The following is a 72089-nucleotide window of genomic DNA, read 5'->3' on the forward strand; positions in this document are numbered from 1 at the left end:
ACCACCATTCTAAGAGAATCCTTGTAGCATAATAGCTGATACCTCAGGTTCTAGGTAATTTAGATAAGGTTCCCATACTTTGTAGAACTGATCTGTTTTAGAATGCAATGTCAGATATTCCAGAGGCACCCATTCAAATAGTATCTTAAGCCAATCTTTGATAGACGGAACCTTATCACTAATCCACTGTAAAAGGATGTTTTTCCTCGCTGCAGAGGTAAGGATGTTGTAAAGCCTCCTCTTACCCACAGAAGTAACATGCCTACTTGGGAGACCCAACAGTAAAGAAACTGGGTCCAATTCTAGATCAACCCCTAGGATCTTTTCAATTTCTTGCAGAACACCAGACCAGTATCTTTGTATTTTGGTACATGACCATAAACAATGTGTTACGGTGCCTGTATCAGTTTTGCATTTAAGACACTGAGGAGAAGAGGAAGTGGGGCTGAAAGCATGTCTGTGATTTGGGGATATATGCAATCTGTGTATTATTCTTAATTGGATTGCTCTCGTACGGCTACATATAGATATTGTTTTTGCATATCTCCAAATGTCCTACCACATCTCTTCGTCAGTAGTAACAGACAATTCTTTCTCTCACACTTGTTTCACCCTCTGTGTGTTGACAGCAGAAAAGGACCTTACAACATCATAAAACAGACTTACAGACATTTTCCTTTGTGGTAAAAAAGCATTGTTTCAATGACAGACATATCAGGGTTACCAATTAAGGTGGTGTTCTTCAAAATACAATGTCTTACTTGTAGGAAGCGGAAATAGTCCTGCTTTGGGAGTCGATATTTCTCGACCCTCTGCTCAAATGACAATAAAATCTTATCAGCAAATAAGTCATTTTGTCTGCGTATGCCCTTATTAAGCCAAAAGTCAAAGCCAGCATCCAGCAATCCTGGACCAAAATCTGTGTTGTTAAGAATTTGGGTAAGAGCAGAGGTTAGTTTGGACATTCCCAGGAAGCGTTGAACTGACCTCCATACTTTGAGTTTGTTAAGTGTAATGGGATTATTGCAGTGATCTTCTACAGACTTGAAACTTCTGAAAAAGAAAAAGATCCTGTAGGGGTATTTTGAAAGAGAAGTCTTAATGTCTAACCAAATAGAGGAGTCGTCGTTTGTGATCCAGTCAGAAATATAACAAAGGTGGGCACACCATTGATAGAACCTGATATTGGGCAGGTCCAAGCCGCCCATAGAACTTGGCAGCTGCAATATTGCCATCTTAAGTCTTGGCTTGCGTTTACTCCATATAAAAGGAACTTAGCCATCCATTTACATCCTTTATTACCTTATTGGAGAGTAATACTGGGATCATTTGGATTGGGTAAAGTAGTCTAGGTAAAATGTTCATTTTCAAGAGGGATATTCTACCCAACCAAGAAATCGGGAGAGTTCCAGCGCTCCAGATCCTGTCTTAATGTATCAAACAAGGGAACAAATTGGCTTTGTACATTTGCTGGAATTTAGGAGTTACAAATATACCCAGATACATAAAACCTGGGGAGACCATTTAAAAGGGAAGTTCTGTTGGGTATGTTGTCGGAGATTTTTGAGAAATAGCCGTCAAGACTCATTGTAGGATAACGTATTTAGCTAATTCTACCACTTTTTCAAGCTAGGAGATTATTGTAAAAATATTAATTTACGAATGCCACGGGAGCTCGCTGATACACATTGTTCTCTCCACGCCCCCGTATCTTCAATAGGGAATGAGTTGAAAAACGACCAACCTCAGATTTCCCATTTCCTGGTTGGATTTTTTACACCATATGAGTTATGTTATACTCACAGACATCATTCAAACAGTTTTAGAAACTTGAGTGTTTTCTATCCAAATCTGCTAATAATATGCATATATTAGAAACTGGGACTGAGTAGCAGGCAGTTTACTCTGGGCATGATTTTCATCCAAATGTGAAAATGCTGCCGCCTCGCCAAAATAGGTTTTAAGTGTGCCATGAATTTTAAATAAATCTGTGTTGCCGGCAAAACACCATCACACCTCCTCTTCAATGCTTCACGGTGGGAACCACACATGCAGAGGTCATCCGTTCACCTCCTATGCATCTCAAAGACACGGCTGTTGGAATCAAACATCTAAAATTTGGACTCATCAGACCAAAGGACAGATTTCCACCGGACTAATGGCCATTGATCGTGTTTCTTGGCCCAAACAAGTCTCTTCTTCTTATTGGTGTCCTTTAGTAGGTGGTTTCTTTGCAGCATTTCAACAATGAAGAACTGATTCACGCAGTCTCCTCTGAAGAGTTGATGTTGAGAAGTGATTGTTACTTGAACTCCTTCAGCATTTAATTGGGACGCAATTTCTGAAGCTGGTAACTCTAATGAACTTATCCTCTGCAGCAGAGGTAACTCTGGGCCTTCCTTTCCTGTGGCGGTCCTCATGAGAGCCAGTTTCATCATAGCGCTTGGTGGTTTTTGTGCTTGCACTTGAAGAAACTTTGAAAGTTCTTGAAATTTTCCAGATTGACTGACCTTCATGTCTTAAAATAATTATGGACTGTAGTCCTGCTTTGCCTATTTGAGCTGTTCTTGCCATAATATGGACTTGGTCTTTTAACAAATAGGGCTATCTTCTGTATACCACCTCTACGTTGTCACAACACAACTGATTGGCTCAAACGCATTGAGGAAAGAAATTCCACAAATTCACTTTTAAACGAGGCACACATGTTAATTGAAATGCATTCCAGGTGACTACCTCATGAAGCTGGTTGAGAGAATGCCAAGTGTCTGCAAAGCTGTCATCAAGGCAAAGGGTGTCTACTTTGAAGAATCTGTTTAACACTTTTTTGGTTACTACATTATTCCATATGTGTTATTTCATAGTGTTGATGTCTCCACTATTATTTTACAATGTAGAAAATAGTAAAAATAAATAAAAACACTAGAATGAGGTGATGTGTCCAAACTTTGGACTGGTACTTTATATATTTACCCCCAAAATATGGGGTATTGGAAATTATGCAGACAATTACATTGATGGAAGCAACAATCTGCAATATTAAAGCTGATCTACCCACTAATGTTGTAGTCTCTGACTAAAGACTGACTCCCTTCACAGAAAAATGGGGTTTGGTTTGGAGTTCCATGACCTAAAGCCTAGGAGCAACACAAACAGAAGCTCCACAGGCTATAGTGAAAAGTGAAGGTCTGAATGAATTATGTGGGCTAATAAGAAACTTCTTTCCCGCTATGGTGAACCAGGAGAATCTGACCAATCAAACGAGGGGAGGAAGAGACCTGCCGCCATGGGAACCAGCAGCCAGTGACTTGTGTGCTGTCCTAAAGCATCAAGCCACTGAGCCAATAGTAGACCAGTTCACACAATTCTTCCTTTTACATTAGTTATGTTATTTATCACAGACACTTAAAAATTATGTAAAATAAATATACACATCTATATAGACATTTCATAGAATTATACTTAAATCATTAACACACTGGCTAATTTATGCAAACTGTAATCCGACTGCCTTTCAGGACCCCTGTGAAGTGAACTAATGGTTGTTTGTCTGAGCCAGTGTGGAGAGGTGTGTGGGAGTGCTGCTAGTGACCAGAAGATGGCAGGCTTAGAACACATCCACCTGTCAGTCATGAACATGTTGATATCAGTTGTAAACATGCTCCAAGTTTCTCAAATTCTTGGTGTCAAGAGAAGTGTCTACACAGACGATACAATCTAGATAAATGAGGAGAGTGACATGTTATCACAATGTACGTGTATAAACAGGGCTTAACATCATAAAATAAAAAAAGAGTATCTGATCATGTTTTACTTCTGTGGCTTGATGTTCCTTGTCTGACCTAATAGAATCAACCATTCAATACATGCTTTATAATAATTACAACTGTTTGGTTAAATTATGTAACAGTTTGTCATAAAATTAAGTATAGAGCCAACCATCAGTAATCCATTTGAAAAGCAGCTATTCGTTTTATCATTCATTTTTATTAAAAACAGTCAGTTGGTACAAGAAATTTACAGCATGAAAATATACATTTAATGTAAAAAATTGTACTGTAGAGCCATGAGTAGCATTTACACATACACCAATATGCAGACATGGTACTGTAAGGAACCAACAGGACATGTGACATTGCTTTGGTCTATTCACAGTGGCCATGTTTATTTTGAAATAGATTATATCTCTAAGAAATCTATTATATTTCACCATATACGATGTCAGTATTAAGGATATCTACAATGAAGGGTTAACAGCGATAAGGGACATTTAAGTGTCATCCTCATGTGTTTTTTTTATACAGAAGTTGATGAAAAGATCAGTCCTATCATGGTCAGTCTAATTTCACTTTTTGAAAGACGACTGGCTCTATTAAATCTGTGTCACTGAAGCGGTAGAGATTGATCTGACATATACAGTGGTTACTGTGAATGCCGTCTCTGCTAAGGCGGGAAAATTGCCTTTAAATTACTCTAACGCGGAACTTCCGCAATGTGGCTTGAATAGAGCCCGAAACGTCGCTCACTTAGTGCATGTCTTCTCTCACAGCCTGTACAAAAAGCACCTTCACAAACAGCCAGTGCAGCGTACAAATACTGACAGAGAAACAAAGATCCATAGAGATTCATCCATCCATGCTTTTGTACGTCGGTGAAGGGAGATCAAAGGTAAAGTCGATTCTCTTCACAATAATAGAAAGCATATCTGAGTGTGCTTTAGCGACTTTTACCTTGAATTTCCACGGTGTCTCGTTTTCTAGCTAGAGATACTGTATAGATACAGAAATTCAAGACCACTAAGGTCCATATTTAGATACTTAAATGTGTCACATGGAATGAGGAGGCTTTTGGTAACATTGAAGCGTTTCCCTTTTTTTGCCATTGAACCTGAAGTATCTGCATTGAACCTGTAGTATTTGAGAACATGCTGAAGAACACTAGTGTTATCAAGCTCTGCCTACCAAGAACACAAGACCACCCACAGTGAATGACGAGGAAGTACAAATTCCTAAGAAGAGCGCCGAGCCTCCCTATGTGTTTACATGATGTTCAGCGAGTAATTCTAGGAATAGCTAAAAAAAAATAAAAACTGGATGTATTCCCTCCACGCTGTACGAGACTCAGACTTCAAAATCACTCTCCCGGGTTCGTGAACTCTCATTCAACCACATCAACTCACCATGTCTTTGAGTGACAGAAGTGTGTGTGTGCTTTCGTGTATGTGTGCGTGTATCGACATTAGCCAGCGGGAGTCAACCATACTAATGAGACAGTGAGACGGCGTGGAAAAGCAGGAACATACGGAGAGTAGACCAACTATAGACAGACTACTACATACTGTAGAGACCCAGAAGGAACTATAAGGAAGTATCCTGACCTACTAAGTCATTATAGAGGCCATCTGGATTCCTATAGACGCTCCTAGGGGATCAATTGTATATGGCTGATAGGGAGACGGAGGAGACAGAGAGAAAAAGTGGTGGTGTCAGATCTCAGTAGCTGTGATCTCGTCAAAGTTGATCTCGTTGCCACTGCCTTCATCCTGCTCCTCCAGCTCGTCCCGGGTCTCCAGTTCTAGACTAAGCTTGCGCAGCATGCGCTCCAGCGCCCGGTTCCTCCTGTACATCCCCACGTAGTTCTGCTGCAGCTGCTTCTGATACTGGATCACCTTGTCCTTTTCCTCCTGCCAGACCCTGTGCTCCTCCTCAAAGCTACACGCCTGCTCCTCCCCCCGCTGGCGTTCTGTGACTAACTCCGCCCTCAGACCGTCCATCTGCAGCCGGAGGCTCTGGAGGGCCTCGCTCTCATAGGCCCTGGCCTCGTCGCTCTCATAGGTCAAGTGTGGCTCCTCCCCCTCTGGGAAGGCCTGGCACTGCCTGCCTCCACCACCATTGTGGGCGGGGCTCTGGAGGCTTGTCTGATTGGTGGCGGAAGCACGGAGGCGGGCCGTCTCTTCCTCCAGTCGGCCCACCTTCTGGCGGAGGAGCTGGGCCTCACTCTTGCGGCGCTGCAGCTCGTTCTGGCACACCTCCAGTTCCATGGTGCGCGTGTGGCCGGCAGTGTTGGCCTCTTGCAGCAGGCCCTGGCTGGTGGTGAGCTCGCCAAGGGAGTCCCGAAGCTGTCCACGCAGAGAGACGATCTCCCCCATGCGCTGAGCCAGCTCCCCCTGGACATCTTTCATCTGCTGCTTCAGCAGGGAGATCTCCCCAGACTTCTGACACACCTGGATGAAACACAACTACTGTCATATAGAGGAAACACACCACAAATATGTGGGAATATGACAAGTATTCAGACCCCTTGACTTTTTCCACATTTTGTTACTTTACAGCCTTATTCGAAAATATATTCAATAAAATAAATTCTTCATCAATATACACACAATACCCCATCATGACAAAGTGAAAACAGGTTTTTAGAATTATTGACTAAAGTATTCAGCCCCTTTGCTATGAGACTTCAAATTGAGCTCAGGAGCATCCTGTTTCCATTGATCATCCTTGATGTTTCTACAACTTGATTGGAGCCCACCTGTGGTAAATTCAATTTATTGGTTATAATTTGGAAAGGCACATACCTGTCTATATAAAGTCCCACAGTTGAAAGTGCATGTCAGAGCAAAAACCAAGCCATGAGGTCGAAGGAATTGTCCGTAGAGCGCGGGGACAGGATTGTGTCGAGGCACAGATCTGGGGAAGGGTACCAAAACATTTCTGCTAAATAGAAGGTCCCAAAAAGCAGTGGCCTCCATCATTCTTAAATTGAAGAAGTCTGGAACCGACCAAGACTCTTCCTCGAGCTGGCAAACCATCCAAACTGAGCAATCGGGGGAGAAGGACCTTAGTCAGGGAGGTGACCAAGAACCCGATGGTCACTCTGACAGAGCTGCAGAGTTCCTCTGTGGAGATGGGAGAACCTTGCAGAAGGACAGCTGTCTCTGCAGCACTCCACCAATCAGGCCTTTATCGTAGAGTGGCCAGACAGAACCACTCCTCAGTAAAAGGCACATGAAAGCCCGCTATAAATTTGCCAAAAGACACCTAAAAGACTCTCAGACCATGAGAAACAAGATAACAAGATTCTCTGGTCTGATGAAACCAAGATTACACTCTTTAGCCTGAATGCCAGGCGTCACGTCTGGTGGAAACCTGGCACCATCCCTACGGTGAAGCATGGTGGTGGCAGCATTATGTTGTGGGGATGTTTTTTTCGGCGGCAGGGACTAGGAGACTCGTCAGGATCGAGGGAAAGATGAACGGAGCAAAGTACAGAGAGATCCTTGATGAAAACCTGTTCCAGAGCGCTCAGGACCTCAGACTGGGGCGAATGTTGACCTTCCAACAGGACAACGACTTTGAGCACACAGCCAAGACCATGCAGGAGTGGCTTCGGGACAAGTCTCTGAATGTCCTTTAGTGGTCCAGCCAGAGCCCTGACTTGAATCCGATGGAACATCTCTGGAGAAACCTGAAAATAGCTGTGCAGCAACTCCCCATCCAACCAGAGAAGAATGGGAGAAACTTCCAAAATACAGATGTGCCGAGCTTATAGCGTCACACCCAAGAAGACTCGAGGCTGTAAATAGCAGCCAAAGGTGCTTCAACAAAGTACTAGGGTCTGAATAGTGAATAAGTACAGGGTCTGAACACTTATGTAAATGTCATATATATTTAAAAAAAATATATGTTTTAATACATTTGTAAAAAAAATCTAAAAACCTGTTTTTGCTTTGTCATTATGGGGTATTGTGTATTGTCTGTAGATTGATGAAGGGAAAAAAAACGATTACAAAAACATTTTAGAATAAAGCTGTAACGTAACAAAATGTGGAAAAAGTCAAGGGGTCTGAATCCTTTCCAAATGCACTGTATACTGTGTAAACATTTGAATATATTCCCTCATATTCCCCGAGTGTACAAAACATTAGTAAGTCTTTCCATGACATAGGCTGACCAGGTGAATCCAGGAGAAAGCCATGATCCCTTATTGACGGAGACAGGTTAAAAGAAGGATCTTTAAGCCTTTGGTTGTGTATGTGTGCCATGAAGAGGGTGAAGATTTAAGTGCTTTGGAACGGGGTATGGTCGGTGCCAGGCGCACCAATTTGAGTGTGTCAAGAACTGCAACGCTGCAGTGTTTTTCACACACACACACACACACACACACAACAGTTTCCCATGTGTATCAAGAATGGTTCACCACCCAAAAGACATCCAGCCAACTTGACACAACTGTAGGAAGCATTGAAGTCAACATGGGCCAGTATCCCTGTGGAACACTTGACACCTTGTAGAGTCTATGCCCCTACATATTGAGGCTGTTCTGATGGCAAAAGGGGGTACAGCTCAATAATAGGAAAGTCTTCCTAATGTTTTGTACACTCAGTGTATGAGGAAATATATTAGAGAGAGAGCAGGAGGCTTGGTGTCTTTGTTACAATGTGATTGATGACGGTGGGACACCGTGCCAGGCTCAAGCCTGCCAAACATGCCTGGGGAAGCATATTACTGAGGGTACCATTTATACTACACTATCAGTACCCCATTGTACTGAATCATTTCATTTAAATTGCCTGTCCGACTGTGACAACAATTACTCAAAAGGAGTTACAGTGGCATTCATGGATTGTGTAAAATTCACTGTGTCTTTATTGTCTATAACAGAGTACCTGAGTAGACACATACTGCTAACATTGGGGCAGACCCTGACGGTCCATCTCACCTCCCACTTGGTCTCCTCCAGCCTGGACCCTAACTGAATCTTCTCGTAGGAGGTACAGCGCTCCTCCAGCTTCTCCCTCTCCTGCAGCAGCTGCCCGAAGTCCTCCTGGAGCAACTTCTTCTCCTGTTGCAGCTGGAAGACCTGCAGCTGGAGCACCTGCTGGGCACGCTGGGCCTTCTGAGACTGGGTCTGCATCCGCGTGGCGCAGCTCTGACGCAACTCCTCCAGCTCCAGCTCACAGCGCTTCTGCTTCTCCTCATAAACCTGGGGAGAGAGGGAAGACGGGGGTTGGGTAGGTGAAGGTGGCATTGTGTGTGTGTGTGGTGATTGTAAGGGTTTTAGTGTCAATAAATCATGACATTTGTCATTGTGTGTGATGGTACATGATGTGTGAGAGAGAGAGAGAGAGAGAGAGAGAGCTTGGTGTCTTCATGCTTTTAAGAATATATGACAAGATAATGTGTCCAATGCTCTTTTGGCCATCCACCTCACCACGTACCTGGCATATAGCCACTTCATTCTCATCCAGGTTGTCTCGGAGCTGCTGCAGCTCCACATTTCTCTCCCTCAGCTTATCCTCCAGGTCCCTCACTACCCCCTCGTACCCCCCCTCCACAGGGGCTGGTGAGCGCTCGCTCGACCCGCTGTCCGACAGGGGCTGGCCATGTCCACTCACCGACCCTGTGCTCTTACTGGACGAGGAGCACCCACTGTCCGAGTTGGAGTGCCCGTGTGCGGTCTTCGTGGGCTCCAGGTGGGCACTGCCAGGCGGGTAGTCTGTGGGCGCCAGGCTGCAGGGGATGCTGCCATAGGGGGGCAGGCTCGTCAGGGAATTCCGTCCCGAGTCAGACATGGAACAGGTCTGGCTGCCCCCGCCCGTGTGGCGCCCGCCGCTGTAGGAGTTGCGATTCTCCGAGCAGGGCGGCAAGGTGTCCATCTGGCTACCAGGTGACAACAGGTTGAGGTTGTTCTGGCAGTCTGATAGACTGGCCCTGTCATGGCGAGGGGAAAGGAACTGCATGGAGTTGTGACTCTTGGGGACGACGGGTTTGAAGGCAGTGGGCCGGATCACTGTTTTCTCCATGTTCTGAGAGGTGAGAGGGAAAGACCAAATGGTTTGTTGGGTAAGAGGTTGTAACTAATGTATATTCAGTGAATGTTTCATTCATTTCTTCTAATCGTGTTATTGTGAGAGTGGATTGATCTACTTCAAAGAGACTGAATGACTGTTCCATATAGCCTGGGCCACACTCACCTTCTCCAGCTTCCCTGACACGGGGACCAGTTTGGGAGGGGGTTCTTCCACGTTCCCGTTGAGGCTCCCAAGCTGCCGATCCTTGGCCTCCCCTGTGTCAATCCCGGTCCCATGGCTACCATGAACAGTGTTGTCATTCCAGTCTCCCACATATTCCTGGTTCAGATACGAGTAATTCCCATTGGTCCCGCTGTCCTTACTGGAGCCAATCACCATCAAAGGCTTCCTGTTGCCAGACGGAGTGAGGCTACTGAGCAGCGGATCCTGAGATGTGTCAAAGGAGGCCAGGCAGGAAGTGGCGCCCAATGTGGTTCTGTGGAGCCTGGTGGCGCCCGGCTCGGGGACAACATCAACGGGCCGGTAGTGACGCACCAGGTGGGCCGGGCCGGGGCGCTGGGCGATAAGGCTGCTGACGGAGCCCATAGCCTCCTGGGAGTTGGAGGTGGAGGGGAGGTTGGGGGGTGTGTGGGGGGCAGAGGGGCGGGGGTTTCCGCTGAGTCCGGGGGTGTGGTGGCACTCAGCAGGGATGGACAGAGCCTGAACCAGGGCCATGATGGCTGCTGCTCAGTGAGACACCCACACGATCTGGGGGACAGAGGGAGAAACAGGGGTACACATTGTCAAATTAATGGGAACTTAGCAAAGCGATAACAAATCTTTACAGCAGGAATATGTATCAGAGGGAGCATGTTTGGACTATCGAACCATCCAGGGTCGTGTTAAGGAGAGCTCAGCATTCTGAACATTGTTCTATTGATATATGACTCCATGATTCCCTAAATAAAATGTTCACAGACATGCTTTGTTGTGATGTAAAATATTCAACATTACAGAAAATAATGTTTGAACTTTCTGTGACCCTGGTAAAACCATAAAAACTGCATGGATACAAAGAAAATAATGTTCTCCTCCTACAGTTAAATGAACATATGGTAGACATACAGTAGATGAAAAATAGATGGACAAACAGAGCAGCACAAACATTGGCTTCAGGCCTCACATCGGAAATGGTCTCTGACATGATGCTCATGACGGGAAGCAACATGCAAACTAGGGGGAGAGAATTAACATCGTAGGGCACTCAATTGGTAATGACATCTCTCATTAAAAAGTCAAAAGCTACTGTTCATGAACAGGTTAGTAAACAACTATTAGTGATTTGTTTATTAGGATCCCAATTAGCCTGCTCCAGTGAGGTGGCAACCGACTCCTACCAGCCAATGATCTCATCTAAATCAGATGATCTCCTCATCCAAACAGTGATATTACACAGTACACACACTGTGACATCATCAGTCCCAAGGCACAGCGTTTGCCGGGGAAAGGAAGACAATAGTAGACAGGACATAGGCGCGTGACAACGAGGTCACGCTCTGTGTTTGCTGGCACCCAGCTGCGCATGTTAAACACATCAGCACTATTGTATGAGTCATCCAGCGCGGATGTCCCAGGGACAGGTGTGTCCTGTGGGAGACAGCTGAGTGTCTGAGCTCTACGAAGTCAGGATGTAAACTCCGATACGGTGGTAGGAATCCTGGGGTGATTTTGGTGCAAATGTGTCAACATGTTTAAGGAGTTTTAGTTTAGATTCATCGGGGAGTGACATCTGTGGCACCCCTCAGCACCCCTACTTCCTGCGGCTATGTGGTTCGGTACAAATACGTGTACCATTACACCCCTAATAGACATGCATCCGCGCGCACACACGTTATGATCAGGAAAATGATTAATGGGACTGTGGCGTGTCGATCAACCAGCCAGCTCCTTATTTAAAAACAGCCAGCCACTTTGGCACCAGACGGCCACTGCTGGCTCTGCCCACACACTGTGCCACCCTGCCAAGACAAAAAAGCCAACAACTGAGGTTAACTGTGATTACTACATTCTAATTAGCACAGAGGGGAGAGGTTGTAAATGTGATCTCTACTTAATGTATTGGATCATAATGGATTGACTCAGAAGGTTGGCCCAGTTGTATGACAAACAGACATACTGTAGGCCTACATACAGAGTAAAGTACAACGCATTCTGTAGATGTATGAAAATCTGTACGTGCAGTGTCATAAAAACACACATTCACTCTCTTACAAATTTGTGCTCGCAGAAGTACACTAAACCTTGAACACACTATTTTGGGAGGATAAGCAGGTTGACTGCTTATTCCTTTTCCATGCATTCCACCCATAGTATTCTGGGGCCCAGTTGTCTTCTTCTGAAGCTGTAATCCCTGAACTAAGGGTGATACTGTCCAGACCTAGAGAGTAGTGGATTAGTGTTCATCAGCACATTCCTAGGAAACACACCAGATTGAAAGAATCAACTCGTCTCCTATACAGCTTTGATAGCCCCCAAACCGCATGTCCTGTTTTTGTTTCACACGGACTGGGCGGACTCGTATTTGGCAGGACCCTTTCCTTAAGCACCTCAAAGACTCTGAAGGAGACCAGATAGACAGATCACACAGGCCTCGTTTAACCAATGACATCAAGTCAGCGCTGCTTCGTCATGGAGGACATCGGTCCCAAAATAGAGCCATGTTTCTCATTCAACTCGGCTGACTGCAGCGTCGTAGACGTTCTCCGAGCAGATTGTTTGTGTCTGTCTGGGAAAAGCCCTGGAGGTATTTGTTCAGGCAGACAGACACTCCCTTAGCAATAGGAATCTGCAGCCACGTCAGCTATAATGACTCGTTTCTCAGTTCAATAACACTGGTAGGTGGAAGGGCTCCAGACCAGTCCACCTTGATTCAACAACCACTGCGTGTCATCGCTCACATGACACGGCTATAGGGGGCGCTCCGTAAAGGGCAATGAAGCAATGGCAGCTTACCCATTTGGTATTTTTAGACATCATTTTAACTAATCAAAATGGACATCTCTTTAGCAGATTTGGTTAAAAAAATAAAATAATTGAACACTACCTTTGTCTTCTCTAGATGCAGGGGGTTACAGACTACTGAACCGAGAGATGCAGGGGGTTACAGACTACTGGACCGAGAGATGCAGGGGGCTACAGACTACTGGACCGAGAGATGCAGGGGGTTATAGACTACTGGACCGAGAGATGCAGGGGGCTATAGACTACTGGACCGAGAGATGCAGGGGGCTATAGACTACTGGACCGAGAGATGCAGGGGGCTATAGACTACTGGACCGAGAGATGCCGGGGGCTATAGACTACTGGACAGAGATGCAGGGGGTTATAGACTACTGGACAGAGATGCAGGGGGTTATAGACTACTGGACTGGTAGATGCAGGGGGTTATAGACTACTGGACTGGTAGATGCAGGCTGCAACCCAGCAGAGCAGCACATTCATTTAGCTTATTCACTTCACGTAAATCAAGTGTTTGAATGACAAATCTGCTGTGAAATCTGCTGTATAGGCATGGTCCACACTAAGCACAGGGGCAGACCAAACATGAAAGCTTTGCATTTATGGGTGTTAGACACAGAAATACATGGACACAAATATATAGGTGCAGCAGACCCTGCTTGGCTAGTATGCAACGTCACACAAACATGCTTTGATACAAACCAAGAGGACACAGTAAATCCCTCATTGTGAGTCAGTTGGACACACACACACAGCCAGAGGGGTTTTGGTGTAAAAATAGTGCACAAGAGGGGATGTGTCAGGGGCAGTGAAAAAGTCTGCTCTGTTTTACTGGCTGGTTTGGATTCAGGCACGGAGAGCAGCGCCTCTGATTTAGAACAAGAGAGGAGAGGGAGAGAAAATGAGAGAAAGTGAGATAATGAAGAGCAAGAGCTTATGCATGAGCAGCTGGGAACAAACAGTCTGGAAATCCCCTCCTCCACTTTCCATCTCCCTCCTAATCTAATCCACTCTCCCTCGCTCTTTCCCTCTCGATTCAGTGTCCAAAATTGAAAGTAGACCACGGAGGAAAAAATGTGACATTCCTACTTTGGTCCAACAGACAACCTACCTTTCCAAGACAATTGACCCGTTTTTTTCACAGCCCCAGTCAGTGTGCTAAATCCCACATTGTGAGGTTGTCATCATGATACTGACTGTCATCATGCTTCTATGGAGAATGAGGTCTGTCCTACACTCATACTGAATGCCATTCTCTCCATTTGTGGCCTAACAAATTAAGGGAGCATGGCCAAGGATGAGACCAGTGAGGAAGAGAGGCCTCTTCCCCCATGAATGCGCACGCAACACACACACACACACACACACATTCCTGGAGAGCTTTTCTCTGCCTGTCACGGTCTTTGTTTTTGTTTTCAGTGAGCAGAGAGAGAGCGCTCTCCCACGCTATAGTCATCTATAGCACTGGTTCTCAATCCTGGTCCTTTTGCCCTAGTACTACACAGCTGATTCAAATGATCAACTCATCAAAAGGCTCTGATGATTTGAATCAGGTGTGTAGTGCTAGGGCAAAAACAGAAATGTACCCTTTTGGGTCCCCAGGACCAGGAACCACTGATCTTTAGTAGAGATAGGACATTACCTTGGCTATTATCCCATTTTAGATGACTCTGGTCATTGGATTGATCACTTCCATCCCAATATTTTTTTATAATTTAGCAGACTCGCTTATCCCAACTGACTCAAAATAAAGTGCACTAAACTAAATGTAGGTGTGATAACAGTTAACCCTCATGGCTCAACACGGTCTACAAATGTTCTACAGTTTCTGGTGGAAACCATCTCGCCTGTTTCTATTTTCCACCAAACTTCCTTTTCCCCAGTGCCCTATTTAAAGCCCCAAAAGTTCCCCAGCACAGAGTTACGAGTCACGTACCCCAAGCTGACCCCCGCATAGCTGCCTCTGCACTGGGCCTCCTCTCGTCCACTTCAAAGTCGTTCAGCTCCCAGAAGAGTTATATCCACTCAATTTGTTCCAATCCTCCCGTAGCTCTGTGTCAGTCTCTCTACTCTCTTCTCCTGAGGGAAACTTCTCTCCGAGTCCAAACGCGGCTCATTGCTCAGGCCAAATGCCACCAATGTGAATGGACTTTCCTGTCCCTCCTTCTCTACCCCTCCTTCTCCCTCTCTCTCACACAAACTCCCCCACGCCACCTCTTTTTCTCTCTCTCCCTGGCTGGTGCTCACTCTCTCTCCACTTTTCTCTCCTGTGCGGCTTTGACCAAATAGGCTCCGCACAGCATAGTGTGCCTCTCTGCCTTTGTCAGGCAGTAAAAATAGGAAAAGAGAGAGCGAGAGAGAGAGTGGCCAGTCGTATGGGAATTCTGCCATACTCCAGTCTAAAGAGGGAAAGAAAGAAACTGGGCCAGCATGCTGATATAGGTTCATTTTTATGGCTCCCTTGATGTTGCTGCAGACATACTTTCCTAATTAATCAGATTACTGGCAGTATCTGTGTGTGCCCATGCATGCATGTGTAAAAGATATATGGTCTGTTCACCTCAAAAGATACATATCTGTCTAGTGTTAAGGGGGAGGGGAACATGCCACAACCAAGCAACAGGACCCTATACAGTTCATAGCAGGGTCCCACTTCAGATCAGTCGCTGAGTGTGTTCCAGTCGCCTAATGAAACCGACAGACAGTGAAATTCTAGACTCCAAACACCCTCTGACACCCAGACAGTCCCGGTTTCCAGCTTGCTTGTTTCCAGAGGAGTTATACTATACTCCAAACAGACATGCCACCCATCCTCAGCACTGTCCTGCAAATCCTCCATCTGGCCACAACCAATGAAAAAAAAGGTGTTTCAATCAGTTTTAAGCCGTGTGACAGAGTAGACTAAAGTAGGGTAGTCACTAGAGAAGTAGGCTACAGCACACACAATTTCTAAGGGCCTACAAGTGCGGCCACACTGCCCAGTGTTCTGCTTGTGTCCTTCATACAGCAAGGGGTTGTAAAGGTAGACCTCTCCACTCACCTTGAGGGACACCAAAGTGAGGGTGACATAGGGGTGTGCAACAAAGTGACCACTGGTGTAGCCAGTGCCTTATTGCAAACAGGATGCATGTTTTGGACTATTTGTATTCTGTACAGGCTTCCTTTTTACTCTGTCATTTAGGTTAGTATTGTGGAGTAACTACAATGTTGTTGATCCAGCCTCAGTTCTCATATCACAACCATTAAACTCTGTTTGAAAGTCACCATTGGCCTCATGGTGAAATCCCTATGCGGTTTCCTTCCTCTCCAGCAACTGAGTTAGGAAGGATGCCTGTATCTTTGTAGTGACTGGTTGTATTGATACATCATCCAGCGTGTAATTAATAACTTCACCATGATCAAAGGGATATTCAAATGTCTTCTTTTAAATGTGAACTTATTTAGGCTTGCCGTAACAAAGGAGTTGAATACTTATTGACTCAAGACATTTCAGCTTTTCCTTTTGAATGAATTTGTAAAAAAATTCTAAAAAACATAATGCCACTTAGACATGGGGTAGTGTGTGCAGGCCAGTTACAAAATCTCAATTAAATATTCAGGCTGTAACACAACAAAATGTGGAAATTCAAGGGGTGTTAATACTTTCTGAAGGCCCTGTATAAATACGTCATTTATTATCTCTAGCAGGAAAAATAGCAACATTTTCTCTTAGCCTCATGGCTCCGCCACTGAACACGACCCCGGTGATTGGTCCAATCCGGTACTATAAAAGGGCTCTAATGTTGTGTGTGTGTGTGTGTGTGTGTGTGTGTGTGTGTGTGTGTGTGTGTGTGTGTGTGTGTGTGTGTGTGTGTGTGTGTGTCCCGAGTGTCCAGACTGGGTGACAATCAATCATGAGCCCAGTCGCCCACCCATCCAAGGCCACCAGCAGACAGAGAAAGTGCCTATAGCAGCAAATCATCCCAGATTCCACTGCTGCCACCGTTAACACAGCAGCCTCTTTATGGGCCAGTGGGGAGGAGGGAGTGGCAGACAACCTAACATGACTCAGCAGTGACCCTTCAAAGGGCTGATTTAGAGTTTTTATAGAGGTGAAAGAAATATGGTGGATGGCTACCAGGTAATTATTTTCACCAGTTAATTTTTTCCCCCTTTGGATGAAGGAAAGTAAATCACGGAGAGGATGCCACTTCACGCTATTGAGAAACACCCCAGGATATAGCCTAGCTAAGGAGGCATGGAGAGATCCAACCGGTTAAACAAACACTTCCAGCATGACTTCCTTCACAGTTCAAATCCCCCAGTCTGTACTTGGGACATTATGGTATTACCTATGACAAACCAAAACATTTAGTCATCCCCAAATCCCTTGCTGATCTATATTTAAAAGTTGATGCTGGTAGTGCTCATCCATCAATGAGAGACCTGCCATCTCAGTGTACCCGTCTGGCTGTTCCCCTATTATATTTTCATAAAAAGGGCTCGTGTCTGTGGAGAACAGAAAGCTAGGCCATCCATCAGTGTATGGTCTGCTTTCGCTTCACAGGGACATCACTCCCTGCGGGAGCTGGAGCTAAAACTGCTTAACAAAACCCTCTCCCAAAAATCCCTCTCTATGGCACCAATTACTTAGCTTCGAAATTAAAACTAGTGAATGTTAACGTAGCATGATTCAGTTGTGATTCCAAGGCTAGTACCATCAAAATACAATGATCCTAAATGCTTCAACAAATAAACCCACCCAGATGTTTACCGCTTGGCACTTCCATTATTTGGTTTCCACTGAAGTTGACAATAAAAAGACATTGGCATTAACTGGAGTTGCCTTAGTGGATATGAAAAAAAAAAAAATCAGTAAATCCCTATTCCTAGTAACAGCTCTAATAGTACAGGGGCCCCTCAGAGGTATGTCCTCGGGTCCTCTGCTCTACTCCCTGTTCACCCACAACTGCATGGCTTTGCACAAGACCAACTCCATCAAGTTTGCTGACGACACCACGGTTGTAGGCCTGATTAACGAACATCGACAAGTCAGCCTGTAGGGAGGAAGGAGGAATGTGAACTGGCAATGTTGTGCCAGGACAACAACCTCAGCAAAACAAAAGGAGTTGATTTTTGACTTCAGGAAGCAGATGAGGGAACAGGCCCCGATCTACATCAACGGGTCTGCAGTAGAGAGTCCGCAGTTTTAACTTCCTCTGCGTCCACATCACTGAGGACTTGTCATGGACTAACAACACCACCACCACTTTTGTCAATAGGGCACAAATGCGTCTCTACTTCCTAAGGCGGATGAAGAAATTTGGCATTCCACCCCAGGTCCTTTTTCAAATACTACCGCTGCACCACAGAGCATCCTGTCCGGTTGCATCCCAGCCTGGTATGGGAATTTCTATGTTCGGGAATTGCTACATCCGGCCCAGTACATCACTGAGGCCGTGTTCCCACTCTCCAGGACATCTACTTCAAACAGTGACTGAGGAAGTGTCGCAACATCAAGGACCCCACACAACCCAGCCACGAGCTGTTCTCTCACTTAGGTCTGATAGAAACTGTCTCGGAGCCTGTTGGTATCTACAAGCTATCAGACTGCTAAAAACTTGAACTGGACTGACCACATGCAATTACTCTCTGGACCTTAGCACACATCCACAATTGCTCCTACCAGCCTCTTATTTACTATTACTAATCATGTACAATTTAAACAATTCTTCCCTTTCTCTGATATGTGTAAATATTGTACTATAAATTGTGCTTTTCTGTATTATACTTGTGCTAAAATGTCTATTCTACTGAGCCATTTACGTTATGTTCATATTCTTATCTTGTATTATTTCTTATTGTATTATCGAGAAGGAACTTACAAGTAAGCATTTCGATAACTACTAAAATAAATTAAATATTTTATATTTCTTTCAAAAATTAAAACACCATATTAAGTAACAGAAACATTGTTTAAATGCAAAACCATATCTGAGACTTGGAGCATACAAAATCATTGTACAATTAAATCTAAATGGTTTTCAAATTTAATTTGATACATATCAGGGTTAATTCAATCTATGAACATAATATTGGGTCATTAGACCTAAATCAAATCAAATGTTGTGTCACATGTGCTGAAAAAACAGGTGTAGAACTAACCAATAATTATTTTTAAAGTAAGAAAATATTTGCAAAAAAAAAAAAAACGATAAAATTAAATACAGAAAAAAAGGAAACACAATAACAATATATACAGGTGGTACTGGTACCAAGACAATGAGCGGTGGTACATGCTCGTCGAGGTAATTGAGGCAATATGTACATGTAGGTAGGGGTAAAGTGACAATGCATAGTGTTTTATCTAAGTAACAGCAGCTTAAAAAAAAGAGGGTTTTGGACCTAGACTTAGCGCTCCGGTACCACTTGCTGTGTGGTAGCAGAGATAGCGCTCTATGACTAGGGTGGGGCCTTCCTCTGGGCTTTCCTCTGACACCGCCTGGTATAGAGGTCCTGGATAGCAGGAAGCTTGGCCCCAGTGATGTACTGTGCCTTACGCACTACCCTCTGGAAGCTCTCGAGCTGCTCCACTACAGCCCTGTCGTTGTGAATGGGGGCGTGTTCAGCCCCCCTTTCCTGTAGTCCACGATCAGCTCTTTTGTCTTGCTCAAGTTGAGGGAGAGATTTGTTGCCCTGGCACCACACTGCCAGGTCTCTGACCTCCTCTCTGTAGGCGGTCTCATCATTGTCGGTGATCAGGCCAACCACCGTTGTGTCGTCGGGCAAACTTGATGGTGTTTGAGTCGTGCGTGGCCACGCAGTTGTGGGTAAACAAGGAGTACAGGAGGGGACTGAGCATGCACCACTGAGGGGCCCCTGTGATGAGGATCAGCATGGCAGATGTGTTATTGCCTACCCTTAACCACCTGGGGGCAGCCCATCAGGAAGTCCAGGATCCAGTTGCAGAGGGAGGTGTTTAGTCCCAGTGTCCTTAGCTTAGTGATGATCTTTGAGGGCACTATGGTGTTGAAAGCTGAGCTGTAGTCAATGAACAGCATTCTCACGTAGCTGTTCCTTTTGCCCAGGTGGGAAAGGGCAGTGTGAAGTGCAATGGAGTTTGAGTCATCTGTGGATCTATTGGGCGGTATGCGAATTGTAGTGGGTCTAGGGTTTCTGGGATGATGCTGTGAGCCATGACCAGCCTTTCAAAGCACTTCATGGCTACAGACGTGAGTGCTAAGGGGTGGTAGTAATTTACGCAGGTTACCTTGGCATTCTTGGGTAATGATTCTATGATTCATTACAGCTAAATAATGTAATATATTAAATGAATCATTTAGTTCCAAAATAACAAAAAAACACTTTAAAGTTAATTTGCTAAGCTTGTATATTGCAATAGTCTACATAACATTAAAATTCATTGGATTTCTCACAGCACATTTCAACTCCCAGGGTGCAATGCTCCACCCAGGGCTGCGTTTGTCAAATTAACGTCAGCAGGTTAGGAAATTGAACATAGCAGGTTAGGAGAATTCGGTCAAGGTTAGGAATTGTAACTAAAATACAAAGAAATTCTACTTTTGACATTAATTTGACAGAAGCTGGATCCCTTCTAGCCATGACCCAGGGCTGCTGGCTGGCTAGTGGTGACTACTAGCAAACTGCTAGTGAAGTAGTTTAAATATATTGCGGTCACAGATTAATTACTTTTGGGTTGTAATCATACTATAATGCTCATGTCATTGTAACTAAAAAGGAATTTGAATTTAGTTGGTAGTAGAATAACGTTGCAATGCAAAAAGTCATGTGTAAAAAAAAAATGTTTCGCAACTAAACCTTACACTGCACTGCTACATAACACATTTAGCATAGTTGTTTTGGTAAGCAAAATATTACCATAGTTTGCTTCTGGCGGCAGTTTTGTCAACCAGCTGCGGACGTGGTATATTATGTTTTCGCTGGAAAAATGCTGTCAGTATTTTCGCTCTCTTCTCGCTTGCCAAAAATGGCTTGAGCTGTGTCAGCTGCATTCACAAGCAGCCTGGCTAGCTTACTACTGCTCCCTTAAGAAGATAAAGGCAAATTACTCGACAAGACTCGAACCTCTCAATCCACATATGACATGAGACACATTTGACAGAAGTACCGAAAGTAACAGAAATTCTAGTACCGAACAGTTTCTTGTACTAGTTTCGGTATACAGTGCAACTCTGTAGAGTATTCACTTGGAAGACACCTTACTTACTCGCACTCTGGATCATAGTATGGTGTGCCAAAGAGATTAGGGGTTACGCCTCCATTTTAAGAGGTACAGCACTTAGTGTGGTTAAGAGGGGACACCATTCAGCCTCAGCCATGACCTGCAAATCCTCCATCTGACCTCAATCAATGAAAACATTTTGTTTTAATCAGTTGTATGCTCCGACAGTGTAGACTAAGGTGGGGTAGCTAGAGAAGTAGGCTAGTGTGGTTAAGTGATTTAAATTATTACTTCGCACGCACGGCTGGAATTAGGACAACAACCACCACATGTAGAGGACAAAACTGCTTGACTACACACTGAGTTGGTAGCACTTTACTTAAAGCCCACCGGGCATAATGCATTCTACAACATATAGTATATCAACATCCTTATAATGTCTTAGTGTGGTTCACGTAGAGCCGCAATAGCCCAAGCGCTGCAGTGACTTCTAGAAGACTATCTGAGAGCACCCTTAAAACAGAGCATAAAGACAAAAGCAGCTGTGAGCTCTAAAGTAACACTCTGACAGAGAATAAATCTCGGTAGTAATTCGAGAATGTTTCCACAGAGTGTAACTTCAAGGTACAGGACTAAATAAAAAAAGGTATGTGAAAGACAGAAAGCCATCTCTTTCTCGGAGAACAAACTGAGCGAAGCACATATAAAATCAGAGGCACATTGGCTTCTCCAGCTCGCTCACCTCTCAATGGCACCCTGTATTCAGCTTCTGGAGGCCTGAGAGAAGTAGGCGGAACAGGTCGGCCGTGCATCCCATGGACTCACTGCCGCTGCTGGGGCTCTACTCCCTCTCTGCTCATGGACTACAGAAACAAACAGAAAGAAAAATGAAATGAGCAGAACTAGGGCTGTGGTAGTCATGACATTGTGTCAACCGGGGATTGTCAAGCAAGTACCTGCCGGTCTCACGGTTGACTGTTAACTAATATAAACACATTTAGCATCTCCTGGCTTCCACGCATTACCTACAAGCCACTGATGCAGACCTTTGTGAAAATCTACATTTTTAAAAAAGTCTAATAAATTCATCACAAATACATTAATGTATTTTAGACAAGTCTAAAGAAAGATAATATGAAGAAAATGTAGTATATATCAGAAGAACAGAACAGCATACTCTGAGTTGTCCTGATGTTAGGCCATGATCTGGCTATGCCATATGACTGTGGGCTACACTAGTTCATTTAGCAGAAAAGATTTGCTTAGAATTCCTTGGCATTAATTCATATTATTATATAGTATGAAGAATACAATTGAACATATCGGAATAAAATAACATGTATTTGAAGGATTTGAGGGAGTGCAGCTCTTCTGTGTTGATAGGTTAACAAAGAAACTGGTAGCCTACTCCTATATGCTTCATTTGGAGTTATTAATTTAACTTTAGTTGTGATACAAATGTTGGGCTATACGTTTTGAGTTTTAATACATTCTAAGGCTGCTTGATGAGACTATAATGAATGAAAAAAAGTTGCTTGAAAGGCATGAGCTCTGCTTAGTTTTTTTTGCGCAGGCTGTACACACTACACCAGTCACTCATTCACGATTTGACAAGCACTTGATAATGCCTTGAATTTCCTCGTGGAAAATACATCATTCACAAGTGAGAGGCTGATATTGTCGCCCATCAGACGATTCTTGATTTAATCTAGTCTTTGCATATACTAAATAATATATGTGTGACATTTGTTTTGATTTAAAAATGGCCCATTATCATGCATCTGTCTCGAAACAGGGGCAGTGGAAAGCAATACGTGTCTATGCACTTAAATAGTGAATGGAGGACGCTATTCCCGTGGTTCATTTTCATACCAACCTGTTATAAAGAGAAGCAATGTGCTTAATATTAGGAAGGTTGAGAAATAAATATAGTAGGCCTAGCCTATAGAAAGCGGAGGGGGAAAATCGTCCTATTTTTAATAGGCCATCCCTGTTTTCTCATGCAATTGCATAGCCTATAGAAATGTTCTGCAACATGAGCTCATGGGTTCTTATGAAGAGTTTGATTAGATTTTTGATAACATTTGAATTGATGTCAGAGTGATTAGAGGGACAATAGAGTGCTGAGTACCAGGCAGTTAGCAAGTTTGGTAGGATACTAATGACCTAATTACTGTGACTAAATGGCCAGGTGGAATTTGACTGCCATAATGACTCGTGACCGCCGGTGTGGCAGTAATATGGTCACAGTAGCAGTCCTAAGCACAACCCACGGACACAGGACCTTAGCTAAAACTACTACAGTACCAACACTGAGCCGGAAAACCTGAAGGGTCATGAGTGTAGTAATGAGTGTGTAGAAATACTACTCTTGTTTTGTAAGGAGGAAGTATCCTTTCCAAGGAAAATCTGAGTCATCATGTCAATGATGGTGGAACGCAGAGTGGAATTCCATGCAAACATAAGAGAACACTTAACGAACTGTGAATTTCCCTCAGTTACGACAGCGCTGAGTGAATACTTCACCTCTCCACTATGTTCATTAGTCCTCTCTAAAGCGCCTCTGTCCCCTCTTTTGTCTTCCTCTGAGAGCCAGAGTACGGGTGAAACTCAAGACTCAAGTCCGGCATACAGAGCTTCCAAAGGGAAATAAAGCCCTCTGGTAACCATGGCAGCCTGGTTGTGAAGCGGATCAGACTACCAGCAGATCACAGGAATTCATCCTAGCAGGCTATTGGACTGGGCTGCTGTTCTAGGACAAACTTGCAGTGCAAACTTACGCTGGAGAAAGCATTCATATATGAAAGTAGCCAAGGCAACCACACCACTCTGGCTGACTGTCTGTGCTAACCAGGGCTGGGCATAATGTTGAGGAATGTTCAGATCTCAAAATGCCTCTCTGGCATGTCAGCACCATTCATGGAATTTCTATCTGTGACATTCAATACCTTGCACTCTCCTCAATGTGACCCAGGCCAGGATCAATTCCCCTGAGCCCATTCTCCACACTGAGTCACTCTCTCCTTTATTTTTCAAATGTAGATATGCTAATTGAATCACACACACACTTGTAGGACTGAACCACTGTAATTCATTGCCTCCAGTGCCAGAAGTGGGTAGAAGATCTGTACTTAAGTAAAAGTACTGTTACTTAGATTGTAATTTACACAAGTAAAAATAAAATGTAGCCCTCTTAAGAAACTACTTAAGAGTAAAAAATATCCGGTCAGAAAACGACTTAAGTACTCGTTACAAATGTAGTTTAGTATAAAAAAAGAAAGTACACCTTATGGTAAATTGTGACAGCAAACAAAAAGAACAACTTAGTGCATTTAATATTTAAGCCCGTCAGCATCATCTTGCAGATGTCACCCAGGACGGGTAGGCTGCACAGTCTTATTCAAAGTTGACTTAATATCTATCAATGTGCGCACTTTCATTAAAAAAAAGGTAAACCATAGGCTTGGGCAGTATACAGGGGTATTTGGAAATAGTCACAGGATAGTTTTTCAGGACTGTCAAACTATTTCTAAACTTGAATATTTGTAGCTACTTTAATATTTTAAAAAAAAACTTTCTTTTTATCCAGTGAGTGCATACATGTTTCATACTAAATACCTGCAGTCAATATGCGTTAGGAGATAAAAGAAGATTGCGTTCTTCATTTCACCTGTCACAACTTTTCATTTTGAAGCTTACCGGTAGTCCCAGTCATGTGGTGTTTGTTTACAAGCAACCAATAAAGAGAGACCATAGCCTTGTGAGTCACTCACTGCTGTGCAGCCAGGTGATCTATTTACAGTATGGAATTCATAACTAAAATGTTATCCAGCTAGATATCCTATAACTATTAAGTTAACTGTCTAAAGTGTGTTAAATGCTCGTCACGTTCTGAACCTAGTTCCTTTATTTTGTCTTTGTGTTAGAATGGTCAGGGTGTGAGTTGGGGTGGGCAGTCTGTTTGTTTTTCTAGGTTGTGTTTATGTGTTTGGCCTGGTACGGTTCTCAATCAGAGGCAGGTGTCGTTCGTTGTCTCTGATTGAGAATCATACTTTACCACCTGTGTTTTGTGGGTGAATATTTTCCGTTTCAGTGTTTGCACCAGTCGGGACTGTTTTGGTTTTCATTTCGATTGTCTTGTTCTTTTTTTGTATTCATTCTCATTAAAAGACATTATGGATACGTATCACGCTGCGCATTGGTCCGATCTCTCCTACTCCTCCTCAGAAGAGGAAATCCATTACAGCTCTGCAGTTGTGCATTTTGTTTTCTAATTTAGTAGCTACTTATCTAAACTCAAGCTTTGTTTGGTAACAGCAGAGAATCCCCTCCTGGATCAAGAGCCTTGCTGTCTAATATTTGTTTTGTGCTTGAAGCAAAACAATGTTGGTTACTTGTTTAACTTTATGAGCTGGGATGTTTGTCCTGAAAATAGTTTAGGTCAGAGACTGTATAAAATATTCCCAATGCGCTCGTTAGCATTCTCTACGAGATTTTACATGTACTTGTTAGCATTGCTAACCTTCGGATTACAGAGGCTGTGTGGTTAGAAAATAGCGCCCCCTGGGTTCAGTGCCGGTATTACGGAATATCCCAATATGGCACAGAGTTGCTATGAAGGTATTGTATGGCATTCTGTATACCGCCCATGCCCAGTAAAACGGTCTGAGACATTGGCATCATTTCTCAATTTCAATAGCATTAATAAAAATGTATTTTACAATATAATTTCAAGTACATGTAATGGTGATTGCGTACTAGAAATATTTACACCAAGTGTGATGTCAAACAATCAATACCTAAATTTCACTATGAATCATGTTACTAGTATGCAAATCAGACAATATTTAATTCCATGCTGAAATCTAAGGTAAGAATCATGCAAGTAATAAATAAAACAGTGCAGATATCAATTGCAATAGTAAACACAATCATATTTCCCTGCCAAACTAGGATTTACCCTTCATCCTCCTTCTCTTACAATGTGAAAGTTATTTTATTTTCTTGCCTAGCCCATTCTCCTTCCCCTCAGTTGTGCTGCTAGAAGTTGTAAATAAAAAGAAAAACACACCAACAAAAAAACTATAGTAGCTATATGTTACAAAAAGCTTATTGAGATGTTTCACTGCATGGCGGATGAGCCTATAGGCCTGGTCATTAAAACATACACTAAACACAGTGACAGAACAATGAATAGGAAGAATTCTACACTGGGCTGACTGGTTGATCTAGCTAACATTAGTCAGCTAGCTACATGGTTGGCACTAGATTAGCCAGCTTATGTTATCACTAACTAGCTATTTACAGTGCAGTCGGAATGTATTCAGACCTCTGGACTTTTTGTTATGTTTTTAAAACACAATACCCCATAATGACAAAGAAAAAAAACTGAAATACTACATTTACATAAGTATTCCTACCCTTTACTCAGTACTTTGTTGAAACACCTTTGGAAACGATTACAGCCTCGATTCTTCTTTGGAATGACGCTACAAGCTTGGCACACCTGTATTTGTATTTCTCCCATTCTTCTCTGCAGATCTTCTCAAGCTCTGTCAGGTTGGATGGGGAGCGTCGCTGCACAGCTATTTTCAGGCCTCTCCAGAGATGTTCGATTGGGTTCAAGTCCGGGCTCTGGCTGGGCCACTCAAGGACATTCAGAGATTTGTCCCAAAGCCACTCCTGCGTTGTCTTTGCCCTGTTGGAAGGTGAACCTTCGCCCCAGTCTGAGGTCCTGACCGCTCTGGATCTTCATCAATGATCTCTCTGTACTTTGCTCTGTTCATCTTTCCCTCGATCCTGACTAGTCTCCCAGTCCCTGCCCTGGAAAAATATTCCCACAATATGATGCTGCCACCATCATGCTTCACCGTAGGGATGTCCTCCCAACATGACATTTGGCATTCAGGCCAAATCTTGGTTTCATCACATCAGAGAATCTTGTTTCTCATAGTCAGAGTCCTTTAGGTGCCTTTTAGCAAACTCCAAGCGGGCTGTAATGTGCTTTTTACTGAGGAGTGGTTTCCGTCTGGTCACTCTACCATAAAGGCCTGATTGGTGGAGTGCTGCAGAGATGGTTGTCCTTCCGGAAGGTTCTCCCATCTCCACAGAGGAGCTATGTTAGAGTGACCATCGGGTTCCCGATAGCTCAGTTTGGCTAGGTGGCCAGCTCTAGAAAGAGTCTTGGTGGTTCCAAACTTTTTCCATTTAAGAATGATAGAGGCCACTGTGTTCTTGGGGACCTTCAATGCTGCACAACATTTTTGGTACCTTTCCCAGATCTGTATCTGGACACAATCCTGTCTTGGAGCTCTACGGACAATTCCTTCAACCTCATGACTTGGTTTTTGCTCTGACATGCACTGTCAATTGTCGGACCTTCTATAGACAGGTGTGTGCCTTCCCAAATCATGTCCAATCAATGGAATTTACCACCAGGGGACTCCAATCAAGTTGTAGAAGCATCAAGGATGATCATTGGAAACAGGATGCGCCTGAGCTCAACCAAATGGTCTGAATACTTATATAAATAAGGCATTTCTGCTTTACATTTTTAATACCATTGCAAAAATGTCTAAAAAGTCTGTTTTCAATTTGTCATTGTGGGGTATTGTGTGTAGATTGATGAGGAAAACAATTAATTTGTTCTATTTTAGAATAAGGCTGGTACGTAACAAAATAAAAGGGTTCTGAATACTTTCTGAATGCACTGTATTGCCATACACATCTGAATAATCTGTTCACTCTTTCTGCCAATGACAAGTTGGCTAGTTAACTTAGCCAACAAGCAGAGATCATTGTGAGAGTTAAAAACAGGAGATAACCCAGAATCTGACAATGGTTTGACCAAAGCAAACTAGCTAGCTATTAGCTACCTAGCCATTTCATTTGCACTCATGCTCAAAACACAATTTCAACAGCAGAATTTAATCCAAGAAATACTTATCTTACTCCAGAAATATATAATATTACAAAAGCAGAAGATAATTAAAAGTGCAACTTAGTTCTGATCACATTTGGCTAAGAACCCACAAACAAAACTCTCCTTAGCAGTGAAGGCGTGTGCTTCACTTCATGAGTGGTGGTGGAAATACAGGTTTTGAAAAGCCAATGGACAAAAGTTGATGCAAAGCTATTTTGAATATTTTCCATGGTTTATGTCACACCCTGATCTGTTTTCACCAGTCTTTGTGTTCGTCTCCGCCCCACTCCAGGTGTCGCCCATCTTCCCCAGTGTATTATACCTGTATCCTCTGTCTGTTGTCAGTTTGTTTTGTTCGTCAAGCCTACCAGTTTTCCCCCCTTGCGCGGGTCTGTTTCTAGTTCCTGTTTTACCATTCTGCCTGCCCTGACCCTGAGCCTACCTGCTGTACTGTACCAAGTCACACTACACTGGATTATTGACCTCTGTCTGCCCTGGACCTGTCATTTTGCCTGCCCCCTGTTCTAGTAATAAACTTTTGTTACTTCGACACGGTCTGCATCTGGGTCTTCCCTAAACCCAGAGGACAAGCTGGCCGACGACCCAATGTGTGTACAGAACGCCTTCCGGAACCAGGACGAGAACTAAGTACCCCGGTTGGAGACCATGTCCACTGGGAGTCCATGGAGCCGGAAGATGTGCTGCACCATCTCTTTGGCAGAGGGTAGTTTGGGGAGAGGAATGAAGTGGGTGGCTTTGGAAAACCGGTCCACTACTGTCAGGATGGCAGTGTTGCCATTAGTCCAGGGATATGCGAGACCAGGGACGGTGAGGGAGAGGCAGAGGTTGAAGGAGACCAGCCGGAGCTTGCAGAGGAGTTTTAATCTGCACACAGATTGTGCATGCGACGACGAATGTGGAGACGTCAGTAACCATGGTAGGCCACAAAAAGCGTTGTCACACAAAGGTCAGAGTCCAACAGGAGCCCGTGGGGCAGGCAAGCCTGGAAGAGTGGGCCCACTCCAGGACCGAGGAGCGGACAGTGTCAGGAACAAACATCCAGTTATCTGCCTCCCTCCTCTCTGTATGGCCCACCAGAGTACTCGCTCCTACCGGTGAGCCTGGTCTTTTAGTGGACAGGTAGCCACAAAATAACCAGCAGTCCCACAATACAGGCAACTCTTCATGTGAAGCCTGTATAGCCATTCGGCTGGGGACAGCCTAGCTCTGCCTAGTTGCATCGGCTCAGGAAGAGATGAATTGGCAGACTTTAAATACTCTCGGGAGACCTTGGGTAGCCTCGGGTTCTCTTGGCAACGGAGCCGTCGGGGACTTCTGGGATGTCTCGGGGCGAGGTGAAAGCCTTGGGCGGGTGAGTGAAATTGAACATCTCCTTCCTTCACTCTCGTAGTCACCCATCAATCCGAATGGTCAAGGCAAAGAGCGAGTCAAGACCCGTCGGTAGTTCCCGGGCTGCAAGCTTGTCCTTCACTTCCTCCGATACTCTGTGCAGGATATGTTGAACAATGCTTCCGGGTTCCAGGCACTCTCAGCCGCCAACGTGCGAAAATCCACTGTGTAGTCTGCCACATTACGGGAGACTTGACGTAGCTAGAGCAGCCGCTCTCTCAAACAACGGAGAATCAAACATTCTGCAAACTCCTCCAGACTGAGGCAGACGGCGGACTGTTTCTCCCACACTGCCATAGCCCAGGCAAGTGCCCTCCCGGACATCAGCGTTATGATGTAAGCTATCCTCGAGGGGTCCGAGGGGAACGAAGAAGGCTGCAGCTCTAAAATGAGGGAGCACTGGGAGAGAAAAGCCTGGTTCCGGAATCTCCAGCGTAGCGCTCCGGAGGTGGTAAGCGGAGTTCTCGGGATACTGGGGTAGGCTGGGAGATTACGGGTTTGACCCGCTGCCCAGTGGCGAATCTGCGGAATTGCCGCAGCAAAGTATCGAATGCCTGGTCATGGCATTCTGCCAGGCTATGGAGTCCCTCCATAAGACATTGAATAAACTCCCCATATCTTCCAATGGTGGCTCCTTGCAGGGAGACAGCATTGTGGAGCTGGTCTGAGTCTGTTGGGTCAGTCATGGCCAGTTCGTACTATCACGTTTCAGGGAAGACCCAGATGCAGACAGTGTCGAAGCAACAAAAGTTTATTACAATAACAGGGGGCAGGCAAATGTTTTATTTATTTTTTATTTATTTCACCTTTATTTAACCAGGTAGGCAAGTTGAGAACAAGTTCTCATTTACAATTGCGACCTGGCCAGGATAAAGCAAAGCAGTTCGACACATACAACGACACAGAGTTACACATGGAGTAAAACAAACATACAGTCAATAATACAGTATAAACAAGTCTATATACAATGTGAGCAAATGAGGTGAGATAAGGGAGGTAAAGGCAAAAAAAGACCATGGTGGCAAAGTAAATACAATATAGCAAGTAAAACACTGGAATGGTAGATTTGCAATGGCAGAATGTGCAAAGTAGAAATAAAAATAATGGGGTGCAAAAGGAGCAAAATAAATAAATAAATAAATAAATAAATACAGTAGGGAAAGAGGTAGTTGTTTGGGCTAAAATATAGGTGGGTTATGTACAGGTGCAGTAATCTGTGAGCTGATCTTACAGTTGGTGCTTAAAGCTAGTGATGGAGATAAGTGTTTCCAGTTTCAGAGATTTTTGTAGTTCGTTCCAGTCATTGGCAGCAGAGAACAGGAAGGAGAGGCGGCCAAAGAATTGGTTTTGGGGGTGACTAGAGAGATATACCTGCTGGAGCATGTGCTACAGGTGGGAGATGCTATGGTGACCAGCGAGCTGAGATAAGGGGGGACTTTACCCAGCAGGGTCTTGTAGATGACATGGAGCCAGTGGGTTTGGCAACGAGTATGAAGCGAGGGCCAGCCAACGAGAGCGTACAGGTCGCAATGGTGGGTAGTATATGGGGCTTTGGTGACAAAACGGATTGCACTGTGATAGACTGCATCCAATTTGTTGAGTAGGGTATTGGAAGCTATTTTGTAAATGACGTCGCCAAAGTCGAGGATTGGTAGGATGGTCAGTTTTACAAGGGTATGTTTGGCAGCATGAGTGAAGGATGCTTTGTTGCGAAATAGGAAGCCAATTCTAGATTTAACTTTGGATTGGAGATATTTGATATGGGTCTGGAAGGAGAGTTTACAGTCTAACCAGACACCTAAGTATTTGTAGTTGTCCACAAATTCTAAGTCAGAGCCATCCAGAGTAGTGATGTTGGACAGGCGGGCAGGTGCGGGTAGTGATCGGTTGAAGAGCATGCATTTAGTTTTACTTGTATTTAAGAGCAATTGGAGGCCACGGAAGGAGAGTTGTATGGCATTAATGCTTGCCTGGAGAGTTGTTAACGCAGTGTCCAAAAAAGGGACAGAAGTATACAGAATGGTGTCGTCTGCGTAGAGGTGGATCAGAGACTCATCAGCAGCAAGAGCGACCTCATTGATGTATACAGAGAAGAGAGTCGGTCCAAGAATTGAACCCTGTGGCACCCCCATAGAGACTGCCAGAGGTCCGGACAGCAGACCCTCCGATTTGACACACTGAACTCTATCAGAGAAGTAGATGGTGAACCAGGCGACGCAATCATTTGAGAAACCAAGGCTGTCAAGTCTGCCGATGAGGATGTGGTGATTGACAGATTCGAAAGCCTTGGCCTGATCAATGAACACGGCTGCACAGTAATGTTTCTTATCGATGGCGGTTAAGATATCGTTTAGGACCTTGAGCGTGGCTGACGTGCACCCATGACCAGCTCTGAAACCAGATTGCATAGCAGAGAAGGTATGGTGAGATTTGAAATGGTCGGTAATCTGTTTGTTTACTTGGCTTTCGAAGACCTTAGAAAGGCATGGTAGGATAGATATAGGTCTGTAGCAGTTTGGGTCAAGAGTGTCCCCCCTTTGAAGAGGGGGATGACCGCAGCTGCTTTCCAATCTTTGGGAATCTCAGACGACACGAAAGAGAGGCTGAACAGGCTAGTAATAGGGGTGGCAACAATTTCGGCAGATCATTTTAGAAAGAAAGGGTCCAGATTGTCTAGCCCGGCTGATTTGTAGGGGTCCAGATTTTGCAGCTCTTTCAGAACATCAGTTGAATGGATTTGGGAGAAGGAGAAATGGGGAAGGCTTGGGCGAGTTGCTGTGGGGGGTGCAGTGCTGTTGACCGGGGTAGGAGTAGCCAGGTGGAAAGCATGGCCAGCCGTAGAAAAATGCTTATTGAAATTCTCAATTATGGTGGATTGACAGGTCCAGGGCAGGCAGAGGTCAATAATCCAGTGTGATTTGACAAGGTACAGAACAGCAGGCAGGCTTAGGGTCAGGGCAGGCACATGGTCAAAACAGGAAATAGAAACAGACAGTCACAAGGAGGAAAACGCTGGTAGGCTTGACGAACAAAACAAACTGGCAACAGACAAACAGAGAACACAGGTATAATACACCGGGGATAATGGGGAAGATGGGCGACTCCTGGAGCGGGGCAGAGACATTGCACAACAACAGGTGAAACAGATCAGGGTATAACAGGTCAAGAGGTTATGAAACATTCTTACAGACGTAAAGTGGAACATATAGTATCGATTCATGTATATAAAAAAAAAGGTTTTCATCTGACAGCGACAATATAATAATATATATCCATGGAACTGAAGTGATTTGGCAAAATGTAACGGGAGTCAAAATACTTGAGTACAAGTACAGTCCACAGAGAGCAACTATAAAAAAGTACTCGTTCCTCCAGAAATGTACTTAAGTACACACTACTACCCACCTCTGTCCAGTGCACTTTGGTGTCATATTCACACAAAAACCATAGACATCGTTAATCCCATGGGGGTCAGTTAGTGCCTAACAAGGCTCGATAACAATGGTTGTTCCTCAAATGATCTTTGTACTTCATTTTAGGGGAACATTGAAAAAACGGTGGTGAATCGGAAGTTGAAATAACATAAGTAGGTAACTGGTTAAAGCCCCAATGCACTGCAGCCATTTTGATCTCAATATCAAACCATTTCTGAGTAACAATTAAGTACTAGTTTTCCATTAAAATGGCAAAAAGAAAAATTGCTTTTTAGCCAAAATCTATTTCTCAAGCAAGAATTGCAAAATGTAGATTTCTGCTTAAAATAGACATACCCAAAAATAACTGCTATTCATATGTAATTACATGATTGACATGTAAGAAGACATATGGGAGATGAGGAAATGATCAGAAGACAAGATCAAGCACACACACAACCGTTTTTTTTTGTGTTTTTTTAAAGTCATCTTTCATTGAAAAGCTATGAGTGAATTATTGATTCCCAAAGCTGGAAACACATCAGATGGCTTCCCCAACATTTGAACAATATCAGAAAACAAAATGTGATTGATAGACCTAACAACTAGAAATGGGCAGATGTTTTAGTAAGTGGTGTCAGGTGAAGTCACGGGACGTTTCCAAGTCTCCCTAAATCTCTCCAAAGTGGTATATGTCTGTAAATTAGACAATTCCAATGCTATTACATATTTGCAATCCATAAGTGCTATTTGTTCAATATAAAAATAAATGTTCTACCATATCAACCTCACTCAAACACTGGTGTTATGGGGTATCCAGGGTACATTCGTGTCCTTTCAAAGGGTCCGAATGGGGTAATTACACTGTTTTTGCACACTGGATGTGCCTAAAAGTTATGGTTCACTATAAAAACGAAATTTCTACAACAATCTCTCTCAAACGTTGTGGTGGTGTCGTGGGACATACAGGGGATATGGATACAGGAACCGCGTAAGCAGGCAACATCATATTTTTGATTCAAAAAAATAAAGTAACTCGGTGGACATTTGATGTTGCCATTAAGTGATGCATCATCAGATAACATTGGCAAAAGCTCGATATGGTTCCTACCAACCTAAGGATTCATTTGATACCCCCCCTCCATGTAGCTATTGCTCAAACACAGACCAAATTGAAGCTTACCTTGTAAGATGTTTGCTGTTTGGTGAAAACATTGTGGAAAATAAACATTTTGACTCTCGGGCTGGTGATCAATAACGATAGGTCACAGGCAGACAAATAAAATATAGTCATGATCTGTGGAGTCACAGCTTTTGGTGTGTATCAACGTATTGTGTTTATGCTTCACAACGCTAACCGGAATGTAGGTAGTATCCATCTTGAAATGAGGTCATCGGCTCGGCCTGCCCTTATAAATGCATATGCCCATATTATGGTAGTAAGTCATACCAAAGATTTGATGGCACCAATCAATAGAAAAGATACTCAGCTTTCCGCAGACATCCTCCTTTTGCAGATTGGGGCTACCGTTCTTATACCAGACTGAATTTATTTATTTTTTTAAATCTAATAGGGTCCCCAAATATGGGGACTTTACTTTTTAAATTGTGATGACACTAAAGCTGAAATAACATAAGTAGGTAACTGGTTAAAAGGCCCAATGCACTGCAGCCATTTTGATCTCAATATCAAACCATTTTTGGGTAAGTACATTACTGTAGTAGTTTTCCATTAAAATGGTTAAAAAAAAAAAAAAAAGCTATTTCTCAAGCAAGAATAGTACTATCTGGGAATGGTATGGGTGGGGAGGATATGTCAACTGAAAAAAAATCTGTCATTGGCAGAGGTTTGGAACCGCTTTTTTATTGGTCTATATGAACATTTATAAACTGGGTGGTTCAAGCCCTGAATGCCGATTGGCTGACAGCCGTGGAATATCAGACCATATACCACAGGTAAGACAAAACATTTCTTGTTACTGCTCTAATTATGTTGGTAACCAGTTTATAATAGCAATATGCACCTCTGGGGTTTGTGGTATATGGCCAATATACCACAGCTAAGGGCTGTATCCAAGACATATACCACACCCCCTTGTGCCTTATTGCTTAAATACTGCCTGGTGATGTCACCAGGCAAAGACAAAACTCCACCCATGCAGAACCTGCTGATTAGAAGGTACTGTGTAGATTGTATTTTCAACTAGCAACCATCAGGAAATAACACTGATCAAATGTATTCACACTTTTACAGTGTTAGCTAGTTTCACCTGTTGTACAATATGTTATAAAACACATTAAAACTGAATTGTGACTGCATTGGGCCTTTAATATATATCCTGGATATATGCAGGATCAGAGATGTTTGCTAAGCTCTCGATTCTTCAATTACAAGCAGAGGAATATTGGAATATGCTTTGAGGCCCATTTACATTTTTTCCTTCAGCCAGGCAGAGTAAATATGTTGGTAAACAGATGGAATTGCTAAGAGGACTGTGGCTTCCCACACATAATGCAGCTCAAGCCAATCCAGGCTTTAAAATTGGCTTCATAAACATCACTGTGGCAATATAATGCCAGTGTTAGATAATACCCTTTGGTATGCAGTGTTTGCGAGAGAGATGCTTCCAAGACATATCAGATGATATGACAACATCATAGTAACTCCTGGAGGTTGATTGTTGTCCCACACACAGCCCACTAGCTGCTTAGCTGTGACAAAATTACCTCCTACTCTGGATCGATTGGCAGCAGTAATCCAAGTTATTGCCCCACCAGCTGCCAAAGAGAGTGGGATTAAACGCCATGCAGAGAGAGAAAGCGAGATCATTCTCAGATTACCATTTCATTATTCATCTGCCGAACAAGACCCTTCATAGACAGCAATCGATAACTCTAACCTCTGACCCATTACTATCGACAGGCCTTTATAGCAGGCTACCTTGGGGGTGAAGAGGCGGGCTAGTGAACCAGTTCGAATCCCAGATCTAACAGTAGTGTAGGATAGTGAAGTGATATAGAGATCTCCAGCTATTTGATCTCTCTTATCTGTTATAATCTCCTATTGAGGGGAGAGGTTTACAGGTTCATATCCAAGGGTATGCTTGGATATCTAACCCGTATATTGATTTAGTCACATACTAAGGGTGTTTGCAAGGATTTATAAACTTACCCTAAAAGGAGAAGTATTAGGTCAATTCTCTGCTTTGCAAAGTCATTGGCTGTGCATATGGCACTCAATTGTGCCTTTAGTATGAATAAATGTCTGTTTCCACAAATAATCTCTGTTCTCTTTCTCCCCTTTCGCTCTTCATCTCATTCTCACTCACTATCGCTCTTTCTCCACCCCCTGTCGGCTGCCTTGGTACAAAGCATGCATAAAACATAACTTGCAGCTTCAGTTTCAGACAGAAATGAAAAGACGATTTGAGTCACCCACTAGGGAAGGAAATCCCAGAGGAGAGAGAACAGGGAGTAGGACAAAACCTTGGCTGAGCCATAAATGTACATATCACCTGGTTATAGTATTTATGACCAGTACCTGATAGAGGATATGATGTACAGCGAAAAAAAGAGAAGTGCACAACTTTACAATATCTAATTCCTATCAGGCAGGGGGTTCAGCTGTTCTTGCCACAAACATCAGGTCCATAATGTCCCGGTTCTCATACATTACTACAACCTATTTAATATAGTTTTAGTCTACGAGAGAAGAACGTTTTCATGCAAAATCTAGGCCTATCCGATTTGAGAATGACTAAAATGCCAGGATGTGGGACGCAGCCATAGTGTTCCATCCTGCCGGGGCCAGGTCAGGTCAGACCCCCGTGGCGAGCTGTTGGATATTGGTCATTAGGGGGGAGTTGAACCCTGATTGAAGCTACCACAAACTTCCATGATAAAAGCCTGACCAAGAGCACCCTGCCCAAAAGCCTGCTGTTCAGTGCTGGGGCTCAGGGTGTATTTGGATGGCCGGAGGGCAGGGAAAGGACACATCTAAATATGCAATCATTCCGTTCTAGGTCAAGGGTTTACGCTGCTCAGTTAAAGATTGGATGAACATACTTGTGTGAGGGTGTGCGTGACAAGATAAAGTACCCTTCAAAAACAGACTTCGTTGATTGACAGTTTGGGATTGTGAGAAAGGGCAAAAGAGAGAAAAAAGTAAGGACAGATTAAGCCCTATAATCTGCAGGCAGGACAACCAGCAAACTATCATCCAAATTTGACCAAAAATCCCCCCAGGACTGAGCTTTCAGAGTCACTAGGCTAAACATTAAGACATAGGCTACAAACCCTTTAAAAGAGCAAGGTCATCATTTAAAACACCCTTAAACGTCTAGAGAGACAAAGTGGGCCATGAATGTCCAGTTGGATGAAATAGTGTGTGTCTATTTTACTGTTCTGCATCCCCCGGTGTTTAAATGGCATTTTCTTTCAATTAAGTCTGATTCAAAGTTGGATTCAGACTCCAAACAAGGGTTTGTTATTGCACAGCCGCGTGCCAAGGAGTTGGTTGGCTATACAGCACAAACAGATCTGGGATCGGGCTCAAGGCTTCAGCAGTGATGGGACCACACCCTAGGTGGAATTAAGGAAATGGCCACAGAGGTGGAATAAGGAAGTGATGAAACAACAGTTGGTCCATGATTGTAATGTAAACAGTCGAGGTAGAGGTTCTTGCTAACCACCAATTACCTCGTCCAAAATTCTACCCTTAAATAGGTGGAGGATTTTTAAAAATCTGACCATGGAAAGGCAGTTAGGGGCCATTTCTACCAGCTCCAATACCACCAGTCCAATACCACCAGTCCAATACCACCAGTCCAATACCACCAGTCCAAACTAGGTGCCACTGTCAACGCTGTGTGAGCAAGGCTGAACTGTAAGAATGTGTAAATGTGTCATTCTGTCTAAGAGATAGCATCTGTTTATGGACGGAATGGCACAGAAATTATACAGGCATCTGCCCAGGAAAACACTAGTATGCTTATCCATGAGGGAATAGAGTGAAGTCTGTACAAGAAGAAACATGATGATATGATGTCAAAATAAAATAAAAATTATATGAGATCACTTCTCATTACAACCAAAACCTCAGTAATTTCCCCTGTCCTGAAAACACGCAGACGAAGAGGAAAATACCATCCCAAATTCTAATTTATAGTAGAGTGGCTGGAGGGTACAGAGGGAATATCGTCAGACACAAGGACTGTGTTCGGAATTGCATAGATACTTCCATAGACATTCTAAAATGACCATATGCTAAAACTATACCTACTATAACTATAAAATGTAGGGAGTAGGTTGTCCTATTCCCTACATTACCCTTTAATGGAATATGAGACCACTGCACATTGTAAATCAGGTCATGTGGAGTCAAGTGTACGACTCCCCACCTTGGTGAATGAAAAGAACAGAGATTAGAGGGAGGTAGTCAGTAACTAAAGCCCACTGTAGGTGGCCACCCCACTGTGTGTGTGGCAGCAGTAGAGGCAGACCACCTATCCAGACAAATTACTTCAGACCCAGTTCCCCTCAGCTTAAGCTGTTATGCAACGGTATGACACGTCTGCCCCCCCATGTAGTCCTCCACTCTGCTCCAACAGGCCCCCCCGTACATCAGCCTCTGCCTCCTACCTACAACACGTCCTTGCTTCAATTCGCCTATCGCACCCAATCACTCAAACAGCTTCTTCCTACAGGACAACTACTATTATGTTCCCTTATCAAAGGGTCACCTACACCTGACCAGTGTCTGCTTTTCATTGTGCGTGTGTGCCTGCATGTGTGTGTGTATATACACACACACACACACACATCTGCCTTTCTATCTTAGTGGGAGGCTAATCAGGCAAGAGCAATGAGAAAGTGTATTTACAAATAACCAAACAAACAACCTTGGGGAAGGGTCGTCCCGGTTCCAGAAGCCTGGCTAATACCTTGACAGCTACAGGAAACTTTAGGGAGGGGAAAGTGAAAAGCAGCAAGAGTATTCCAGTATAGTCCACGAGGGCCGTCTCACACCAGCTGTGGATGTATTCATCACGCAAACTACCGCGGCCAATCACAAAGCACTCAGGAAGGACATTGCATTTTAACCATGTTATTTTTCAACCTCTACAATTTGTATCCAGAGTATTTTATTCATCTGAATTGACAGTAACCAGAACAGACACAAGGCTAAGCTATAAACATTCCTTGATTGAAATCGGCAGACCTCATTATTTTGATTTTGAAAATGTAAGAAGAAAGGCCCAGACCCAAAGACAGGGTGCTAGACTGTCTAACTGTCCCCAACGAACCGCCCTGGGTCCTAGCCTCGAGCCGGGACGATAAACTGAAAAATATCGACACCGACCACTTATCGCAGGCATTTTGCAGATATCGTTCAATACGATATGTAGCCTATACTATAGAAATGTGAATTTTGAAATGAAATAAGTTTGCTAATATGGGTAATTGTTAATGGGACAATTGATGGCGAAAACCATCAAACTAGTATTTGATGGAAAAGGATAGTTTAAAGAATCACATCAATTCATCACAATGTGGATTTTTGTCCATATCACCCAGCTCTATCCTAGCCCCCTAGTCAATGTCATTCTTCCTTCTGTAATAACACAGCCCTATCCACAAAACAGTACTGCAATGAACCATCACAAAAATAGTATTTTACTGACATTCAATCACCAAAGACCATGAGACTTGTGACTGACAGTCCGTGTAAAAATTAGGGCTGGGAATTTCCAGGGACCTCACGATAAGATAACACGATACTTAGGTACCGATACGATATGTATTGCGATTCTCACGATTCTATATGTAGGCTATTGCAATTTGATACTGTGATTTTATTGAGATTTGATACGCCATACATATTGCTCACTATACACAGAGTATACAAAACATTTTTTTGCCCTCCGAGCCTTAATCGGGCTATTGACTCCAATGATTGCCACAGCTGTGTCAAGATGGGTGGTGGACCATTCTTGATACACATGGGAATCTGTTGAGCGTGAAAAACACAGCAGCGTTACAGTTTTTGACACAAACTGGTGCGCCTGGCACCTACTACCATACCCCGTTCAAAGGCACTTAAATATTTTGTCTTGTCCATTCATCTTCTGAATGACACACATACATAATCAATGGCTTAATTGTCTCAGTGCTTAAAAATCTTTCTTGAACCGGTAGCCTTCCCTTCATCTGCACTGATTGAAGTGGATTTAACAAGTGACATCAATAAGGGAACAAAGCTTTCACCTGGATTCACCTGGTCAGTCTTTGTAAAGGAAAGAGCAGGTGTCCTTAATGTTTTGTACACTCAGTGTATGTCTGCTGCAAAGAGACGAGATGATCATGAATTTTTTTTAGCTTTGATCAGTCATGAAAATAAAAGTGCTGAACACATGTTGGCTCACTATTTAAAAATAAGATGGACAACATGCTATAAAATGAAATACACAAGAGTTTTGGCACAGGTACAACCGACAAGCGCTAGCTAATGCTACATAGGAGGGAAAACGTGGACACTTGGAGTCAAAGTATCTATATAATATTGTGATATGTAAAAAAAGAGAGCGCTTTGAAGCAAGATAAAGAGGTTAATAATGTAGTTACAGTGGTGGAGTACTGACTGAATACGGTCGGGAGATATCAGGGTTTGTACTCCGTTTGTCTGTCTATGACACTCAAAGAGATGACTGAGAACCAAAGGTTGAGAGAGCTGCTTACAACATGAGGCAGAGAGACCCTGTTTATGATCCGGCTCGAAGGACTAGTTCATTGGGATACACTACACAACTCAGACATTTTTTTTTTGCAAGGTCCTTAGTTTATCCTAACCACATTGTGACCAGACCAGGAAAAACTCCTGCCTCTGAAGATGAGACATGACGTACAGTATTGAGCCTTCAATTAAAATAATCTCCAGTTTATCTGGATCTTATACCAACATTTTGGCTCAGAAGACCTTCAACCTTTCCCAGGGACTGAGAACTAGTGGGTTCCCCCTGTCCCTTTGACTGTCCCCTGTCCGTCTATGCCGTTCAGACACCTGTGTGGCCCAGCTGTTCACTGAGCTTAGTGCTGAGAACATCACTAAAGCCTGGGGCTAAGACAGTGGCCCTGATCTGTGGTCTATCATCGAGCATTGGAAAGGATCCATTCTAAAAGGTAGGTGGTACTGTTGACAGATCTTTTACAAACACAGGCCGATAGAAGTAGATAGGTGGTAGGCACACACTCGCACATGCACACACACAATAGACCTGAAGATGTCAACAGTATTTTGAGACAGAAGCGAGCCACTAGCAGAACCTTTTATTAGCCTTCAGGTTAGGGGCCGAGCCTCCCTGAAATTCTGATCTCGTCAATCTGATAAAGTCATCAATCTGATAAAGTCATCAGTGCTCAGCTCAGCCCTCCCTCTACTCGTAAACGATTGAGTCATTTCATAGACTTCTCCCAACACAAATATACAAAGAACAAGACTTTTCCACCCATGGCGTTGTTGTTTTAAACTGTTTAACATACTGTGGTGAAGTGAGTGGGAAGGAGACTATGCAACATCAGAAATTACAATGAGAAGCAGGAGGTGGATTCAGCAGCGGGAGAGAAACATAAGACAACCCACAGACCCTGAAGACACGGGGAAAAAGTACCTGTCTAAGCACATTACAAGATGCGCCATTTGAAATGAAATACAGTAATCACAGAAATACAATGGCACTTTAGCTTCCCTGTTAAACAAACATCCCCCATACTATTGGTATTCTTATCTAGAGGGACTTGACCTTCAGTTTCAATATCTTTCAAGGGCAAAAACAATGTATCCCTTACACAAGCAGTTCATCCACTGAACAGGGAAGGGGACACAGCCCTGGTTAAAATAAACACAAACCATCTTCCTCATATTCCCCAAGCTCCTTCTGTCCCACAAGGGGAATTCCTCCATGACACAGCGAAATGCTCACAGACGAACACTACTTTGAAATATTGACAAAGCCCTCTACCTCACCCCTTTTCACTACTTGAAGTGCTGATCCCTATTCCCAAACAAGTTCAATGCTACATACAGTGCAGTATAACAGGTTACAAAAATGAACTTGATCATTGAACAGAAGAAAAATGACAGCATTTCTTTCAGATCCGGTCTTAAATTCCCTTTGGTCCTCAAGCCCAGATTAGGTATTACATTTTTCGCTTCATTAAAGAGACGCAGCCTCTTTTGCGTGAGGATTGTCTCAGAGAAGCACATCTAAAGCCTGCTTTCTGCTGCCTTATGTATAACAAATACTGATACTGCACATCCATGAAAATGCACCAACAGCAGTAAATTGTTGTGCTAAGCAATACAATGCAAGAGTTGGAAGGGAGGTGCTGGGAGGACACTATCAGCAGCATACCACCCTGCATCCCACTGCTGGCTTGCCTCTGAAGCTAAACAGGGTTGGTCCTGGTCGGTCCCTGGATGGAAGACCAGATTCAGCTAAAAGTGTTGTTGGAGGGCCAGTAGGAGGCACTCTTTACTCCGGTCTAAAAAATTTAAAAAGATCCCAGGGCAGTGATCTGGGGACATTGTAGGGTGCCGTCTATTGGATGGGAAGTGAAACGGGTGTCCTGACTCTCTGTGGTCACTAAAGATCACAAAGTACTTAGAGGTCAACCGATTATGATTTTTCAACGCCAATACCGATTATTGGAGGACCAAAAAAGCAGATACCGATTAATCGGCCGATTTTTATTTATTTATTTGTAATAATGACAATTACAACAATACTGAATGAACACTTATTTTAACTTAATATAATACATCAATAAAATCAATGAAATGCTATTAGCGCGCGCTAACTAGCTAGCCATTTCACTTCGGTTACACCAGTCTCATCTCGGGAGTTGATAGGCTTGAAGTCAAACAGTACAATGCTTGACGCACAACGAAGAGCTGCTGGCAAAACGCACAAAAGTGATGTTTGAATGAATGTTAATAATGAGCCTGCTTCTGCCTACCACCACTCAGTCAGATACTTAGAGATTTGTATGCTCAGTCAGATTATATGCAACGCAGGACATGCTAGATAATATCTAGTAATTTCATCAACCATGTGTAGTTAACTAGTGATTATGATTGATTGTTTTTTTTATAAGATAAGTTTAATGCTAGCTAGCAACTTCCTTGTGGAGTGCAACGAGAGAGAGGCAGGTCGTTATTGCGATGGACTAGTTAACTGAGGTTGCAAGATTGGATCCCCGAGCTGACAAGGTGAAAATCTGTCGTTCTGCCCCTGAACAAGGCAGTGAACCCACCGATCCTAGGCCGTCATTGAAATTAAGAATGTGTTCTTAACTGACTTGCCTAGTTAAATAAAAGGTATAAAAATACAAATAAAATAAACAAATAAAATCTAATCAATCGGCGCCCAAAAATACCGATTTCCGATTGTTATGAAAACTTGAAATAGGCCACATTCCGATGAATCGGTCGACCTCTAGTACTTATTGTAGGGGTGTTAACCCCGGTGTCCTTGCTAAATTCCCAATCTGGCACTCATGCCACTGATCATCCCCAGCTTCCATATTGGCTCATCCATCCCCTGTAACTATTCTCCAGCTTGTTGCTGTAAATGAGTTCAGTCAAAGTCCTTGGTCAAATATTTTAAACAAGACCAGTGTCTCTCACTGTAGCAAAGGGAACAATTTCAGATGAATCATTGCATGTCCAAAAAGTTGTATGTAGGAATTTGACAACACCTAAAGCGTCCCAAGGCTGAGATTGCAGTCCTGATAAAGACCTGGAGGAGGCACTGTATCTGCCTATAATGTCTCTAAAGAAGTCTGCTATGCAAATAAAATGTGGCTCTGCAACTGTTTGCGTCCCCATCATCCCCCAGGTTGTTTTCTAAAGTAAGCACTTGACTTGAATTCAAACATTAACAACATACAGTGCCATCAGAAAGTATTCACACCCCTCGACTTTTTCCACATTTTGTTGTGTTACAAAGTGGGATTAAAATGGATGTCATTTTTTTTGTCAACGATCTACATAAAATACTCGAATGTAAAGTGGAAGATTTGTATTATTTGTTATTGTATTAATGGAAAATAAGACACTAATATATTTTGATGCGATAAGTATTAAACCCTCAGAGTCAATACATGTTAGAATCACCTTTGGCAACAATTACAGCTGTGGGTCTTTCTGGGTATATTTATATTCTGTACAGCCTTCCTTCTTTACCCTCTGTCATTTAGGTTAGCATTGTGGAGTAACTACAATGTTGTTGATCCATCCTCAGTTCTGCTATCACAGCCATTTAACTCTGTAACTGTTTTTAAAAAAAAAAATCACCATTGACCTCAGTGAAATCCCTGAGCGGTTTTCTGCCTCTCTGTCAACTGAGTTAGGAAGGACGCCTGTATCTTTGTAGTGACTGGTTGTATTTATACACCATCCAAAGTCCAATAACTTCAATATGCTCAAAAATATTCAATGTCAGCTTTTATTTTACTTTAATTTTTTTCCATCTACCAATTGGTGCCCTTCTTTACAAGGCATTGGAGAAACCTTACTAGTCTGTCGTTGAATCTGTGCTTGAAATTCACTGCTCAACTGAGGGACCTTACAGATAATTGTATGTGCGGTGTACAGATATGGGGTAGTCATTCAAAAATCATGTTAAACACAATTATTGCACAGAGTGAGTCCATGCAACTTATTATCTGACTTGTTCAGCACATGTTTACTCCTGAAGTTATTTTGGCTTGCTATAAAGGGGTTAAATACCTACGGACTAAAAATAGGATCTAAAAATAGAATTCCACTTCAACATTATGGGATATAGTGTGTAGATCAGTGACAAAATCTAAATGTAATCTAAATTCAGGCTGTTAATTTCAAAACGTGGAAAAAGTCAAGGGGTCTAGCAAAGTGCTCTGTCTTTGTTTACAGAGGATTCATGTCAGAGGACAGGCAGCACATACAGACAAGAGGAAATGCTTTTTTAGCTAATTACACAAACAAGCACTCAACACAAACATGGCCTCAGCCGAACACAGGCCTAAAATAAAAAAAAAAAAAACACTATCCACCTGTTGCTTTAACCAACAATATTTTGGACATAAATTCCAAATTGTGGTTGTGTGTAGATTGATAAGGGGGAAACAAACTATACATTTTAGAATAAGGCTGTAACGTAGCAGAATGTGGAAAAAGTGAAGGGGTCTGAATACTGTCCGAATGCACTGTACAGTATTGTGACAATAAGCTTGAAAAGTTGAATGGCTTCTTCCTGGACATAAAAGCGAATCGCTATATTCAACGTCTCCTGTAAACCTAGCCCAAAGGCCGGCGGCGATATTGAGTCGTTTTCATTCTACCGTCCAAACGCACTGGGTGCAGTTGGCCATACATACATATCCCTCGTGGACCGATTCGTACCTAAAACATTCTCCATTCAGGCTGCATAGGCTTCGATTATCTCCTTAACTTCATTTAATGGCCATACTTTGTTTATGAAACACCATTTTCCACCACCATACTAGAGTCGCTAAAGGCTAATCCCGAAAGGTGTGTTGCAGCAGTGTGATTTTTCATCCCTAACCTACCGCTGCACAGCAGGCGTAAAATAAAACGGAACCCCTGGGTTGTAGTTTCAACCTGATTGGCTGAACGCGATACACACAGTTTGGGATTAACGTTTAGACATTCTAGCATGGTGGTGGACAATTGTGTTTCATAAGGAAAGTATGCATATTTTCCCAGTCTTTTTCAACTTTCTTGCCCTTTAAATAAAGTTAAGGAGGAAATCAAAGCCGATGCAGGCTGAATAGAGAATGTTTAGCGAACGGTCCACAAATGTATTGCCGGTTGCATACAATGCGTTTGGACGGTAAAATGAAAACGACTCAATATTGCCATTATGCATTCCTGTCCTGAGCCAGTTATTGACAACTTGCTCTGCATTATTGACCTATCAGGATAAAGACATAGGTCAGTTAAACATGCCACGACATGCATGTTACATGCCTGACAGTATAAAGATATGTTTATCAGAGAAGCTTATTTTTTGAAAGAAGTCATGTAGAAATTGACAGTTAAGTATGACAGCAGACACCTGTGTCAAAAGGCTACACTGCCTGCCTTCTTTCAACATTTCTACTATTCCCATATGGGACGCTCAGTCTCTTGTGAACAACAACTATTATAAAAGTACATTTACACAACATATTATAACACAGGCTGCAACGTTGTATACATTACAGATGCCTTTTTCAGAAATCGTTGCACCATTTCCTGATTGCAAAAATGCTAATAGTTCGCCTAATTTCAGTTATTGTGACCAAGCAAGCAATTATAGTGCAGAGAATCACTGTACCATCTGAACCACTGTGAAATAGATTTTCCATAAACAAAAATATTGTATTTTCAGCTGTTTGGAGCTGGTGTACAAAAACGAAAGATAGCAAAAACGAATCTTAAAAACATGAAGCATAGAAATAAAGCACATAGAACACATCTACCGCTTCTTAGACTTGCTTTCAATGAGAATGACAGATCTATATATCACGTTAATGTGACATTTGTCAAGTCGCCCAAGAAGTTACATATTGCAGCTTTAAAAAAAACTTACCATGAAAAGCCTCGCTGCATAAATTAAGGATGAGGTTGACCGTTTGGTAAACTCTTTATAAAATAACTGTTTGGCGTGGGTGTTCTGTCCTCTTGAACTGTTCTTTTAATGTATCGTTTGTAGCTGGAAAAGTTTTCGTGCGTAACATCTCCGTCTCTTCCTCTTTGTAACGAACGCGATGTCGCGTGTTGTTGATGTAAGCGCTCTAGCACACTGCTCCGACTGCTGAATTTGTGCTGAACGCTTGTAGAAAAAAGCCCGTTGAGTCTGATTTACTGAGCCCAGCCCCCAATAGCTACACCACCACTGGCTCAACTAATGGGATGACCAATGAGTTGAAAAATGGGTCTCTTGCTTTGTCTATGACCGCTGTTTTTGTGATGATTTCCTTACAATAACAGCTCCTCACAATCACCAATAGTGACCTTCAATGTAAGATTTTACACATATAGCATGTCACTCTGACTGTCATAGGCTACTTTAAGTCACAAGTAAATGAACAGGTGACTTCATTATACAATTGTTTGTCCTGAAGATAAGTAACACAGTTTCCCTACCTGTTCTAGCGCAACAGCTTCCCCTCTATTCTAAATATGTAAAACCAGGTCGTACCTGACTCACATCTATCGTCATAGACCAGCTTTTACTCACTGAAATGAAACAAGCCCACATATATACAGTAATATACGGTGGCAGAATGTTATTTCTCTTCCACATACTAAAGTTTCTATTGTTGAACTCAGCATGACCCATACCGGGTCCCCATTACATTATCCTGAGACACTGCCTAATGACAATGCTCCCTACACACACACACACACACACACACACACACACACACACACACACACACACACACACACACACACACACACACACACACACACACACACACACACACACACACACACACACACACACACACACACACACACACACACACACACACACCTGTGTACACACTTTATGAGCGTGCCAGATTTTTCAAGCTTGCTTTTATTTGAACAGAGTTGAAAACCATTCTCACAGTAATTTGATTGACCAATAGGCTGTTTTGTGCCCTGGGGTAGGGTTCCAGGCAGCAATACAGATCATTCCAGATAAATCAGCCATACAAGGAAATGAGGGGAAATTCAACCATAGGCCTACTTATTTGACCACGGGACAATTTGAGGAGCCTTTTTGTTACATTCATTGATAATTGTGTAAATTGGATGCAAGTGTATTAACAATGAGGCTCTGCAAACCACTGAATGTTCTCTCTCTCTCTCTCTCTCTCTTGCAGTATGAGCAATGGGACTTTTTGTGTTTTTGTCTTTCCACTGCTCTCCCTTCCCTTTAGCCGGGGGTGCATGCTCAAGATGTTTATCATTTCAAGACAGCTTGCTTAGCTGTAATTTGAGTGGTAATGGTTTCCACTGTGTCCAGTGTTTTTGTGTGTGTGTGGGTGGGTGGGGGGGTAGCTCAACTTGCAGAATGGAAATAATCATCCAAAAGTAATTGGCCAATGAACATAACTCATTTAACTCAAAATAGTCACTCAGTGGCCCTGCAATGCACACTGACTAGGTCATTTGAGAACATATTTCCTTCATTTGAAACCTGTCCAAGTTTCCATTAGGAGCACATAGCACAGTGCATGCAATGACAATAAATCACAATGGCATCGTATGCCAAGGAACTTAAACAAAGAGACATTCACAAGTTATAATTTGCCTATTGTAAACTGAAGCTTTTGCAATAATAACTTGCAGAGATTGCCAATTTTTACACATGGATATGATCAGGGTTGTATAGGGTAAACACACCACACCGGAGATGTTCTGTAATGGTGTTCTGCCTTCTCCTCCTGCTCTTGTTTCACTTGACACGACATGTGTAGAACACTTAGGAGGCCACTTGCTTCACCCAGCCAGATCTTTATTTAAATTTGTATTATTTTTGTGCATTCTACACACATTTCACATACATCACACTTTTTTTAAACACTAGTTATATAGCTAAATACATACTGAACAAAAATAGAAACGCAACATGCAACCATTTCAAAGATTTTACTGAGTTACAGTTCATATAAGAACATTTGCCAATTGAAATAAATAAATTACGTCCTAATCTATGGATTTCACATGACTGGGAATACAGATATGCATCTGTTGGTCACAGACACCTTAAAAAAAAAGTTAGGGCCGTGGATCAGAAAACCAGTCAGTATCTGGTGTGACCACCATTTGCCTCATGCAACGCGACACGTTTCCTTTGCATAGAGTTGATTGTGGCCTGTGGAATGTTGTCCCACTCCTCTTCAATGGATATTGGAGAGAACTGCATAACGCTGTCATACACGTCGATGTAGAGCATCCCAAACATGCTCAATGGGTGTTATGTCTGGTGAGTATGCAGGTCATGGAAGAACTGGGACATTTTCAGGTTCCAGGAATTGTGTAGAGATCCTTGCGACATGGGGCTGCGCATTTTCATGCTGAAACATGAGGGGATTGCAGTGGATAAATGGCATGACAATGGGCCTCAGGATCTCATCACGGTATTTCTGTGCATTCAAATTGCCATTGATAAAATGCAGTTGTGTTCGTTGTCTGTTTATGCCTGCCCATACCATAACCCCACCGCCACCACGGAGCACCCTGTTCACAACGTTGATATCAGCAAACTGCTCGCCCACACGACGCCATACACGTGGTATGCGGTTGTGAGGTGGGTTGAAAGTACTGACAAATTCTAAAAACGACGTTGGAGGCGACTTATAGTAGAGAAATTAACATTAAATGATCTGGCAACAGCTTTAGTGGACATTCCTGCAGTCAGCATGCCAATTGCACTCTCCCTCAAAACTTGAGACATCTGTGGCATAGTATTGTCACACAAAACTGCATTTTTTTAGAGTGGTATTTTATTGTCACCATTGTCACCCATCCCACCTATCTCCATAAACCACCCCTCAGCTGCTCGCAGCCCATCCCACCAATCTCCGTAAACCACCCCCAGCTGCTCGCAGCCCATCCCACCTATCTCCGTAAACCACCCCTCAGCTGCTCGCAGCCCATCCCACCTATCTCCGTAAACCACCCTCTTATGATTTCCATGTGCCATATATGAAATGGCTGTGTGCCCCGTTCTGTTGGTAGCAAGACTTTTGTGACATCATTTATAATACCTACCATGCCATGACAACGACCATAGGAGTTGGATATACAGTACAAACAGATCTGGGACCAGGTTACATCAGTGAGCTTTCCTTTCCCCTCAATGCATTCAACCATTTCTCTGCTGACCCCCTGACACCTGAGCCCAATGCCTACCTGCCCTTTCTAACTTGCTCAGCCACTCTGACACAATGCAGGAAATCAGGACAGCACAAAATCACCTATCATGTGATCTACTCTCTTATCGGCTTAACACCCTATTTTTTCTGGCCCTGCAGATCACAGCCCTAGTGATGCATCCTAGTGTGTAACGCTCATGTGGTTTCGATGCCGTAGTTGGTTGGAGCATGTGTTGTGGGATCCATTCAGCGGTGTAAAAATACTTTAAAATACACACTTAACTTTGTAGGTGTGTCTGTACTTTACTTTACTATAGATATTCTTTTAACATTTACTTCACTACTAAAGAAAATAACGTACTTTTTTGCTCCATACATTTTCCCCCAAACTCCAAAGTACTCATTACATTTTGAATGCTTAGCAGGACAGATAAAATGGTCCAAGTAACATCAAATCTAATTTTATTTGTCACACGTGCCGAATACACCACATATAGACCTTAACATGAAATGCTTACTTACAAGCCCTTAACCAACAATGCAGTTCAAGAAAGAGTTAAGAAAATATTTACTAAATAAACTAAAGGATTTTTTAAAATAAAAGGTAACACAATAAAATAACAATAACGAGACTATATACAGAGGGTACTGGTGCAGGGATACAGGTTAGTCGAGGTAATTTGTACATGCAGGTAGAGGTAAAGTGACTAAGAATAGATAATAAACAGCAAGTAGCTGTAGTGTAAACACAAAGGGGGGGGAGGGGGTCAATATAAATTGTCCGTGTAGTCATTTGATTAATTGTTCAGCAGTCTTATGCCTTGGCGGTAGAAGCTGTTAAGGAACCTGTTGGACCTAGACTTGGTGCTCCGGTACCGCTTGCTGTGCAGTAGCAGAGAGAACAGTCTATAACTTGGGTGACTGGAGTCTCTGACAATTTTGTGGGCCTTCCTCTGACACCGCCTAGTATATACTGTAGGTCCTTCATGGCAGGAAGCTTGGCCCCAGTGATGTACTGGGTCGTATGCACTATCCTCTGTAGCGCCTTACAGTCAAATGCCTAGCAGTTGCATACCAGGCGGTGATGTAACTGGTCAGGATTCTCTTGATGGTGCAGCTGTATAACTTTGAGGATCTGAGGACCTATGCCAAATCTTTAGTCTCCTGAGAGGAAAAGGGTGTTTTCATGCTCTCATGACTGTCTTGGTGTGTTTGGACCATGATTGTGGTTATGTGGACACCAAGGAACTTGAAACTCTCGACCCGCTCCACTACAGCCCCGTCGATGTGAATGGGGGCATGTTCGGCCCTCCTTTCCTGTAGTCCACGATCAGCTCCTGTCATGGTCGTCATATGGATGAGACCAAGGCGCCACTGCCAGGTCTCTGACCTCCTCCCTATAGGCTGTCTCATCGGTGTCGGTGATCAGGCCTACCACTGTTGTCATCAGCAAACTTAATGATGGTGTTGGAGTCGTGCTTGGCCACACGGTTGTGGGTGAACAAGGAGTACAGGAGGGGACTAAGCACGCACCCCTGAGGGGCCCCCGTGTTGAGGAACAGCAGGGCAGATGTGTTGTTGCCTACCCTTACCACCTGGATCCAGTTGCAGAGGGAGGTGCTTAGTCCCAGGGTCCTTAGTTTAGTAATGAGCTTTGTGGGCACAATGGTGTTGAATGCTGAGCTGTAGTCAATGAACAGCATTCTCACATAGGTGTTCCTTTTGTCCAGGTGGGAAAGGGCAGTGTGGAGTGCGATTGAGATTGCATCTGTGGATCTGTTGGGGCAGTATGCAAATTGGAGTGGGTTTAGTGTTTCCGGGATGATGGTGTTGATGTGAGCACTTTATGGCTACCGACGTGAGTGCTATGGGTGGTAGTCATTTAGGCAGGTTACCTTCGGTTTCTTGGGCACAGGGACTCTGGTGATCAGCTTGAAACATGTAGGTATTACAGACTCTGTCAGGGAAGGGTTGAAAATGTCGGTGAAGACACTTGCCAGTTGTTCCGTGCATGTTCTGAGTACAAGTCCTGGTAATTCGCCTTGTGAATGTATTGATGCTTTGTCTGTGATGGTTCGTCTAAAGGGCAGCATAGCGAAATGTCTTATAAGCGTCCGGATTAGTGTCCCGCTCAATGAAAGTGGCCTCTAGCCACTAGCTCGGTGAGGATGTTGCCTACAATCCATGGCTTTTGTTTGGGATATGAACATATGGTCACTGTGGGGATGACGTCGTTGATGCACTTAATGATGAAGCCGGTGACTGAGGTGGTATTCTCCTCAATGCCATTCTATGAATCCTGGAACATATTCCAGTCTGTGCTAGCACACTTACAACCTCATGCTAATCACATCAGCCTACGTTAGCTCAACCGTCCTGCGGGGGACCCACCGATCCTGTAGATTAAAGAAATCTCTGGAACATGCTAACATCTCTGTTGACGAGTCTACGATACGTAAAACACGAAACAAGAATGGTGTTCATGGGAGGACACCACGGAAGAAGCCACTGCTGTCCAAAAACAAATAAGAGCATCTGGATGTTCCACAGCGCTACTGGCAAAATATTCTGTGGACAGATTAAACTAAAGTTGAGTTGTTTGGAAGGAACACACAACTCTATGTGTGGAGAAAAAAAGGCACAGCACACCAACACCAAAACCTCACCCCAAGTGTAAAGTATGGTAGAGGGAGCATCATGGTTTGGGGCTGCTTTGCTGCCTCAGGGCCTGGACAGCTTGCCATCATCAATGGAAAAATAAATTCCCAGGTTTATCAAGACATTTTGCAGGAGAATGTAAGATTATCTGTCCGCCAATTGAAGCTCAACAGAAGTTGGGTGATGCAACAGGACAACAACCCAAAAGACAGAAGTAAATCAACAACAGAAAGGTTTCAACAGAAGATAATACGCCTTCTGGAGTGGCCCAGTCACAGTCCTGACCTCAACCCGATTGAGATGCTAGGGCATGACCTCAAGAGAGAGGTTCACACCAGACAAAATTCCTCCTGACCGTTGTGCAGGTCTGATCGCAACTACAGAAAACGTTTGGTTTACACAGTGTGTTCAATAAAGATATGAAAATGTATAATTGTTTGTGTTTTATTAGTTTATGCAAACTGTGTTTGTCTATTGTTGTGACTTAGATGAAGATCAGATCAAATGTTATGACCAATTTATACAGAAGTCCAGGTATTTCCAAAAGGTTCATATACTTTTTCTTACCACTGTAAATTACATTTCCAACTGCTTTCCATGGAGTATAAACAAGATATCAGTTATGTCATTACCCATAATCCTGCGTTTTTATCAATAAAGGTTAAAAGAACTGGAACGTTTTGTTTGGTATTTTCTAATGTGCTTGTAAATGAACGATTGGGACAACGACTGGGAAATGGGGATAGCAAGTGTTATTTTCAGTCATTGTGCGGTCCACATGTGCCATTCAATATGAGCATACATTTTCTTTCTGGTTCGATTCAGTCTCCCTGGTTTTTATCTGTTGTAATTCTACAGGCATCAGTCTGGTGATTACTGCCTGGAGCTGAAGACTTGACCGGCTTGGAGCCAAAGGTCCTCCAACCAAGCAAAGTATCCTGTGTAGCCAATCAGAGGGCCAGAGGAATTGCTTTATTATCTAGTGAATGGTGCACTTACTTTAATGCCAGGCTTATTTAAGTTATAAGGCCTGAGGGTGTGTGGTATATGGCCAATATACCACGGCTAAGAGTTCTTCTTAGGCACGACGCAACGCGAAGTGGCCATATACCACACACCCTCTGGTTACCAATGTAACTGGAGCGGTAAAAATACATTCATACCCGTGGTATACAGTACCATGGCTGTCAGCCAATCAGCATTCAGGGCTCAACCCACCCAGTTTATAATACTCTTTTGGTAACTGAAGTACAATATCATATGTGTTTTTCTAATGTAATGTTTCAGTCTGGTACTTTATTTCAGATTAAATGACCTGATGATATCCAATACAGAATGACACAATACTTGAAATACCACCTTTGATAAAGGTAAAATGCCATGCCTACCACTGTCTACATCGCTCTACCTTACCAAGTCATTCTACAAAGTCATCACTTTAGTAGGCATAAGGACTAAAAACATGAATAAAAAATGACCCTCGCTCATACATAATAGACGGGTTGGCATATTTCGAGGGTGTATTTATGAGGACCATTGGGGGGACACTGCGCAGTTAGTTAATCGGCTTATGGGACATGGCTTATGCCTATAATGCTGCAATTAATGGCTGTGCCGAGAGATCATTGGCTCTGGTACAGTATGCTGCACACCAACTTTCATGGTGGTGTAGACAGACATTGGATGCGTTTGGTAATAGTGGATCAGGCTTACTAGGGCCCACTTTGAAGGTGCCTGTACAGATGCCTAATTTGAGAGAGAGTTCAATTGGCTTTTTTCTCTGGGTTGGAGGCTGTGGAGTATTAGCAACTCCTGCTTGGCTGAGCACAGCTCTCTCCCACTCTCTCAATTCAATTCAATTCAAGGGCTTTGTTGGCATGGGAAACATGTGTTAACATTGCCAAAGCAAAGCAAACAAAAAATCTCTGAAACTGGAAACACTTATCTCCCTCACTAGCTTTAAGCACCAACTGTCAGAGCAGCTCACAGATTACTGCACCTGTACATAGCCCACCTATATTTTAGCCCAAACAACTACCTCTTTCCCTACTGTATTTAATTAATTAATTAATTTTGCTCCTTTGCACCCCATTATTTTTATTTCTACTTTGCACATTCTTCCATTGCAAATCTACCATTCCAGTGTTTTACTTGCTATATTGTATTTACTTTGCCACCATGGCCTTTTTTTGCCTTTACCTCCCTTATCTCACCTCATTTGCTCACATCGTATATAGACTTGTTCATACTGTATTATTGACTGTATGTTTGTTTTACTCCATGTGTAACTCTTGTGTCATTGTATGTGTCGAACTGCTTTGCTTTTTCCTGGCCAGGTCGAAATTGTAAATGAGAACTTGTCCTCAACTTGCCTACCTGGTTAAATAAAGGTGAAATAAAAAAATAAAAAATAAAAAGTGAAGTAGATAATAAACAAAAGTGAAATAAACAATAAAAATGTACAGTGAACATTACACTCACAGAAGTTCCAAAAGAATAAAGACATTTCAAATGTCATATACAGTGTTGTGACAGTTGTGTAAATAGTTAAAGTACAAAAGGAAAATAAATAAACAGAAATATGGGATGTATTTACAATGGTGTTTGTTCTTCACTGGTTGCCCTTTCCTTGTGGCAACAGGTCAGAAATCTTGCTACTGTGATGGCACACTGGTATTTCACCTAGTACATATGGGAGTTTATCAAAATGGGATTTGTTTTCAAATTATTTGTGGATCTGTGTAATCTGAGGGAAATATGTGTCTCTAATATTGTCATATATTTGGCAGGAGGTTAGGAAGTGCAGCTCAGTTTCCACCTAATTTTGTGGGCAGTGTGCACATAGCCTGTCTTCTCTTGAGAGCCTTTCTCAAAAGCTATGCTCACTGACTGTACAGAGTCAAAGCTTTCCTTAAGTTTGGGTCAGTCACAGTGGTTAGGTATTCTGCCACTGTGTACTCTCTGTTTTGGGATGAATAGCATTCTAGTTTACTCTGTTTTTATGTGAATTCTTTCCCATGTGTCAAGTAATTATCTTTTTGTTTTCTCATAATTTGGTTGGGTCTAATTGTGCTGCTGTCCTGGGGCTCTGTGGGGTGTGTTTGTGAACAGAGCCCCAGGACCAGCTTGCTTAGGGGACTCTTCTCCAGGTTCATCTCTCTGTAGGTGATGGCTTTGTTATGGAAGGTTTGGGAATAGCTTCCTTATAGGTGGTTGTATAATTTAACTGCTATTTTCTGGATTTGATAAGTAGCAGGTATAGGCCTAATTCTGTTCTGCATGCATTATTTTGTGTTTTACTTTGTACACGCAGGATATTTTTGCAGAATTCTGCTTGCAGAGTCTCAATTTGGTGTTTGTCCCATTTTGTGAATTCTTGGTTGTTGAGCTACCCCCGACCATAAAGGGCAATGGGTTCTATAACTGATTCAAGTATTTTTAGCCAGATCCTAATTGGTATGTCGAGTTTGATGTTCATTTTGAGTGTATATATTTCCTGTTTGAATCCATAAGGAGTACAATCTGTGTCTCATGTATGTTTTCAGTGGGTGTGGGGCTGTTTTCAGGAGGGCTATAAGGGTGGCTGACAGGGAGCGTACTCGGAGGGGATGGGATATCCCCTAGGCTTGGGGCTCTTCATTCGTCTGTTCTGCTGTGATGTTGACTTGTGGTCAGGGTCTGGGGTGGAATGTTCTGCTGTGGTGTCAAGACATGTCGGGAGCTGAGGTGGGCTGTTCTTCTGGCTTCTCTTCGGGGGTGGCCACCTCTCTAATGGTTGTTCTCTGTCACACGCCTTCCCCCTCACCCTCTCCTCCAGCACTCTGATCCTCTCCTCTCGTGCTCTATTCTTCTCCTGCTCTTTCTCCTGTTGATGTTGTCTCACCACAGTCCAGAGTGCAGATGTCTCTCTCCACCTCCAGCTCTCTGGGTTTGGTTGAGGGGGTGTTGTTGAGCTGGATGATTTTTTTGTGCTGACTGGAGTGAGTTCACCTGCTGTTCCAGCTCCACCTGCCTTACCTCCAGCTGGGTGAATTTATCATTCATTTAAATGAGGGAGTAGCAGGGAGTGGGATTTTATATTTTATTTCATTACATTTTTTAACCTTCATTTAACTTGGCAAGTCAGTTAAGAACAAATTCTTATTTACAATGACGGCCTACACTGGCCAAACCTGGACGGCGCTGGGCCAATTGTACGCTGCCCTATGGGACTCCCAATCACAGCTCTCTCTTTTGATAATGTGTAGATCCAGCTGAAATGGTTGGGGTTTCCCTGTACCATTACTGTCACGCCCTGACCTTAGTATTCTTTGTTTTCTTTATTGTTTTGGTTATGTTAGGGTGTGACATGGGTGATGTATGTGTTTTTGTACTGTCTAGGGGTTTTGTAGGTTTATGGGGTCGTTTACTATCTAAGTGTTTATGTATGTCTATGGTTCTCAATTAGAGGCAGCTGTTTATCGCTGTCTCTAATTGGGAACCATATTTAGGCAGCCATCCTCTTTGAGTATTTTGTGGGTTATTGTCTATGTTTAGTTGCCTGTACTAGTATTAGTATAGCGTCACGGTTGTTTTGTATAGTTGGTTAAATGTTCTTCGTCTTCATTAAAAGTATGTATTCATCTTATGAATTAGGAATATTATGAATATCTCCTCCGTACAACGAATGTGACAATTACTGTTCCAGATTTGTACATGTTCACATTTGGTGACTACTCATTGTCTAATATCCTGAGTTTCCACCTATCGGTAACATCCCTCCTCTTAACAGAGGGGTAATGTGTTAATATAGCACTATGCCATGCCAGGGAATGGTTTGTGTGGAAGATTAAGTTGCTTATGTTCCCATCTTTATAACCGTTAGCAAAACGTGTAGATTGATTTTCCATAAGGAGCTTCATTTTGTAATCCTTTCTTGCCTTGTAATTGTTTTACATTCATAGGGGACTATATTTGAATTACCTCTGTTGGGCTCAAGGGCTTTGAAACCTTTCACTTCACACGTCAGTGATAATTAAAGTTGTATCTCTTTGTCCTAGCAAGCTTGGTAGCCTTTATTTAGCATTCAGTCCTTATAATGTAAAATATATCATTGTAATATATATTTTCTTCAATTCTTCAATTTTAACCACCTTCCCTGTCCCTGCTGAAGAAAAGCAGGCCCAAACCATGATGCTGCCACCACCATGTTTGACAGTGGGGATGGGGGGTTCAGGGTGATGGGCTGTGTTGCTTTTACGCCAAACATAACATTTTGCATTGTTGCCAAAAAGTTCAATTTTGGTTTCATCTGACCAGAGCACCTTCTTCCACATGTTTGGTGTGTCTCCCAGGTGGCTTGTGGCAAACTTTAAACAACACTTTTTATGAATATCTTTAAGAAATGGCTTTCTTCTTGCCACTATTCCATAAAGGCCAGATTTTTGCAACATACGACTGATTGTTGTCCTATGGACAGAGTCACCCACCTCAGCTGTAGATCTCTGCAGTTCATCCAGAGTGATCATGGGCCTCTTGGCTGCATCTCTGATCAGTCTTCTCCTTGTATGAGCTGAAAGTTTAGAGGGACGGCCAGGTCTTGGTAGATTTGCAGTGGTCTGATACTCCTTCCATTTCAATATTATCGCTTGCACAGTGCTCCTTGGGATGTTTAAAGCTTGGGAAATCTTTTTGTATCCAAATCCGGCTTTAAACTTCTTCACAACAGTATCTCGGACCTGCCTGGTGTGTTCCTTGTTCTTCATGATGCTCTCTGCGCTTTTAACGGACCTCTGAGACTATCACAGTGCAGGTACATTTATACGGAGACTTGATTACACACAGGTGGATTGTATTTATCATCATTTGTCATTTAGGTCAACATTGGATCATTCAGAGATCCTCACTGAACTTCTGGAGAGAGTTTGCTGCACTGAAAGTAAAGGGTCTGAATAATTTTGCATGCCCAAATTTTCAGTTTTTGATTTGTTAAAAAAGTTTGAAATATCCAATAAACACTTCATGATTGTTTCCCACTTGTTGTTGATTCTTCACAAAGAAAATACAGTTTTATATCTTTATGTTTGAAGCCTGAAATGTGGCAAAAGGTCGTAAAGTTTAAGGGGGCCGAATACTTTCGCAAGGCACCCTATATATTTTTTAAACATACTGAACATTTTGGGAGCTCATCTGCTCATGACCTCTATGTGGCTCTGTTATCTCTCTTTCTCTCCTCAGTCTGTGAAGCTGTCTTGTGTGAGGTGTCAGAGGCCTGGCAACTCATTCAACATGTAGTGGGATGCTAATTTTGAAAGCCCCCTCATTAGTAGTACGAGGCCCTCACTCCAGCAGAGTTTTTTTTATGTGTCCTCCACAAGGAGTTCAATGGCTCCTAAAAGCCCCACTCCACAGCTTTCAGACTCACTATCCCCTCTCTGATTATTTTACCCTCCATCGTTCCATCTCCCAACACCTAAGCCTGTAATGGTCTGACCGCTGCATTTAATTATACATCTATTATCAGCCCACCGCCGGCACCTTTACCATGAAATCCCCCTTTTCCTCTCACTCTCCCACAGGGCTCTGGATTATATTGCATCCACATCCACCCTGATGGTGCACAAATTAAGCCGTCAGGTCTCTCTGGGTCTCAAAGCACATGATGTAAGACCGGGCTCACTTGGCTTGTGCACTCCAGAAATGCCTCCTGTTGCATTCAAAGGCGAAACGCAGGCGGTTGAGCACAGTGTGTAAGAGTGAGACAGCAGGAGTGTGTCAGAGCGAAGTTCCAGCCCTGATAACATGTGGTAGCAAAGCATGTGAGGCCTCTGCAAACTGTGTGCACACTTCACCGAGTTGAAGTAACTGTAGGTCACGGTCTCTGATCTACATGGGTAATTAGCTTTCGGAAGGAAGGCTGTCTTTACCATGATGTGAAGTTTAAGTGCAATTGAAGGTGACCGAAGGAAAGGTTGGTGCAGGCAGACTTTAGCATCACGCGTCAGATTACCTTTCTGTCTCCAGCAACAGGTAGAGACAGAGAACACATCAGGACAGGTATCCTCAGAGGGATCCGGCTCATATCACACAGCTTTCATACATTTACATTTAAGTCATTTGGCAGACGCTCTTATCCAGAGCGACTTACAAATTGGTGAATTCACCTTATGACATCCAGTGGAACAGCCACTTTACAATAGTGCATCTAAATCATTTAAGGGGGGGGGTGAGAAGGATTACTTTATCCTATCCTAGGTATTCCTTAAAGAGGTGGGGTTTCAGGTGTCTCCGGAAGGTGGTGATTGACTCCGCTGTCCTGGCGTCGTGAGGGAGTTTGTTCCACCATTGGGGGGCCAGAGCAGCGAACAGTTTTGACTGGGCTGAGCGGGAACTGTACTTCCTCAGTGGTAGGGAGGCGAGCAGGCCAGAGGTGGATGAACCCAGTGCCCTTGTTTGGGTGTAGGGCCTGATCAGAGCCTGGAGGTACTGCGGTGCCGTTCCCCTCACAGCTCCGTAGGCAAGCACCATGGTCTTGTAGCGGATGCGAGCTTCAACTGGAAGCCAGTGGAGAGAGCGGAGGAGCGGGGTGACGTGAGAGAACTTGGGAAGGTTGAACACCAGACGGGTTGCGGCGTTCTGGATGAGTTGTAGGGGTTTAATGGCACAGGCAGGGAGCCCAGCCAACAGCGAGTTGCAGTAATCCAGACGGGAGATGACAAGTGCCTGGATTAGGACCTGCGCCGCTTCCTGTGTGAGGCAGGGTCGTACTCTGCGGATGTTGTAGAGCATGAACCTACAGGAACGGGCCACCGCCTTGATGTTAGTTGAGAACGACAGGGTGTTGTCCAGGATCACGCCAAGGTTCTTAGCGCTCTGGGAGGAGGACACAATGGAGTTGTCAACCGTGATGGCAAGATCATGGAACGGGCAGTCTTTCCCCGGGAGGAAGAGCAGCTCCGTCTTGCCGAGGTTCAGCTTGAGGTGGTGATCCGTCATCCACACTGATATGTCTGCCAGACATGCAGAGATGCGATTCGCCACCTGGTCATCAGAAGGGGGAAAGGAGAAGATTAATTGTGTGTCGTCTGCATAGCAATGATAGGAGAGACCATGTGAGGTTATGACAGAGCCAAGTGACTTGGTGTATAGCGAGAATAGGAGAGGGCCTAGAACAGAGCCCTGGGGGACACCAGTGGTGAGAGCGCGTGGTGAGGAGACAGATTCTCGCCACGCCACCTGGTAGGAGCGACCTGTCAGGTAGGACGCAATCCAAGCGTGGGCCGCGCCGGAGATGCCCAACTCGGAGAGGGTCGAGAGGAGGATCTGATGGTTCACAGTATCGAAGGCAGCCGATAGGTCTAGAAGGATGAGAGCAGAGGAGAGAGAGTTAGCTTTAGCAGTGCGGAGCGCCTCCGTGATACAGAGAAGAGCAGTCTCAGTTGAATGACTAGTCTTGAAACCTGACTGATTTGGATCAAGAAGGTCATTCTGAGAGAGATAGGGAGAGCTGGCCAAGGACAGCAGGTTCAAGAGTTTTGGAGAGAAAAGAAAGAAGGGATACTGGTCTGTAGTTGTTGACATCGGAGGGATCGAGTGTAGGTTTTTTCAGAAGGGGTGCAACTCTCGCTCTCTTGAAGACGGAAGGGACGTAGCCAGCGGTCAGGGATGAGTTGATGAGCGAGGTGAGGTAAGGGAGAAGGTCTCCGGAAATGGTCTGGAGAAGAGAGGAGGGGATAGGGTCAAGCGGGCAGGTTGTTGGGCGGCCGGCCGTCACAAGAAGCGAGATTTCATCTGGAGAGAGAGGGGAGAAAGAGGTCAGAGCACAGGGTAGGGCAGTGTGAGCAGAACCAGCGGTGTCGTTTGACTTAGCAAACGAGGATCGGATGTCGTCGACCTTCTTTTCAAAATGGTTGACGAAGTCATCTGCAGAGAGGGGGGAGGGGGGGGAGGGGGAGGAGGATTCAGGAGGGAGGAGAAGGTGGCAAAGAGCTTCCTAGGGTTAGAGGCAGATGCTTGGAATTTAGAGTGGTAGAAAGTGGCTTTAGCAGCAGAGACAGAGGAGGAAAATGTAGAGAGGAGGGTGAGTGAAAGGATGCCAGGTCCGCAGGGAGGCGAGTTTTCTTCCATTTCCGCTCGGCTGCCCGGAGCCCTGTTCTGTGAGCTCGCAATGAGTCGTCGAGCCACGGAGCGGGAGGGGAGGACCGAGCCGGCCTGGAGGATAGGGGACATAGAGAGTCAAAGGATGCAGAAAGGGAAGAGAGGAGGGTTGAGCAGGCAGAATCAGGAGATAGGTTGGAGAAGGTTTGAGCAGAGGGAAGAGATGATAGGATGGAAGAGGAGAGAGTAGCGGGGGAGAGAGAGCGAAGGTTGGGACGGCGCGATACCATCCGAGTAGGGGCAGTGTGGGAAGTGTTGGATGAGAGCGAGAGGGAAAAGGATACAAGGTAGTGGTCGGAGACTTGGAGGGGAGTTGCAATGAGGTTAGTGGAAGAACAGCATCTAGTAAAGATGAGGTCGAGCGTATTGCCTGCCTTGTGAGTAGGGGGGGAAGGTGAGAGGGTAAGGTCAAAAGAGGAGAGGAGTGGAAAGAAGGAGGCAGAGAGGAATGAGTCAAAGGTAGACGTGGGGAGGTTAAAGTCGCCCAGGACTGTGAGAGGTGAGCCGTCCTCAGGAAAGGAGCTTATCAAGGCATCAAGCTCATTGATGAACTCTCCGAGGGAACCTGGAGGGCGATAAATGATAAGGATGTTAAGCTTGAAAGGGCTGGTAACTGTGACAGCATGGAATTCAAAGGAGGCGATAGACAGATGGGTAAGGGGAGAAAGAGAGAATGACCACTTGGGAGAGATGAGGATCCTGGTGCCACCACCCCGCTGACCAGAAGCTCTCGGGGTGTGCGAGAACACGTGGGTGGACGAAGAGAGAGCAGTAGGAGTAGCAGTGTTATCTGTGGTGATCCATGTTTCCGTCAGTGCCAAGAAGTCGAGGGACTGGAGGGAGGCATAGGCTGAGATGAACTCTGCCTTGTTGGCCGCAGATCGGCAGTTCCAGAGGCTACCGGAGACCTGGAACTCCACGTGGGTCGTGCGCGCTGGGACCACCAGATTAGGGTGGCCGCGGCCACGCGGTGTGGAGCGTTTGTATGGTCTGTGCAGAGAGGAGAGAACAGGGATAGATAGACACATAGTTGACAGGCTACAGAAGAGGCTACGCTAATGCAAAGGAGATTGGAATGACAAGTGGACTACACGTCTCGAATGTTCAGAAAGTTAAGCTTACGTAGCAAGAATCTTATTGACTAAAATGATTGAAATGATACAGTACTGCTGGAGTAGGCTAGCTGGCAGTGGCTGCGTTGTTGACTTTGTAGGCTAGCTTTGCAGTGGCTGCGTTGTTGACACTACACTAATCAAGTCGTTCCGTTGAGTGAATAGTTTCTACAGTGCTGCTATTCGGGGGCTAGCTGGCTAGCTAGCAGTGTTGATTACGTTATGTTACGTTAAAAGAACGACAATAGCTGGCTAGCTAACCTAGAAAATCGCTCTAGACTACACAATTGTCTATGATACAAAGACGGCTATGTAGCTAGCTAGCTACGATCAAACAAATCAAACCGTTGTGCTGTAATGAAGTGAAATGAAAATGTGATACTACCTGTGGAGCGAAGCGGAATTTAGACCGGGTTGTTGAAGTTCTATTCAGTAGACGTTGGCTAGCTGTTGGCTAGCTAGCTAGCAGTGTCTCCTACGTTAAGGACGACAAATAGCTGGCTAGCTAACCTCGGTAAATTAAGATAATCACTCTAAGTCTACACACTCTAAACTACACAATTATCTTGGATACGAAGACAGCAAAGACAACTATGTAGCTAGGTAACACTACACTAATCAAGTCGTTCAGTTGAGTGTAATAGTTTCTACAGTGCTGGTAGACGGTGGACGTTAGCTAGCTGCTGGGCAGATAGCAGTGTAGACTACTTTAGGACGTAGCAAGAATCTTATTGACTAAAATGATTGAAATGATACAGTACTGCTGGAGTAGGCTAGCTGGCAGTGGCTGCATTGTTGACTTTGTAGGCTAGCTGGCATCTTTGACACTACACTAATACGTTGAGTGAATAGTTTCTACAGTGCTGCTATTCGGGGGCTAGCTGGCTAGCTAGCTAAGGTTAAAAGACGACAATAGCTGGCTAGCTAACCTAGAAAATTAGACTACACAATTGTCTTTGATACAAAACGGCTATGTAGCTAGCTAAGGAGAGATTGCTAAGATTAGACAAATCAAACCGTTGTACCGTTGTACTATAATGAAATGTAATGAAAAGTTATACCCGACCTCAAAAAAGTTATACTACCTGCGGACCGAAGTGTAGATGCGACCGCTCGCCCCAACCCGGAACTCAGGTCCAGTCCTGTGTAACACATCAAGGTCCTTACAGCTTAGACCTGCAAGTTTACTGTGTTTGAATCTTGTCAAACAAACACAGGAATTTGGAAATCAAGCTTTTAAAGTCATTACACTGTTGGCTGTTAATGTTTGATCAACCTATATTGTGACCCTGTAAGATCTGTGTGGAATACACATGAATCAGTATAATTATTCTGCAAATGTGCAATTTCATCACGGTCAGTGATTTATTTAGAATTCAAGGCACACTTAACCGGCATGGCTACCACAGCATTCTGCAGCGATACACCATCCCGTCTGGTTTGCGCTTAGTGAGACAATATTTTTTTTAACAGAACAGGACAATGACCCAACACACCTCCAGGCTGGAGAAGAGAGCAATGGAGTGCTGCATCAGATGACCTGGCCTCCACAATCACCCGACCTCAACCCTATTTGAGATGGACCGCAGAGTGAAGGAAAAGCAACCAACAAGTGCTAAGCATATGTGGGAACTCCTTCAAGACAATTGGAAAAGCGTTCCAGGTGAAGCTTGTTGAGAGAATGCCAAGAGTGTGCAAAGCTGTCATCAAGACAAAGAGTGGCTCCCTTGAAGAATCTAAAATATATTTTTATATGTTCAACACTTTTTTGGTTACTACATGATTCCATATGTGTTATTTCATAGTTTCGGTGTCTTCACTATTACTCTACAATGTAGAAAATAGCAAAAAATAAAGTAAAACCCTTGAATGAGTAGCTGTGTCCTAAGCATGTAGAGGTCTGTCATTTTTATCATAGGTACACTTCAACTGTGAGAGACAGAATCTAAAACAAAAATCCAGAACATCACATTGTATGATTTTTAAGTAATTAATTTGCATTTTATTGCATGACATAAGTATTTGATACATCAGAAAAGCAGAAATTAATATTTGGTACAGAAACCTTTGTTTACAATTACAGAGATCATACGTTTCCTGTAGTTCTTGACAAGGTTTGCACACACTGCAGCAGGGATTTTGGCCCACTCCTCCATACAGATCTTCTCCAGATCCTTCAGGTTTCGGAGCTGTCACTGGGCAATATTGACCTTCAGCTCCCTCCAAAGATTTTCCATTGGGTTCAAGTCTAGAGACTGGCTAGGCCACTCCAGGACCTTGAGATGCTTCTTACGGAGCCACTCCTTAGTTGCCCTGGCTGTTTGTTTCGGGTCGTTGTCATGCTGGAAGACCCAGGCACAACCCATCTTCAATGCTCTTACTGAGGGAAGGAGGTTGTTGGCCAAGATCACGCGATACATGGCCCCATCCATCCTCCCCTCAATACGGTGCAGTCGTCCTGTCCCCTTTGCAGAAAAGCATCCCCAAAGAATGATGTTTCCACCTCCATGCTTCACGGTTGAGATGGTGTACTCATCCTTCTTCCTCCAAACACGGCGAGTGGAGTTTAGACCAAAAAGCTCTATTTGTGTCTCATCAGACCACATGACTTTTTCCCATTCCTCCATTTAAGTCTGGATCATCCAGATGGTCATTGGATCAAGATTCAGATGGGCCTGGACATGCGCTGGCTTGAGCAGGGGGACCTTGTGAGCCGGAATTCTTACTGGTTGGTAGGTGATCAAATACATATGTCATGCAATAAAATGCAAATGAATTACTTAAAAATCATACAATGCGATTTTGATTCCGTCTCTCACAGTTGAAGTGTACCTATGATAATAATTACAGACCTCTACATGCTTTGTAAGTAGGAAAACCTGCAAAATCGTCAGTGTATCAAATACTTGTTCTTCCCACTGTATATCCTCCTCTGGATATAGTCTGCACTTTTGGGGGGTAGGATGGAGGATATTTTGGGTCAAAGGTGCCGAGCGCACTTGTGTTAGTCAGGCGGAGAAATATCCCCCTAATGTCTTTGCAACCAGAGCGGAGGGCAGAGAGCTTCTTCATCATATTTTAATCTGAGCCAGTACTGGCCTGTAGTGTGTCTATGAGGGAGTTTAGTCATAGATGTGTCTTGCATGCTACACTAAGCATGAAGTACACAGAGAAATAATAATTATACAAAAAAAATGTGATTATAAAGAAGGAAGCACAATACAAACAACAACAAGGCAATTTGAGTTCACCGAAGTGTTAAGCAGAAACCAGGTCATTGAAATATTTGTCATAATGAAGATGAAAGAAGCACGAGAGAGAGAAGCTCCAGATGCAATGAAGGAAGGAACTCGAAGAAAGGCATCAAAGACTAAGACAGAAAACACTTCATTACCCCAAAGGCCAACTTTCAAAAGGCTCGTCCACAAAAAACCTATAAAGAGAAAGAACAGATACAGTGTCTGCTTCAAGAAATCCTTGTTTGTTTTTGGAGTTTTCCTCCAATAACGTATTGCTTCCAGAGGATTATATCAGGATCAATGCTGAACAGGAAGCACATATTTTGCAGTAGTCTTCGCTACGTACTTGTATAAGGAAGAAAAGGTCTGTGGTTGTCCCACAGTTAGCCTCACAAAGTACAAAAGCAATCTGATGCCAAAGCCTCGTTGATGATTGACTGTGATTTAGGCTCCTGAAATTACCTCCAGCTTTGTCGACATAGTTGCCTTGATGTCAAATGAAGAGAAGTTAAGGAGCCGAAGAACTGTGCATATCCATCCCCACCAACCTTAGTATTTAAAAAGAGCAGCAGAGGCTTCCATAGGGGAAGGAAATTGTTGAGATTCCTGCCATATCTGTATGACTCCATGCTTGTGTATGACAACGTGTATAGTACATACATAACTATTGAATATAAGCTCTCTGAAGACAACCCTCTAAATCTACGTGATTCGATTATTAGCTATGGCCAATTTCCCTTATTTTCTGAACCCGTCAGACACTTGAGTTTGATTAGGGGAAATTCCTTGGGTTTCCCAGATCTCATGTTTTGCCTTCTCCATAATTGAGGTGTTGGTATGAAGTAGGGCTGGGCGATATGGCCAAAATATTATATCACGGTATATTAAAAAAAATGGACGATGTGACGGTATTTGACGGTATGTTAAGTTTTTAAATAGATACAGTTCTACATTTGCTCTATGAGTAGTGAGTGATCTTAGAGTGGCAGCACATACAGTGCCTTGCGAAAGTATTCGGCCTCCTTGAACTTTGCGACCCTTTGCCACATTTCAGGCTTCAAACATAAAGATATAAAACTGTATTTTTTGTGAAGAATCAACAACAAGTGGGACACAATCATGAAGTGGAACGACATTTATTGGATATTTCAAACTTTTTTAACAAATCAAAAACTGAAAAATTGGGCATGCAAAATTATTCAGCCCCTTTACTTTCAGTGCAGCAAACTCTCTCCAGGAGTTCAGTGAGGATCTTGGTTAGAACAATATGAAACACAGAGACGAACCCGATATCCCTGTACTGCACATCAATCTGAATATCACGAGAATCCCTGACATGGTATGCACGTTAAAATAAAAAATGTAGTGTTCCTTGAGTTAGTAACTAACATAGAATCATATGGTCTGTGTAGTGGTCTGTTGAACATTTCATGACGTTATTACATTGAAACACAGTTTATCAGAGGTGTCAAACAATTTTTCAGTGGGGGATACAAACCTGCAGATTTTCATCCTGACACTTGGAGCTGACAATGGTTTTACTTAAACCCCCAATGGAGCTAATGTGGTTGCACAAGGCTTGTTATGTGATGCATACAGTAGTTGACGCCTCCCAAGGGGTTTGGCGCCCCACTTTGGGATCGTGCCGTGGGGGAGCTCTTCGTGGGCTATACTTTGTCTTGTCTCAGGGTAGTAAGTTGGTGGTTGAAGATATCCCTCTAGTGGTGTGGGGGCTGTGCTTTGGCAAAGTTGGTGGGGTTCGATCCTGCCTGTTTGGCCCTGTCCGGAGGTAGAGTCGGACGGGTCCACAGTGTCTCCCGACCTCTCCTGTCTCAGCCTCCAGTATGTATGCTGCAATAGTTTGTGTCGGGGTGCTAGTGTCGGTCTGTGATATCTGGAGGATTTCTCCTGTCTTATCCGGTATACTGTGTAAATGTAAGTATGCTCCCTCTAATTCTCTCTCTCTCCCTCCCCTTCCAGAGGACTACCTTGCCTGATGACTCCTTGCTGTCCCCAGTCTACGTGGTCTTGCTGATGCTCCAGTTTCTGCTGTTCTGCTTGCGGCTATGGAACCCTGACCTGTTCACCAGACGTGTTACCTTGTCCCGGACCTGCTGTTTTCGACTCTCTCCCTACCGCACCTGCTGTCTCTGCTATGAAAAGCTAACTGACATTTACTCCTGAGGTGCTGACCTGTTGCACCCTCAACAACCACTGGGATTATTATTATTTGACCCTGCTGGTCATCTTTGAACATCTTCTCCATATTCTGTTATAATCTCCACCCGGCACAGCCAGAAGAGGACTGGCCACCACTCAGAGCCTGGTTCCTCTCTAGGTTTCTTCCTAGGTTCCTGCCTTTCTAGGGAGTTTTTCCTAGCCACTGTGCTTCTACATCTGCATTGCTTGCTGTTTGAGGTTTTAGGCTGTGTTTCTGTAAAGCACTTTATGTAAAAAGGTCTTTATAAATACATTTGATTGGTTGAGTCTCTCTACTAAATAATATATAAACAAGGTCATCTGACACCTGTGAAGTTTCATTGGCCAATGAGAGACAAGTATGCACACCAGTCTGAAGCCTCAACATAATTTACCACCTCACGACACACAGGTGATGAGATTAATTTAATCACCTCCTTTGTCAATGATTAAAGCCATATTGACTCACAACAGGAATCTAACACAAACAATATACATTTACTCCTTAAAGGACCCCAGGACAAAGAAGCTAAACATTGTCCACCAACATTCACTCCTTGAAGGACCCCAGGACAAAGAAGCTAAACATTGTCCACCAACATTCACTCCTTAAAGGACCCCAGGACAAAGAAGCTAAACATTGTCCACCAACATTCACTCCTTAAAGGACCCAAGGACAAAGAAGCTAAACATTGTCCACCAACATTCACTCATTAAAGGACTCCTTAAAGCACAGAACTGGCTTATCCATACATACAATATACCTTAATACTCAGCTGTAGGTTAACTACATAGACCTCCTGAACACACATGATCATGTATGGAAACTCAGAGCAGAAACTGTTTTGGTGAATTACAAATAGAGGTCGACCGATTATGATGCCGATACCGATACCGATTATTGGAGGACCAAAAGGCCGGTACCGATTAATCGGACGATTTTTATTTATTCATTTGTAATAATGACAATTACAACAATACTGAATTAACACTTATTTTAACTTAATATAATACATCAATAAAATCAATTCAGCCTCAAGTAAATAATGAAACATGTTCAATCTGGTTTAAATAATGCAAAAGCAAAGTGTTGGAGAAGAAAGTAAAAGTGCAATATGTGCTATGTAAGAAAACTAACGTTTCAGTTCCTTGCTCAGAACATGAGAACATATGAAAGCTGGTGGTTCCTTTTAACATGAGTCTTCAATGTTCCCAGGTAAGACGTTTTAGGTTGTAGTTATTATAGGAATTATAGGACTATTTCCCTCTAAACCATTTGTATTTCATTAACCTTTGACTATTGGATGTTCTTATAGGCACTTTAGTATTGCCAGTGTAACAGTATAGCTTCCGTCCCTCTCCTCGCTCCTCCCTGGGCTCGAACCAGGAACACAACGACAACAGCCACTCTCGAAGCAGCGTTACCCATGCAGAGCAAGGGAAACAACCACTGCAAATGTTTGAAAAACTATTAGCCCCGTGCTAACTAGCTAGCCATTTCACTTCGGTTACACCAGCCTCATCTCGGGAGTTGATAGGCTTGAAGTCATAAACAGCGCAATGCTTGACGCACAACGAAGAGCTGCTGGCAAAACGAATATGCTGTTTGAATTCATGTTTACGCACCTGCTTCTGCCTGTTCTGCCTACCACCGCTTAGTCAGATACTTAGATACTTGTATGCTTGTATGCTCAGTCAGATTATATGCAAAACAGGACACACTAGATAATATCTAGTAATATCATCAACCATGTGTAGTTAACTAGTGATAATGATTGATTGTTTTTTTATAAGATAAGTTTAATGCTAGCTAGCAACTTCCTTGTGGAGTGCGACGAGAGAGGCAGGTCGTTATTGTGATGGACTAGTTAACTGTAAGGTTGCAAGATTGGATCCCCGAGCTGACAAGGTGAACATCTGTCGTTCTGACCCTGAACGAGGCAGTTAACCCACCGTTCCTAGGCCGTCATTGAAAATAAGAATGTGTTCTTAACTGACTTGCCTAGTTAAATAAAGGTATATTAAAAAAAAAATCTGATTGTTATGAAAACTTGAAATCGGCCCTAATTATGCATCTCCAATTCTGATCATATGTTTGACAAACGCGCTTCACGTTTAAATGAGGCAAACAAGCAGCAATACGGTGGGTCAGCTATCTTTCAATTATTACTTTTCAACGGTCATTCATTGACAACATCCATATCATTCTAACCTTATTTTATATAACTATTTTCACCTTTAGATAACAGCTTTCAACCCACCTTTCTGTCACAAAAGCAAGCACATTCTCCAATCAGGTGACAAATCATCAATATTAAGCCATATTTTTTTCAGGATATTATATCATACTAACTGTACCATAAACGGAAACCCAAATAGTGTTTTCTGTCATATCAAATCATAACATAATACATTATATAATGTCATACACCGAGACCCTGTACTTTGCTTAGATCAATGAGTGTTGTCTGTCCTCTATGGCTCGTCCCCTCTCCATCTGTCATGCCCTTCCCTGTTGCAGGAGTCTTAACAGCTCTTAGCGTTTTGGTAGCTTTGGGTGGCTTCTCCAAATTCACAAATTCACGTTTCTCATTTTTAACCGTTGTCTCCTTCTTTACAGTTGTCTCCTCCTTCTTTAGAGTCTATCCTAAAGTCTCCTCGTTCTCTGACCCCCCCCCCTTGTCACCTTTGACCTTTCTCAGCTTGTACCAACACACATTGATTAAAAATACATTGGTGACAGTGTGTGTGTTACAGTAAATCACTTTGATTGAAAAATTATTTGGGTCTGTGAAACGAATATATATACATGCAACTGTTGTTGATAACGTTGTCACAAACACCCCCTATTGATCAAACAAGGAGATGCACCCAACACTGACAGGTTTAATAAAAACACTGCATGCTTTAGAGAGGCATACAAGGAAAGAGCGTTACATTGATGTCTATATTTATATCATTCAGAATTAGATGTAACCCTCCACTCACTTTGGCTGTTCCAAAGATGGATGCATTCTAGTTCTCTGTTGTCCTCCTCCTTCCTGGGTTGGAGGATCAGAGTGACGTTACAGCTGCTGCTGGTGGCAAACTTCCTGAAAGCTCCGATAATGTCGTCCCGGAAGGCCCATCATGAGGTTGTCAATGATCGCGTGACTGATGACATAGCGGTAGACAGCGTGTTGCATGGTGTCCAGCACAGACCTGCAGAGGGAGAGAGAGGAGGGAGTTAGTTACAACTCAAGCAGTACAGTACACCTATTGATTGACATATCACTCAACACTTTCAGAGGGCTCACTTGATGTTCTGCTGCCCATGGAAGGTCATAAAGTAGAGGGGTAGGTCCTCAACCCTGTCAGCCCACGTGTCATACTGGTCCAGGTTCCCCTCCAGCCTATGCACGGCGAACTGGGTCAGCATGATCTAGGCCAGGCGCACGTTGTTGATCTCAAAGGTGCCCCACAGCGGGTTGACACCCTGCATGCACGGGTCCAGGGAAAACTCACTGATGAAGGTGGTCTTGATGCTGTCCGTGGTTCCTGGAGGTCAGGAAAATATGAGAGGTATGGTAAAGTGAGTTCGAGGCACAATCAACAGACGGATCAATTGCTTAGTTTTACTTTTGTTTTGACTTAGACAGTGAAGCAATATTCTCACTCAGTCTAGTCTCAGGTTAAAAATCAATCCCCCATTTGAAGAATACTCTTCCATAGCTAACTACATACTTCAATGTAAAGCATCATGACCAAATGTCAATGCCAACCAACTATAGACTATACCTGTGAAGACAGTCAGCTCCCCCTTTTGAAGGACCTTCATTATCCTGTTGAGCTCCCTCTGATCCACTTTTCATTTTTAACGTTATTTAACTAGGCAAGTAAGTTAAGAACAAATTCTAATTTACAATGACAGCCTACCAGGGAACAGTGGGTTAACTGCCTTGTTTAGGGGCAGAATGACAGGTTTTTACCTTGTCAGCTCAGGGATTTAATCCAGCAGCCTTTCAGTTACTGACCCAATGCTCTAACCACTAGGCTACCTGTTGCCCACCCACCTGATCTGTGTTGGCCAGCTCCCCAAAGACATCCTCCCT

At 43.4% G+C, this 72089-nt stretch overlaps 1 protein-coding gene across 3 annotated transcripts; it reads right to left on the bottom strand.

The window, feature by feature from the left end:
- Nucleotides 1-2937: 2937 nt before the first annotated feature.
- Nucleotides 2938-46629, bottom strand: LOC135523954 (leucine zipper putative tumor suppressor 2 homolog). Of its 3 annotated transcripts, XM_064950991.1 has the most exons (6): nt 46373-46629; nt 21736-21856; nt 9977-10561; nt 9221-9808; nt 8722-8985; nt 2938-6223 (listed from the first exon to the last, which is right to left on the bottom strand). In XM_064950991.1, exons 3-6 carry the CDS (start codon nt 10526-10528, stop codon nt 5486-5488), a joined length of 2142 nt encoding a protein of 713 aa, XP_064807063.1. In that variant the 5' UTR covers nt 10529-10561; nt 21736-21856; nt 46373-46629; the 3' UTR covers nt 2938-5485. The 3 variants fall into 3 exon arrangements, with proteins under 3 accessions (XP_064807063.1, XP_064807066.1, XP_064807065.1); XM_064950994.1 differs by lacking the exon at nt 21736-21856; XM_064950993.1 differs by lacking the exons at nt 21736-21856; nt 46373-46629 and adding an exon at nt 14748-15069.
- Nucleotides 46630-72089: the final 25460 nt, after the last annotated feature.

Source organism: Oncorhynchus masou, chromosome 31 (genome assembly GCF_036934945.1).
Source record: "Oncorhynchus masou masou isolate Uvic2021 chromosome 31, UVic_Omas_1.1, whole genome shotgun sequence".
NCBI lineage: Eukaryota > Metazoa > Chordata > Actinopteri > Salmoniformes > Salmonidae > Oncorhynchus > Oncorhynchus masou.

Bases quoted from the DNA above. Each gene is read 5' to 3' on its own strand.
- LOC135523954 (XM_064950994.1), bottom strand. From the start codon at position 10,528: ATGGCCCTGGTTCAGGCTCTGTCCATCCCTGCTGAGTGCCACCACACC. The intron at 8,986-9,220 runs GTACGTGGTGAG...CTCTCTCCCCAG, and splicing joins ATGAAGTGGCTATATGCCAG to GTTTATGAGGAGAAGCAGAA. The intron at 6,224-8,721 runs GTGAGATGGACC...TGTTTCATCCAG, and splicing joins TGGAGGAGACCAAGTGGGAG to GTGTGTCAGAAGTCTGGGGA.